Raw genomic sequence first — 72,089 nt, 5'->3', positions numbered from 1 at the left:
CTATGTAACGAGGCAGGGATGATGAACAAGATTTTCCCAGACAGAGGAATGTTAATTTGCCTGTTTGCCTAGATCTCTGATGTAAAGTAAGGAGGATATAAGCCAACACAAAGGAAGCCCCATGAGAATATTAATTCAACAGGAAAACAGGTTGAAGGTGGGGGTAGGATGTGAAATCAGCATAGGAGACCAAGTTCACAGGGGGCTTGCCTATTTCTGGGGGCAGAACAATGGGGAAATATAAAGAGAATGACATTTTGTTATCCATTTATGGAGGACATCTCTAATAGTGCATGGAAAAATTATGAAAATCTGAATTCTGATTTGATTGAAAATCAGCAAGCTCCACAGAAGCTTGGGGGTAAAGTAGCTAAGCTAACTGCTGATGTACCATTGTGGCAGGAGCTTAGGCAGGTGCTTAAACCAGCACTGGAAGTGTACTTAGGGGAAGGCATCCTCAGAAGAAGCTGGGGAACTGTTTGAGGGCTCCTAATGTCTGGTAGAGTGAGAAGATGACCCTTTCCCCCAGCTTCTCAACCTCTATATAATGGGAGTCCCAACAACAGGCTGGAACCAGGTGTGGGGGATATTGTCTGCGCTCCATCAGGCAGAAATGAGAGAGGAAGGAATCATGCTTGTATGATATGAGTTATGGTTGGATAGTTTCCAGATGAGTTATGTTAATAAAGTTTTGGCTGCATTAAACCACATTGCTTGAAACTTATCTAATACTTCGAGTCCAAATCAAAAATATTTGTGCAAAACACTGGAGGTGCAAAAAGTGTCATAGTCTGAGTCTAAGCAGAGTGTCTTTTTATTTATTTTGGAAGCAACCTTAGATAATGAAAAAGTAAAATTTTTGCAAATGCGAATAAAGAAATAAAAATAAAAATAATGATTGGTTTATGGCTAACATTAGTTTCCTCCTCTTTGGAGGATTTAATTTACCAGTACATGGTTGGAAGTGTACGATAACTAATTCATTTTCAAATAAGAGAAATTTCCTAGGAAAACGTTGAGCCCCTGTATCTGTTCAAAAGAAATTATTTTGGAGCCAAAAGTCCTTTGAAAGCAAAAAATACATATTTGGAACAAAACAGAATAGACTTATCCTGTGCTTGTCCATTTGGGGTTTTGTTATTTGTGTGTTTTTTAAATCTTTCAAGAATTACTTAATTTAGAATCAAGCTATTTAATTTTGGATGTCTGACAAGAGACTATTCAAAAATTCCTGTGAAGGGCTAAGCACATAGTGGCATTTTATTCTGAAAACAGAAATGAGACATTTATAACCATATCTGTGACAGACAATTGCCAGCCAGGGAGAAGTATTTGTGACTTAGTGCAACAGCATCCAACAGAAGGAAAAGCAAAGCTCTCTCCTCTTCAGATGCTTTCCTAGGGCTTTCTGAATTTAAGCAAAAAGTCCCCACTTTGTAATTTAAAAAGATGTTTTGCAAAATCATGATAAAGAAGAAATAAATCAAGTTAACAACTCACAAGAGAGAAATAAATAGATTTGTTCCATGATTATGTTTTTCAGTCCATCTGAGATGGAGGCATAAACTATCAGCTATTTAACATGAGGATCTATGGCCCAAATTCTGATAACTCACACACTGGTTTACTGATGGAGGGGGAGAAGCGGAAGAGGGAGACTTCCATTCTCCCAGAGTGCCTACAAAGAAGCCATCCACAACTGACATCTTTGAGCCCTATGTTAGGAGCTTGGCTCACTAGACACGCTGTATAAAATACCCTGAACCCAACAGGGTGAGACCAGTTTGGTTCATGGCTTGGCGTTGTCCCTATTCCCACTGAACTCCAGCTGGCATCTGAGGCAGGCTGCAAGGAGAGAAGAGGCATTCATTTTGCACCTTTCCAAGGCCATTGGTGACAATGCTCAACCTGTGCAAAGACTGGCAAGTAAGCTACACCCTCCAGCAGACATTGTGCCTCAGACACACATCTGAGTTGCAGTTCTTCACGAGTCCTCCTTGCTTTAAGAGGGCAGCATTTTATTGCTGGTCTATACAGCAATAAATGATTAGACCTAATACTCTGCCTCAGCTCCTCTGACCAGTGAAAAGGGGGAAAGCTAAGGTTCTCTATTCCCTGGACCATTCCCCTCCCACCTACTCCAGAGACGATGTAATTGGGTGAATAGCCCTGTTTGCTTCTGTGTTCCCAGACCCAAGATGAAGGCAGCCCATGTAGATGATTAAGAGGAGTTCTTACTCCCTTATGCTTGGGTATGTAGGCCAAGCCACACTCTACTTCATAGAATTTAACAGAACCCTATAACATGGATCGAAAAATCTTGCAGATCTCCATTATATTCTATAGGAGTATAGAGAAATCAAGAACATTAATAGATTCCAAGGCCAAAAGGGACCATTTTGATCATCTGGATTGACCTCCTGTATAAAAGAGGCCCATAGAACTTCCCCAAAATAATTCTGTTGAATAAAGAACATATCTTTAAATAAAATCCAAACTTGCTTTAAATATTGCCAGTGACAGAATCCATGATGACCCTTGGTAAATTGTTTCAGTGGTAAATTACTCTCATTGATACAATGCTATTCCTTATTTCCAGTCTGAATTTGTCTAGCTTCAACTTCTAGTCATTGGATCTTGCTATACCTTTGTCTGCTAGATTGAAGAGCTCCTTATCAATTATTTGTTTTCTATGTAGGTACTTACAGATTGTGATTAAGACAATTTTTAACCTTCTCTTTGCTAAACTAAATAGTTTCCAGGAGCTCAGTCTATCACTATAATACATGTTTTCCAATCCTTTAATCATTCTTGTGGCTCTTCTCTGAACCCTCTCCAATTTATCAACGTTGTTCTTGAATTGTAGATGCCAGAACTAGACATGGTATTCCAGCAGCAGTCACAGCCATGTCAAATAAAGAGGTAAAGTAACCTCTCTACTCCTACTCAAAATTCCCCTATTTATGCATCCAATGACCGCACTGGCCCTTTTGGCCACAGTGTTGCACTAGGGACTCCTGGCCAGCTCAAATCTTTTTCAGAGTCATTTCTTTCTAGGATAGAGTCCCCCATCTTGTAAGTATGGGCTATGCTCTTTGGTTCTAGATGTATACATTTAGCCATATTAAAACACATATTGTTTGCTTGCACACAACTTGCTTACCAAGAGATTTGGATTGCTCTGCATTAGTGACATGTCCTCTTAATTATTCATTAGTCTACCAATCTTTGTGTTATCTGCAAACTTTTTCGGTGATGATTTTATGTTCTCTTCCAAGTCATTCATAAACATGTTAACTAGCATAAGGCCAAGGACCCATCCTTGCAGGACACCACTAGAAATATATCTGCTTGATGATGATTCCCTGCTAACAATTTTGAGACCTATCAGTGAACCAATTTTTCATCCATTTAATGTATTCCATGTTAATTTTGTCTCATTCTAGTTTTTAAATCAAAATGTCATAGTGTACCACATCAAACGCCTTATAGAATTCTAAGTATATTATGTTAACACTATAACCTTTATCAATCCAATTTGTAATCTCGTAAAAAAATATCATGTTAATTTCACAGGATCTATTTTCCATAAAGCCATGTTGATTAGAATTAATTATATTACCCTCCTTTAATTCTTAATGGTTTTCCATCACATTGTATAGGACATTTCCACATGGTACAATGGTTTAAAATAAAAATATATTGATATTTTCATGAAAATCGTGAAAGACCTAGGGGCATGGAATCAAAAACATCTTGATTTAACATGATTAATCTCTGCTATTTTTAAACTGCCCTTGTTAGTTTCTAAAATAAAGCAATTTTGTAATATCTTCTGGAACTCTGAATGTGTCTCAGACCGAGTCATAGCTACCACATTATGATGCTGACTTTTTTCCTCCCTTCAATTATGCATCATTAAATGACTTTCAAATAAATATGATATAGGGTTCATCTAAAGTTTCTGTCAGGGTCTTGAAAATGCAGGTCTGATGAAGCTAAAAGGGAAAAAAATAGGAAAAGAAGAACAAAAAAGGGGATTTCAGACAAACAGTTGCAGGCTGTGTGATGCCTGTTTAATATCAGCACGGAACCTCAAGATCAGAAGATTACTACTGATTACTGAATGGCATGCTAAAATATAAATATCACATAAAAGTTTCAGACTATTACAATTATAGCCCCTAAAACTTCTTTATCTTTCAACTACTTGGCTGCTTAAAGTCACTGGTTTCAAATTAAGGTTCAGGAAGGTGTAAAATATTTTCCTTTCAATTTTAGTATTTTGATACATTGTTTTGGGGCACAATTTTGACTAACTCTAGCCTTAAAAGAGATGTCCACTGTGCTTTTTAAAAAGTCTGCAGTAATAGTATTGTGACACATTTCTCTTGTTGTTACTCAGTATAGCTCTACTGAAGGCAGAGGAAAATGGTCGCTCTGTCTGGTCCTAGGTATGTTCATTCTTGACATCATGAGGATCTTTAGTATAGCCATTGTAAAAATTAACAAAATATATACAAGAAAACAAAGGAATGTGCCTGAATTACTATTGTTCAGGAGGAATCATACTGCCGGCTACTCCCATCAAAATAAAAAGAAAGCATTTGTGAATTGTGGCATGAGGAGACCGAATACTTTGGCATAATGAGAAGAATTACTTGGAAGATGATTTCTTGCACGTTTTTCATCATGTCTTAAGAAAATAAGTGCATTTAATGCTTTGCCTCGCACGCTGGGTACCTAGTCCATAACTGAGGCTTCTAGGTGCTATGATAACAAACAAACAAAACAATAACAATGGAATGTCAACCCTAGAGACTGAAGTCCTCTATCTACAGGAGAGGTATAACGTGACATTAGGAGTACAAGTTTCCTCATAGTACCTCAGTGGGTTTTAATGGTGAGATGAAGATGCCACCTCTACAGCTATGTTCTCCATGCCCATTCTGGCCTTGACTTCTCTGAAACCACCACCAACTGGGAGAACACATTCAAAGGCCACATGGGGAGTTCCGATATGGGAAGTCCCAGTTAGTATCATGTCTAATTTCTGACACAAATTCTATCCCCATCTGAGGTTTGACCATGAGAAATGCCAGAGACTCTATGAAGTCCACTAGGAACGCCATTATTTTCCAGTGATTTTACATGGAAGGTACTCAGATACAACGGTATAAAATCCTAATACAGATAGATATGTGAATTCAGATGAAGTACCTGTAGGGCTGTTTAATGTGTGCAAATTAACTAGAGAAAGTCATGATTCCAATGTAAATGAATTCAAGTGATATATAAAGAAATAATTAGCAAAAATATGACAGATTCATTGATGTTTTTATCCCCACTGCAATAATGCAAATTTAGTTATTAAGCTTAATGTTTATTTTTCTTCAGGATTTTACACTTTGATCCAAAAATGCCTTTTCAGGTGCCAGAGATTCTGCCTTGAAAACAAACAAATGCAAGAACCAAAACAAAACCTCTCTAGAGATCTTTTAATTAATAGGATTGGATTAAATAATAAGCACGGACAATAAGGGAATGAATTAAACCCAGAGATAGAAAATGGAACAACTTTTCTGTGATTGATATAACAAAACTATTTATAGAATGTATTGTGCAGATTTCAGGCTAAAGAAATACACACACAAGGAAACCTGAAATGCTCACTTGTCCCTCAATAGTTTAGTAACAAATACACTAATAATCTAGGGACAGATTGTACCTGGTTCTTATGTAGATGCACAGTGAAGAAAGGGAAGCATCCAAGGAGTCTTCTGCCTTTGCTTAAACCCACATAACAATCAGAGAAAATTATACCACCTGCCTTCTAGGGAACCTAGGGACAGGTGCACTCCTACTGCCAAGTTAGGGATGTGCAATACCTGAAAAGGGACAAACAGCAGCATGAGGGCATATCTCTGAGCATACAGCATTTGATTACAAACTACACAATACCATGTAAATGTTTAGCTGTAATTAATGAAAAAAAGACTTATGTCCTCTTTGGTTGGAAAATATAATAGTTCATATATGGTAATATAAATTGCAAGATGTATTGCTATCATGATTCATATTCAGACTAGTTTTTGCACTTATGGGGGACATACAGAAAGTTATTAAATGCACTTATTCCATACCTTTGAATCTATTGCACCATTCTGTTGCTCTCAGATATAGTTAATTAATACTCATTCAATAAACTCGCAGTCAATTTGTGTCTTTAACCATTTTCATGTAACTAGTAAAATACGGCAGAAACTTTTTATTTTAGGACAGTGGGGAACTCGACAGCAAGAGAAAACAAAAACATCTCTCTTTTAAATCTAAATAACTTTTTCTGAAATTGAAAAACAAAATGAGCTTTTACAAACTTCTTTTGTTTCTCCTCATTTTACATATTCTTTAATTTCTTCTTTTTGTTTTAATTGCATATCAGAAGTAGATTAAATTTACATTTAGATGCCCAGGGGTCCCTCGCAGACAGAGAAAACAAAATGAGTACTTGATAACCCCGCTTTCTGATTGAATGCCAGACAAATTGAGAAATACATTAGCCAGATGTCATGCTGAATACCCCCTCTAGAAACAGCCAAAAAAAAAAATTTACGTGTAATGCTAAGTGATGAAAGAGTTGATCACACAGCATATATATCTATATCTATCTACTGTGGCAAGGCATCTCCTTCATCTCGCCAGATTTAGTGCTTCTCCCTCTGCTGATGGCAGGCCTGAGGTAATCAGCCCCACTCACAGCAGGGTTTGCCTTCCCCGTTCTGTGCTTCCTTGGTCGTCATTTCAGGATGGGCTTGAAGGTTGGCCTAAGGGCTGATCCTCCACCAAACAAAATAGAAAACAGTCTCATAAACAAAGAAAACCCAGGGGCTATCTTTAGCTGCCTCCTCCCTGGTGCAGGGTATCGCCTTGTTGGTTGCCCTGGGGTGTCCGTCCTTCCCCAGAAGGCCTCAGGTTTGGCAACTTCCCCTATGGGAAGGAGCCTAGCCTGCCACGCTGGAGAAGCTTCTTTCTCTTAGCAGTAGCTTCTCTCTCTCTTTCCCCCATTCTCTCACAAGGGTTGTGGGGGGCATTAAAAGGCCTCAGGCAGGCCTTAATTGGAATCAGGTGTCCCTCATTGACCCGGAACCCAACATGAGCACCCTCTTGCAGCCTTCCAGCCTAACTTTGTCACACTATCTATATGTAAAAAGTAAAACTGAATATTTTGGTCAATAAAAGTACAGAGTTTGCTCACTATGATTTGTGAAATTATTTTGGGTTTGAATCTGCAACCATATATTTGAAGATGCCAGCTTCTTTTATATGTGCTCTGCACAGGAGCGAGAAATTCTTGCTTCTAGTTCCTTTCAGGATAAAGGTTATCATTTATTACTTGTGAATATTTGGACAGCGTCCTGGGTTTGTAATAATGTTTGGGGATGCGAAGAGTTTCTTCATGAAAGTGTATTTGCTGAAAAGTTTGACCAAAAAACAAATTATTTGTTATTTCTTATTTTTCTTTTTAAATCATTCAGTTCATTCAGTCAGAAACATAAACAAGGCCATGTAACAGAACTGACTGAAATGTTTGGAACAAAAAAAAAAAGGAGAAGCCCTTTTAAGATTATCTCACATCTGCCTGCTGCAGGGTTCTTACAACTTCCTCTGAAGCATCTGATGCTAGCCATTGTCAAAAACAAGATACCTGATCAGACAGACCTCAGGTCTGATCCAGTATGCAAATTCCTTTGTGCCTATGTTATTGAGACATTTACTACTGCTAAGTGAAATCAAATGATTTGGAGTTGCACATTATTACGATTTCAAATATCAGCTGTTTACCTGAATCTCCTGACTCTGCAAAGCTGGGCAAGAAATCCCTTGAGAATGGGCCTTGGTGTGAGATTTCGGAGACTCACTCATTTCAGTCAGGCTGGGAATAGCATAGGAACAGACTATTTTACAGCATTGCCATTTCCAGCCCCAGGCAAAACCCAGCAGTGCTGCTGCACACAAAATTGATAACTGTGAAGACAAGTTAGCCAAGAATGTTCAAAGGTGCACAAAAAAAAAAAAAATTCTCGGTTCAGGTTCTGAGTGAGAGTTTTATTTTAGTGTAACCTTTTTACCCATGCTGTAAATTACTTGTCTTGATTTGAGATAAATTGGACAGGGAAAATGGTCAATAGTGAGACCATATCAAAGTGAAAACAAATTTTGTCATCTCAATGTACTCTTCCCTTTTAATTCTACTTTATCATATTCATTGGGATCTTTTTTCCTTTATCCTGTAACAGAAATGCTAACCATTGAGGTTACTCTTAATCTAATTCCAGGTACTTTGGAGAAATTGGGTAATTTGAATATCTATATCCTGATCCAAAACCCATTAAAGTCAGAGGGAGTCTACTAATTGGGTTCCATGGACTTTAGATCAGATCTTTAACACCTGCATTTTAACAGAGCCACTCAGGAAGTTATTTAATTTTCCTGTGAAATTTGACAAAAAATATTTTTTTAAATGTTTGTTAAAGTTTTTCTTTAATTTTTAAGAATTTTGGAAAAAAATAAATCAGAAAAAAAGTTACATAAAAACTATTTACTATCAAAAGAGGATTTAATTGAAAATTTTCAACCAGCTTTAAATTGAGGATATCTGCCAGGTTTAGGTTAGGACAGGTTAGAAACCTTAAACATTTTTCAGGGCAGCTATGTAGTTCCAATTTTTCAATTCCAAGCCGTCTCCAGTTTGTAAATATTGAACACTGGCCACTCTGTGGGAACTGATTCATCTCTACATGGTTAAGAGCTAGATATGACACGCATCAAATAAGATTCTAAACCTTATCTGCCTATTCAGCGAATCAAAGCATGACATATATTATATATATATATATATATTTTTTTTGGGTAACTTTATGTATGTTAAATTAGCACACCTGCCGCAACGTTTAACGGTCTTCATACCACATTATCCAGTACCCATATCTTCTAAAATGAATTACTTATTGGAACTTCTTTATATTTACTATCATGCCGCCATGCATGGCACTGAACTAGGGGTGGTGCATTAACTGCATTACCCTAGCAATAGCCCTAGGAAGAATTGTGACTCTGAAACACCCCTTTAAGGCACAATTCCCTCCCTGCTTCCCCCTTTCCCTGGAATGGGTAGTACTTTGCTGCTAGCCTATACCAGAAATATATTAAAACATAACACCCTAACATCTACTATGAGCTATGCTCATTCCCACTGGCTTTCTTCAAGACAGAAGCAAGTGCATAAGATGTAAGAGGGTACTGAACAGGTGTTCAGTCTCAGTCACAACCTAGACATGAGCGGGTAAAATTTTGATATGAGTGTCACCAGTGTAAATCTGAAATAATTCTACCGAAAGCAACAGAGTTACTTTGGATTTATATTAGTGTAAAAATGAGAGCTTTATTTGGCCCAGAGTATATAGTGGTGACCTTTATCATCTTTCCCTCCAGTGTGAAGCTGCATCAATTTTGCACTCCATGCCACTTGCTTCATAGTAACCAGTGCAGAGTTTCAGAGTAACTGCACCTGTATTCCCACTCCATGGTCCCTCAAGGGCATCCACTTAAAGGTTTCCAGCTCCCAGCCATCACCTGTCTTGGGCAGAGGCCTGCTGTCACACCCATATCTCACTCCTACCTGACCAGAGTTTTAAGCCCACACAGCATTCTGGATTTACACCTTTGCTTTCTCTCCAGAGACTATGTCTATTGTATCGCCTGCATTTACAAATTACCAACCAGCTTTCTAAGCAAGCATATGTATTCTTAAGGTGAAAGCATTATAGAGAAACCATGTTAAAACAATACAAGAACCGACACATGCTTTAAAAACAAAACAACAAAAAACTTAGAGGTCACCCCTCAGCCTTATGTGGTGCTGGTAGGTCAAGTCCTTCCACCCCTTCCACAAGGGCCCCCCTTTGGACAGAAGATCATGTCCATTTGCTTGATCAGAAAGAAGGTCCTAAATCAATTTAAGTTCAGGCTATTTATCCAAAAGACCTTTCTTTGGCTCTTTGTAGAATCCAGTTTGAACCAGTATAGGCAAGCTTCTCCAAGTAATGCAATAGCTCTGCCTAATCATCTCCCACTGTTCCCATTGTTCTTAATACTGGCACGAGCTGTGGTTAACCTCCCCCATGGAATTACATACAATCCCTGGCCCATAATGATACATAAACTTAATACAATAAGATCTCCCAAAGGAATTGAAGGAAATTGCCATCTATCACAACCAGAACATATTTTTAGAAGAAATAAGGGTAACTGGAAGACTCATATTGAGAATACAACCATATTACCTCATTGTGACAGGGATTGCCATTACACTGATGACACAGATGTTACACTAATTAGCCTCAAGAAATACATATCTGTGATTGCTATTTAAAGTCTTACTAGGATGTTTAACTGGTGATTTTTCAACACTATTAATAACCATCTCAACTGCCATTTACCTTTATTTTAATTTGCATATAAATCTTAGTAACAATGATTTGCACTTGTGCTATTAAAACTAAAACTTAATCCAAATGCATTTGTTGTAGGAATGGGAAAAGGTTAACTTGGACTCAGTTCTGAATTTTTGGATGTAATAATGTGTCATTACTTAAAGCTGTTTAAAAATATACAGAAATCACTAATTTCAACTGATCAGAAGTAAGTAAATAAGCTCAAATAAATCTTTTGATCTTACAATAGTGACTTTTAAAATCTGATTCAAATATGACATCTCAGTACTGCTGAAATTAGTCGTCATCGACTATATTTTTGTACTTACCAACAGATGTGAAAGCATTATTATGGAAGTGGTGTATAGCAACCAATATTTTATTTATGCATTTATTTTATTTTAATTTTTAATCCAAGAAAAATAACGCAGCAACAAAGGGCCCCCATCCAAAGTTCTGTACACTTTTGACAGACATTTAAGAACTTAGTACTAAAGAGGTTATAACATAGATCATTCAAAACAGAAGCACACCACTTTTCTCCATCACAATACACCTCCTCTAACCACCAGTCAGTAGACCAACATGACTTAAAACCTGAACTTCCCACCTCACATATACACCAAAGAAACATCCCACCTTCTGTTCCACCATGGTCACAGTGCTCCACCAACCTTCTCAATCAGACTGGTTGTTCAGAATGCCTGAAAGGTCAACAGATTGAGTCTGCTTTGGACCAGGGAAGGATGGGAGAAAACTTTCTAAAGCAAAGAGACCTTCATAGAGAGCAGCAAGGAGATGCAAGGTTTCTGTCCGCCTCTACATTTGGATAAAATCCCTGCTCAAGAGAATGTACATCATTTTAAAAAAAATCTAATATGTTGCCATATGTTTTATTAAAAAAATATAATTTGATAAGTCATGATTGATTTCATGAAGTTTTAACTTTTTTAATTAGTATACAAGCATGCTAATATTCAAAGGGAAAACATATCACTCTCTCATTTCCAAATGGAGAGTATTGCAAATGGGGCAGGATTTTGGAAAACAGCACCTACTTACATTTATCATCCTTGGACATTTTTCATACTTTTCTGGTTGTGATCTCACTTAACTCTCCCATTGACTTCAGTGGGCTTTCATTCAGGCTGTAGGTGTTTGGGATTAGACTAGTTATTGTCTCAACAATTAGTATCAATGTTACAATATAAAGAAAAAAAATCCCAAAAGGATATGAAAAAGTGGAAAGATAAAGGGAAAGGAGTGAGAAGACAAAGTTTGTTTTCAACTTCATTGTGATGTGGTCTCTTTGTTGTCTTCTTTCCTTACCCAATTTAATGCAAATCAAGATAGGTACACCACTGTGTAACTGGAATAGATGAGAGGAGAATGAGACCTAATATTCCAGAAAATGACGATATGTCCCTGGAAATTTTTCTCTGACTGTAGTGCCATTCGCTGAAGTAGACAGTGTTTCCAAGAATTACACTGAAGTTACTGAGAAGCAAAATTCAGCATTTTGGTTACAGTGATAGCATTTGAATCTTTTTGTGTTTATTTCAGTTTGTCTGGGTTAATTCAAATTTGAGGCTTGGGACTAAATCTATGGCTTGTGTAAAAGTTGCCACTTAATTTAAATCAATAGGACTGGGTAATTTACACCAGCTAAGGATCTGACCCCTGAAAGTCACATGTGAAAGTGAATGAGCTCATTGGTTTTCATGGTTTCCATTCCAAAACCATCTCTCTCAGCAACACAAAATTCAACCTAGAGCTGCCAGGGGGAAAAATATGGGGTTTATATAGATATATTACTTTTGAAAAAAATTGACCACTCTATAAGGTGGTCAAAATACAGCAAAAATATTTTCCAGATGTTTTTAATGAACTTTCAAAAGCTTAGTCCTTCAGCTCAATTGATGGACAATATGCTTTTAACACAAGAGGTTCAAGGTTCAAATCCTGATCTGGGTTCAGACAATATTGGTTCTATTTTGCCTCTTAATTCAGCTAACAGACAGATACAGGACCAGATCATCACTGGTTTAAATCAGATTTCAGAGTAACAGCTGTGTTAGTCCGTATTCGCAAAAAGAAAAGGAGTACTTGTGGCACCTTCGAGACTAACCAATTTATTTGAGCATAAGCTTTCGTGAGCTACAGCTCACTTCATCGGATGCATACTGTGGAAAGTATGATGGATGCATACTGTGGAAAATATACTTTCCACAGTATGCATCCGATGAAGTGAGCTGTAGCTCACGAAAGCTTATGCTCAAATAAATTGGTTAGTCTCGAAGGTGCCACAAGTACTCCTTTTCTTTTTGGTTTAAATCAGTATCCGTTCAGTGTAGCTATGCTAATAAGCATTAAGAATTTGACCCCATAATGCCACATGACTGTTCTGTTCAATCACAACAAAGCTACAATTTTGAATATTCGTGATCAATTTATAGTAAAAGAATGTAAAAAATATATTTTTGTTGTGTACATTTAAATAATTAATAAAATGAAGGAAATCATGGTCTACTGAGTGTATCAGAAAATGAGACAAAATCAAATACGTTATTTATTGAAAATCACGTATAATTTCAAAATATCATATTTACCACCAACCAAAGTTTCCCTTTACCTACCACATATCATTAATGACAAACTGAAAATCACCAATCTGTCGAACCTGTGGAATATTTAGCTTATATGTAGTCTTGCAGGGTATGCAAGTTTCAGTGAACTACTTTTTTTGACAGTACATATTTGACACACTAACTATTCGTTCTAAACAGTCACAACAGTACATGAAGCATTAATAGTGAATCAGTTCACTGCACCTAACTGAGCATCAGCAAACTGCAATTTGTAAAAGCATCCCTGGAGCAACACAGAGACTTTATTTCATCTAACATCAAATCTCTTTTATTTCCCATGAAGATGTTAATACATACTTCAAACTAAATTTTGAGCATGCTGCTATGGGCTAAATATCAATGTGGTCTCCCATATGAATGCAAAGAAGCTGATTTGCAGGAGCAAATCTGAATACATCACCCACCTTTAATTACCAGATGGTAGGTGCAAATCAGGTAGTCAGATACACAAGTATTTTATGGCATCTGCAATCCACTTTGGGGCTCCAAACTAGGAATGCTTTTGCACCAGAAAAGTGACAAAAGACTCAGCCCTTCGTAAACATCTACATTTAAAATGTATTACTTCCTGTGTTCACCTGAAGTTAATACTATCGCTGTTCCTCACCCATTCAGGGCTTATACAGGACTTAGTCCTATGTGCACCTTGTCCTGCTCTTTTGCACAAGGGCGAATTTTTAACTTTTTTGATATTACACCAAGCAGCAGTGGATTTAAGGAGAGCTTATCAATAAATCGTCATAATTAAATTTGCATTAACATTCTATTAACTAACATTTTGCTGATTTTAAAATCCCCAAACTGAGATCATCACCTTCCTTTCTCCCTACTGAAGCTAGACTTCAGCATTTGTAGACTTCTTCAGTATAGGTGAGTTCTGCTTGTGCCTTTACATCCCAAGACATCCTATGTGCCCGAAGGAAGTCCTCCGTCATGTCATGCCACACTCCCATCTTCCTTTGGAGAGGGTAGCAGCCTAGATATCCAGAGATATGTCCTGTTCTCCGATTTGTGTTAAATCTTGGGCAGGTATGCTGGATTGCTAGTTAGGTAGGACTCAATAGACAGCTTGTTGCTGGTAGCCACTGCCAGCTTCAGGGGAATAGCTAACCACAGTCATCCCTAATTAAGGCTATTCTCCAACTGGTGTGTAAGAGGTAGAATTCCTCCAAATGATACAAGCTTGCCCTGAAGGGACATTACTCATCAACACAGAGTGAGAGGATGCAGAAAATGATGCTCTCGAGAAATGAATAGTTGCGTGGTGTGAGAATATTATGCTTATATTTCATTCTTTTCTTTTTTAAAGTGAGACTTTGGGGTGTATTTTTGGCATCTGGGTAAATTCTTATTTTACTTTCTCTATGGATCAGGTTTTTTCTGCCCTTTTCCATCTTCCACTTCATGGGCTTTGTTTGTTGTATTCATCTGATTTCTACTTACTTTCCTCCTTCACAGTTCCCGGTCACTGCTATCACAGAAAATGGACTCAAAAGGGTATACAGAAGGTAATTGTTTGTTTCCCCATTGGCTGCACAACCTTGCTTTCCCTCATGTTTTGACAGTATGTTCATGTCAGTAAGTGTCAGCCTGAGAGCAAGCGATACAGCAAGCTGAATTTCATCCTTGTCCTTCAGCTCTTCCAAATCCACTGAGATGAAAAACTTCATTTTCTGAAAGTTTGGTCTGGTTACAAAAAATGTCACAGTAGACTCATTTGCTAATTTTGTTCAAAATCCTTTTTTTCTGACAAGTTTACCACGTCAATTGAATTGTGCATCTTAACAGATTACACACATTAGATATGTTCCTTTACTTCCCGCACTCTGAGCTACAGTTACAGCCAACCTAGCATCTGGGGGAACACATGACTTGTTCTTCAACTTGTTTTATATATATATTTAAAGAGCTTTAAAAAAAAAGAAAATGCAGGAGAATGAGTGACCCAGCTCCAAGGCCAAACTTGCAAATGTTATGCCTCAAAGGATACGACACATCTAGTAAAGACTCCCAATATATTCTATTTTGTTTCGTTTTGTCAATGGTAGCTGTTGCTCCACCTCCAGTGTTCCTTTATGAATCTTCCCCAAGTCTGAAGTCAACATGCAGATGTTGAAAGGAATGGTTTTCCCTCCCTGGTTTGGCTCTGCAATGGAGTGGCAGCCCATTCAGGCTTGATTAACATTAAACAAATCTGATTTTATAAAAAATAATCCTTGTGATTTTTTTTTTAAATCAACCAAGTTTTCACTAGCTCTTTTTCTATAAGAGCCACTAAATCTTAAAGATGAAGAAAGTTCTTCCCTGAGGAGATGTGCCATTTCTGTGCCAGAAGAGCCACTCTTCCACAGCAAGGGATTGAGCTGATTAGTGCCCCAGAGACGGGTAGGCAATGTTTACATCATCATCCTTCCAGGAGACGCAGTTTAAAATTGTGGTTGAAGTTCCATAGTTAGTGGTAGAGGTGCTAGGCATGAAAGCATTCGCCAAGCTTTCCTGGGCCTATGTCCTTTCCTATCCAATGCCACTTACCTTTGGAGGAATCACATAGAAATCAAGTGCTTGCTGGTGAAAAACAAACCTGTCAAAACTCTAGTTCCTGTTATACTGCTTTGCTGAACCAGCACAATGAAGTTTCCAGTTTCAGCACTCAGCATCTTATTGACAATGATTTCTAGACGGTTAATGGTGACATTCGTTTAGAAAACATCACATATCATTAGTTATACACATGCTCTTTATAAGCAGTACCATAGAAAAGCCCTTAAACAATAAATAATGACCAGATCCCCAGCTTATGTAAATCAGCGCAGAGCCATTGACTTCAATGGAGCTAGGTCAATTTACACCAACTGGGGATCTGGCCCTTACATTATAAAACATAGCAAGAGAAGAGAAATCTAACTCAGTTGAAAGATTTGTTCTCAAACCCCAGGCCCACAACAGTGTCTTATCTTATTCTGTGTGCAGTGCTGGTTGTTTTTTCCCATACAAGTTCTGACAAAATTAAATTGATCAAGTCAGGTATAGAAACCACAACAAGCTGCTTCAATTTGCATACAACAATCCCAACCTCTCTTGCAATCACAAAATTCACATAGAGCAGTTGATTGAATTATCTCAACTCTTGCTCAAGTCTCAAGATGAAAATGTAATTTTTTCTCCTCTCCCAATTCTTACTCAGTCAGTCTATTCTGACCCCCATCTTGCCTGGCTCTGCATGCAATTTCCAATATGTGTTCTTGTTTCGGGGGAAGAGAGGGAGGAGGCATAGCAGGGTGTAGATTGATTTGCATTGGTACTTTGGCCAGTCCCTCATTTCCCATTTGCCTGTTGTCAGATTTTATGAAGGACACTGAGTGCACAGTTGCCAGCCTCTTTTATGAATTGATCTGTAACATTGTACCATGTGCCTTTCCCAGTTTGAGCTTGTTTACTGCAGTTTCAATCTCTGCCAGAAAAGGTGAAGGTGATATTATGGTTCTGCTGATGATTGCCTCACACTCGGTACTGTCTATAATGTCCCTTGATAATCCCTGAAATATACTTTCCTGTGGTTCTTGATGTCTTCCTGTGCCGTTAACACTGTGCCATCTGCTGCCCTGATACCACTGTAGTGGGGAATGAGCCTTTCAGTCGGATCTCTGACAGTGTGAAAAAGCCCTTTTGCATTCAAAATTTCCTCTGTTTCCATCTGTCTCCTAAACCATAATTTTTCATACTCTTGGGCCCCCATCCTCTCAGTGGGCATCACACCGAGAAAAGTTGTGCCTTAATCTACACTGAAGCAGGGAATGTTGCAATGTCATGCCCCTACAATTAAAATGCACAAAGCCAGCCTGTACCCTAGCAGGAGCGTGTGGTGGCTAATGCAGCACACCTCCCTGTAAGGGTAGGGAATTGTTGATGGTAACCGTTATAAAAAAAAATACTGCCATACACAATGGTAGCAATAATGAAAAGAGAGCACGGCTACCAGGGTAAGGAAGCAGAGTTACCAGTTTGACCAAAGAGGGGAGATCATCAGGGCTACACTGAACAATCCGCAAATGTGGTTAAAAAGATGGACCCCGCAAAAAGAATATGCAGAGACACCACCACAGATAGCAGAAGTTTATAAAGATACCTGGGGAAGCTTTATATTATCCATTTCTTGCATGTTTCCCTACCAAACTGGAAATAGAAACGCGTGGCACTTTTTTTCCTTTTCACTGTGGCATACTGCCTTTGCTTTTGCAGCACTAGTCCTGCATATAGCAATTGTGCAGTGGTGGGCAGGTGACTCTAGTGAGTGGTTTCCAAATGCTTGAAAGACGAACTCTGCCCCCTTCCAGAAAATTTAACTGATCATGCTCCTCATCATAACTCTACTATATGTTATTAAAAGGCACATCTTCCATATCCTCTGGCTAGTCCTTTGTGGTCTGCTACATTTCCACTGTGGGAAATGTAGACCTTCATATTATGATGCTTTAACTCTCTTATTATAGTGAAATAGTTAAGGTAAATATTTAAAGAATCATCATTTGAGTGAGTTAGCACGCACTGAAATGAATGAGGCAGTTCACATGCCAGAGCTAATTTTTAAGATTCTTTGCAAATTCAGGAAGTAGTCTGCACCAGTTTCACTTGGGTCATATTTTGAAAACTTTCTTCACACCCCTAACAGCTGGATATGCTGAAGAATAGCTGAGAGAACAGTCAGCTCTCTCCTGGCTAATATTTGATGACCTCCCCCAATGGGATGTGCCCTACATTCTGAAAAATGCTGCTCTAAGCATCGGGTAGAATAAATTCCATGTTTGTTGTATGCTACACATCCTTTATCTCCTAGGATTGCCACTTGCACCTTTTCTTGTGCACCCTAGCTCCACATCTCACAAAATGACAGATCCCATAATGCCTTTTATTGCTTGTTTCAACGCAGCTAATGTTTGATCAAGGTCTGTATTTTAAAATTTCACCATTCCACTTCCTCACTAATCAACAACTTTTCTTTCAGTCTTAATTACAGGTTGCCTACAATAGATATACACACGCACACATTTATTTAAATGCTTGCACAAGAAAACACAGAGAATCCTTAAGTGTTTCAGAGAAATGAGTTGCAGGTCACAAAGCAGCTTTAAATTGTTTAGAAAATAAACATTGGGCCAAGAGTATGCTGTATTATTTTGCACACTATAGGCATTTCATGATGAGCATGACATACAGTATTTAAATGCTCAGCAGCACGTTGGAGTTTTTCAAATGTTATTTAAGTCTTTTAAATAAATCCCCACTACTCTATGAAAACAATCACCCTATTTGCACTCCTTACCCCAAAACTATCATCGCTGACAGTTCCCTGAGACATGTTTGGACATGTCTGACACTTCCATCCGAAAATCCATTGCTCATAAAGTGCAAGACATTTTAGCTTTTGACAAGTGTGTGAGCATGCGTGTGTATGTATGAAATATCCATATGTGATAAATTGCAGAACCAAGTGATACATTCATTTATGCACCTTTCATTTAATTTAGTAGCACAAGGCTGCTCTGAAGTTTCATATTACTGACTTATTCTTTAACAAAATATACTCCAGTCCAAATATCATATTAAGCATTATCACAAATAAGTCAAATGAAACAACTGTCAAAATAAATGAACAAAGTATATTTTGTGATGCACTAGCCTGGATGTTTCTTCTATTGTGCTTGTTCACTCACATACTGCTAACTTGCACGTTAATCACACTACATGTTCATTTGCTAAGTGTTCTAGGGACTGATATTCAGATATATAGTTAATTACAGCAGTTAGTTGTTTTCTTTTGGAACACAGATTATTACTTTTTGGAAAAAATACTTTGTGAATAACTTTGATTCATTTGCTTTATAAAGACAGGAGATTCAGGCAAAGATAACTCCTAAAGATCTTATCCAAAGCTCACCGAAATCAATGGGAGTTTTTCTATTGAGTTCAATAGAGTTTGAATCAGGCTCTATAGGGAGTAGGTTTGAGCGAAAGTATTATGAAGTATAGTTACATAATATAAGGCACTGTCAGCTATACTGTAGTGTGTGCTGAAGACCAGCAAAACAGCTGGAGTCCCTAGGAGGAAATCTAGCTGGCACAGTCAGAATTGCTTTTGTTAGCTCCCAAGCCATGCACACTGGTACACAAGCTTGACTACCCTCAAAGAGCAAGCAGCTTATTCTCCCTCTATGCCCAACCCACCATGACTTAATCCTCCTCATACCACACTCTCTAGCTTTTATCACGTGTCAGGGAGCAGAGTCTATGCTCCCCATTCAGATTCTTGCATGGACAAGTCTAAGGGAAACCAAGGAGATGGGGGAAGTGCATTGCTCCTCCCCTTGCTCCTGTAGAGTGGACAAGCTGGAAGTCAGTCCCATAAAGAGAGAATAAAAAGAGATTGCATTAGAACAAGGAAAAAATAGCCTGGCCTTTCAAGGGAGATGGGGGTTTGATCCAATAATGTCAGATAAGAACTAAACTATGCAGAACAACTTTATTTTATTTATTTAGTTCCTAGCAATCTGATCTTGGCTCAGACAGGATATGATTTTTCCTCCCATATATTACATCTTCATTTACTAAATGGTGGGAAATACCTAAACTGGATAAAGATTAACATTGTGCAATTAAGTTGGGGACCTTAGGCAGGGTGGTTATGTAGTTTCTTGCTTATTATTTTGAATGTTAGGTTGAATGGTCATGTTCCTATCTCTTTTTTTTTTTAAATTACTCACTCTAGGTATAATGGGACAATAATGCAAAGCATGTCATTGATTTCACAGGTTCCAAGGCCAGAAGGGTCCATTGTAATCATTTAGTCTTTGTGGAAAACAAACACCATAGAATTTCCCCCAAATAATTCCTAGAGCATCTCTTTTAGATAAAAGTGGCTACTAAATGACTTTTTCTCTTCTAAATAGAAATATTTAAAGATTGAGTGAGAGGGGAGGACAGGGGAGCCTGTACGTGATGAGTGTGTTGGTATTAGTAAAGTTTCTAGTGGAAAAGTATTCCTATGACAAAAAGGGCAGACATGGGCAGTGATCTCTCTTTTCCCCTTTAGAATGATATCACATCAACAATGAACTATGTGGAAGCTAGTGCTGCCACTCGCTGTGCCTCTTCTGTGTATAAGAAGACGACTTCAGTTTGAAAGAATAGCATAAACAGATAAAGGATGGGAGAGAGAAGGTTTCAGGCAAAGATGGGATGTCCTTGTAAGTTTGCCTTTAATTATAAACGCCATGATCATCATTTGACTTCAGTGAATTTACTCCTTATTTACACCAGTGTGAGATCAGAATCAAGTCTAAAGGACAAAACTTTGCCATTTAACAGTCAAGGAAGGGCAGCAAACTCTTTTACATCAGAATGTTGATTTCAAAGATGCAGGGACTGTCTAGGCTTAACACATAACTGGGGAACTTCTATGGAGGATAAGAGCAAAGAAAGGTGGCGACTTGTTAAAAAATCCCCACCAGGGCAGAAAAAAAGGTAGCTGCAACAATCACTGGTACCAGACCATGGCCAACTGGAAGAAGCCATCGAGGCATGAAGTCCATAAAGATAACAGCCAGATTCATTACAGGGTGTTCATCAGCAGATGCTGGCAGAGAACTGCTAACAAGGAAACATCTGACAGGAGTGGGGATGTCCCTCAACATCTCCTCAGCTATCAGTCTGCAGCTGGCCACTGCCACCCCAAAAAGGGGTGTTGCTGATCAGGGAAGGCAGGTTAGGACTGCTAAGTGATGTTATGATTCCACAAATCTCTTTACCAAGGCTTTTATGGAGCCCCAGCTGGAGATTTAAGCTGCACCTGACTGACAGAATCCCTAGCTGTGAATCCCACTAGAGCTCAAAGAACATAGCTGGCATAAGTAGGTGCAATTAACAATTCTCCCTATGACACAAGAGTGAAGTTCCTCAACTGTCTACTCTTCTGTGTATACAGAAACCAGATTTTCAGAGCAACTGTACACCTGCAGTTGCCATTGTAGCCAAGTATGTGTTTAGATGTCTAACATTTAGGCACCCAAATTTGAAAATGTTTGCCCTTATTATAGGTATATAATTTTCTTATAATAGTCATAACTTCCTGACTCGTTAAGGAGGCTTGGATATTATTAATTTTTACAAGGACATTATAATTTGTGGAAGCTATACAAGTTTGTACTTTTTTATTCTACAATTCCTCTCAAGATGCAGTGAGATTTTAGATTTTATTATAAAGTCGGAAAGTGATACATAACACCTCAAGTTAAGAAAATTGATGGCATAATAACTGCCATTATTGTGAATGGAGGTATAGAAGTGACATGTACAAATAGGTTTTGCACCTGGAAAATCTCTCTCTTGCATATGTAAGTAATGCTGTAGCTTCCACCCTGTGGAACAAAGTAAGAGCACAGTTGTGTATATGCACAAGTATAGTATGGTTTTTGAAAATAGCCCTAAAGATCTCCTGGCACTTTTGTGAGAATGAGTCACTGTATTTAACATTTCCAATTCAGAGTTATGATCATGTTTTTGAGGATCTTAAATTATTGAAGAGGAAAGGCTGAGGAAAGTGTATTACGTTTAAGGCACTAGATTAGGAGTCAGAATATCTGAGTCTTATTCCTGGCTTTGCTACACAAATGACTTAATCGGTCTATGTTCCAGCTCTCCAATCTCACCACAGGGGTGTGGTGGAGATTCAGTCATTAAAGGGTGAGAGGTGCTTAGCTACTACAGCTATGACTACCAAAGAAAAGCATATAAATAAATATAAACTTCTGTAACATTTTCATGCCAAAATTTTACACTCAACAATTGCAGGCACAATTTTTCATCTGCTAAATTAGAGGCCATTTAAAAAAAAAAACGGTTCATAAGGCAAAATCTTGGATCCAGTGAAGCCTACTGGAGTTTTTTCACAGAGTTCAAAGGGGCCAGGTTTTGTCCCTTCAGATCTGATCCAACTCCTACGAAAATGAATGGAAAGACTCTCATTAGATTTCAGCTGGAGTTGGATCAGGCACATGCTTTGTTAGCCACAGTTTGGTCATCTTCACATTCGGCTGTACAGAGAGTGGGACTCCAACTGCTAAATTCAGAATAATTTTCAAGCTTTTACTCTCCTTCCCCAAATGTTCTAGATGGAGTTTTTGTGTGAGCCATCTTTAGCTATAAGACAACTCATTAAAAATGCAGGCATTTATAAGCATAATGCTGAGGTTCTTCCTTTATACATTCCCTAAGATTATCACCTGAGGAAATGTTGCTTATTTTTAAACCTTGCTGCTTGCATGGTTTGGGAATTTGTTTGGAACAAAAATGCCTACCCATAAATTATACTTCTTTGCTATGAAGTTTTAGCTTAAAAGTAAAAAAGAGAGAGAGAGCTCCTGCAGTTGCTATTAAGTTCTTAAACTCATGCATAAACATTTTGTTAATTCCTGGAGGCACACCTAAAGGCAGGTTAGTTTGCAGCTGTGAAATTTGAATACTTTAACATTCTCTATTTACAAAGATCAGAACCTAAATTGACTTGTTATGCTGCACTATGGCAAATATACAGTTGTTTAATTCGTTACCAGGGCTAGTGCAGTTTCACTATAGCAACAACAGTTTAACACCCAGCCATGGCATTTCTAAATGGAAAATTAAATTATACATTTGCTTTAGCTCAAGCTAGGAATTGATATATTAGACAATACAAATTAAATATAATTGAATAGAAGATTTCTGTACTGATGTCAGTTTTTTAAAGTATTACAATAAAACAGTTAGCTTCATGAGGGAGGGGGAAGAAATCACAACAGATAGGTAAAGGACCAACCAAAATCAATGGTATGAGCAACACGAATAATTACGGGCATGGAAAATCTCTCCTATCAAGAGAGATTGAAAAGTTTGGAACTGATTATTTCAGAAAGGGCATTTACAAGAGGGATCACAATAAAAGTGGAGTGGTATGGAGAATGTGGATCAGGAACTTCCATTCTCCCTCTCCCATAATGCAAGGATAAGGAGACAGTAACAAGGCACTGGGGTATATGCACACATCCCACTGTGCCTGTTGCAGCCTTGAGCCCTTCAAAACTGTGCAGGGCACATGACTGAGAGCAAACATGTGACCTACAGGAAGTGAAATGTAAGGCTTCCTGCCTCGTAAGAAGGGGGAGCAGATTTAGGATCAGGGAAATTTTAGTGTTGGTCTCTCCACAATAGCCAGGAAGGGTTTCTCCTCTCTCCTGCTAGCAGGTGAAGGCTGTGAAAGCATTGGGCAGTTAGCACTGGAGTTTTATTTTGCAACATTTACTCAAGCTGAGTCATGACTTAAGTCACTAGACCCATTGATTTCAATGGGATTTTCGTAAGTGCCACTCAATTAAGTAATCTGCCTCATAAATACTTGACAAAATAGTGGCACTAATGTATAGTGCTGGGGGTTGTAAGAGCTGCCCCATTGCAGTGGGAGCTCACGGAGGCATAGCCTCAACTGCACAAAGCCTCCTGGAGCACCCTTGACCCACAAAAAGAATGCACACTTCTCTTCCCTCTTAGGAAGGTGCAGTGCAGGCTCCCAGCTGCAGCTGACCACCTCCACTCAGTGCTGCAGTTGTGTGAGAATAAGGCAACAAAGCTGTTCTTTCATAGTGGGGTCTCCAGCTCCAGGGGTCGCTAGCAGCTGTCATTCTCTCTGGTCAGACAGCTTTTGTGCCAGGCTCATGCCCTGAGCCAGACACAATCTGGCTCTACGTGTCATAATCCACAACTAACATAAAAACACCCGCTATTTTTAAACTTGACATTCTCCCTGAAGTACCACAATCACCTGGCTAGGTCATCCCTGGTATCCCCAGCTGCAAGGCTGCCTTGCATTCTGCTGTATGGCTTCAGCACTATTTGTGGTTGTGCAGCAACAGCAGGGAATCTTTGATTATATCTCCTCCAAACCACTTCAGCCTCTATCTGCATCTGTAGCACAAATATAAGAAACTGCCAGCTATTCTATATTAGCAAGGAGCCTTTTACTGCATGCCAGGAGACTATTTATAGAATTTGGTTTTGTGAAGGGACTAAGAAAAATAATGCCTGGCTTAGAGGGAGTAAAATTAGCTAAATAATCAAAAGCTGATATTGTGCATTTGAATCTTGTATCCAATATAACTGAAATTGCAGCAACATGCCTGAAGGGTGATAAAATAATATTAATTTAATTTTGCATGAAGGCAAATGTAAAAATATAAACCACAAAACAAGCTCTTTTACAAGTCATCATGCAATAACTGCAACTAGAGTGCTTGTAATAAAGCTTCCCTGGCACAGAGCTGGTCAAACTTCTTCCTTTACTCAGAATGGAATGGGAGATAGGTTGGCAAACAAATGGTATGGTCCTTTCTTCAGGCATTTGTTCCACAATCTGTCTCCACTCTACTGGACATCAATTGCAAAAGCCAACATTATTAGATTCAGTGGCATATTTATTTTTAAAAAATTGTGAATATCATGCCCATAGGAAGAACTTAAAAAGGGGTCATTTTATAAAGGATTTACAGGAACTCAGAAGCCTGAATGTATGGGGTTGTTAAGCTGCAACTTGGTTCTTCATTTTCCCTTTATTTTGCTTTAATTCTCTGGGAATCTGATCAGGGAAAGTGAATGGAATGACAACAAAAGGAATATTAGGCCTAAGGAACCTCCTGTATAACACAGGACAAAGAATTTCAGTTAGTTATTTCATGTTTAGTTCAATAACTTAGAACCATACAATCATAGGATGGAAGGGACCTCAAGAGGTCTTCTAATCCAGTCCCCTGCACTCATGGCAGGACTAAGTATTATCTAGGCCATCCCTGACAGGTGTTTGTCTAACTTGCTCTTAAAGATCTCCAATGATGGAGATTCCACAATCTCCTTAGACAATTTATTCCTGTGCTTTACCATCCTGAGAGTTAGGAAGTTTTTCCTAATGTCCAACATAAACCTCCCTTGTTGCAATTTAAGCCCATTGCTTCTTGTCCTATCCTCAGAGGTTAAGGGGAAAAAAATCTCCCTCCTCCTTTTATGTACTTGAAAACTGTTATGTTGCCTCTCACTGTTCTCTTCCGCAGACTAAACAAACCCAATTTTTTCAATCTTCCCTCATAGGTCTAGACCCTTAATCATTTTTGTTGCTCTTTTCTGGACTTTCCACATGTTTCCAGAACTGGACACAGTACTCCAGTTAGGCCTAATCAGCACTTATAAACACTCCTGCTAATACATCCCAGAATGATGTTTGCTTCCCTCGTGCCCACACACAACAGTGTTACCCTTTTGATTCATATTTAGCTTGTCATATTTAGCATCCACTATGATCCCCAGATCCCTTTCAGCAGTACTCCTTCCTAGGCAGTCATTTCCCATTTTGTATGTGTGCAACTGATTGTTCCTTCCTTCCTATGTGGAGGACTTTGCATTTATCCTTGTGGTTGACCAAAGTATATCTCCTGTCATGCTTCATGGAGAGCACTGATCAAATCAGCCACTTTTGTGCGACCATCTGAGTTTACTCTACAGGTTCAAGGGAAAATAAAGCTGCTGGGATCTCATCATGTAAAAGTGTAACACCCTCTGCACTTACAGCCTATACAAAGGTAAATAGAGCTAAGACAGCTTTTTTCCCCAGCAGTGAGGTGTGGAGAAAGAGGAGACTACAAATGTCGCCATATGGGGAAGTTTTGATGATACAACATCATGGGACAACAGAACATACAGGGGGTTAAATAATTGCAGAAGTTTGCACTAAGTGTCCAAGATAGGATGGTGCCATCATACAATAAGATGTAGTTTGCATGAAATAGTTCTCTTGTTTATTTCAAAGGAAATTAAATGGTTAAAATAGTGCAGTGGTCATTTCCAAAGCAGTACAACTGATTTGAAAGCAGAGAAGGCAAAAAAGGAGAAAAATATTGCTACTAGACTGAAGACCTGCTATTACATTATACAGCAAGCATCCAATCCAACTTATATTTGACAGATAAAAAGTAAATGAACAAGGGAGTTCCATTTACTTTATGAAGTAGTGACTAGCAGTGTTCTTAAGCTATCCCAAAATGTTTTCTTTGCAGGGAATAGTGTTTCTTCAACTCCTTCAAATCCTGCTGCTGAAGAAAATCTCAGAGTATTTTGAATATATACCAAGACCCTTATCCTGCAGTGAGCTTCCTGTGGATGCAACCTGAGCAAACCCCCGTTGACTTCAGTAGGGTTGCATGAAGGCAAGGGTTCATCTACATGGAAAGTACTGAAAGATGCTCTAGCCTCCACAAAGAAAATTATTATGAGGTGCAAGGTTACTTCCCAAAAAGTCAAGCTAAAGCTTATCAGATAGGCAAAGGATTACTTCAGTTACAGCCATGTAAGTAATTTAGTGACACAGTGTTGAAATAAGATAAGACTGGGAGTAATTAGATACTTATTTAACAGACAAAAACAGAACACTGCACAGAGCACAGACTTTCCACCATCTGCTGCAGGCCCTTTAAAGGTCATCTGGATCACCTAAAATGCACTTGTGGCTAGTAAACTTAATTAAGAGCACAGGGTAGAGTTTGACAAAAACAAATAATATCCACATCAAAAAGGCAAATATATATTTGCCAAGCCTAGTACTTTCTAAGCATATTTTTAACTAGAGAAATTTGCTTTGTTAACCCAGTACATAAAAACATTACATAGAATATGCAGATTTGTTATCTACATAGAATCACAGAATATCAGGATTGGAAGGGACCTCAGGAGGTCATCTAGTCCAACCCCCTGCTCAAAGCAGGACCAATCCCCAACTAAATCATCCCAGCTTTGTCAAGCCTGACCTTAAAAACCTCTAAGGAATGACATTCCACCACCTCCCTACATAACCCATTCCAGTGCTTTCCCATCCTCCTAGTGAAAAAGTTTCTCCTAATATCCAACCTAAACCTCCCGCACTGCAATTTGAGACCATTACTCCTCGTTCTGTCATCTGGTACTACTGAGAACAGTTTAGATCCATCCTCTTTGGAACCCCGATTCAGGTAGTTGAAAACAGCTATCAAATCCCCCCTCATTCTCCTCTTCTGCAGACTAAGCAATCCCAGTTCCCTCAGCCTCTCCTCATAAATCATGTGCTCCAGCCCCCTAATCATTTTTGTGGCCCTCCGCTGGACTCTCCAATTTTTCCACATCCTTCTTGTAGTGTGGGGCCCAAAATTGGACACAGTACTCCAGATGAGGCATTGCCAGTGACGAGTAGAGGGGCAAGATCACATCCCTCGATCTGCTGGCAATGTTCCTGCTTATACAGCCCAAAATGCTGTTAGCCTTCTTGGCAACAAGGGCACGCTGTCAACTCATATCCAGCTTCTTGTCCACTGTAACCCCTAGGTCCTTTTCTTCAGAACTGCTGCCTAACCACTCGGTCCCTAGTCTGTAGCGGTGCATGGGATTCTTCTGTCCTAAGTGCAGGACTCTGCACTTGTCCTTGTTGAACCTCATCAGATTTCTTTTGGCCCAATCCTCTAATTTGTCTAGGTCCCTCTGTATCCTCTCTCTATCCTCCAGCGTATCTACCACTCCTCCCAGTTTAGTGTCATCTACATGTGGAGTTGTTTTAGAAGCCAATGGATTATCATATGCATTCCCCACAGAAAAAGTATTTTTAAAACAAATGCATAATAATTAGAAATATCTTTAATATTTGATTACTAAATTTAAATAAAAAAGTCAAAGAATCCAAGTAGACTTTTAATTTTACTGACAAATTTGCAATGGAAAAATGTGTCTCAATTCTCTTCTGTGTTCTTTGTATTATATGTTATCAGCACATGGATTTTATTTTTTATCTCTAACCTCAAGTTCCTCAAGAATGTGTGTATATTGTCCAACAAATCTGCAAAAAGCCCCCATTCTATCTCAAGGTCTTTGCAATACAGCTGATTGTTTCTAGTCCATACTCTCTCCACTGCTTTGTACCCCATGCAGTCATTTACACCTATGTAGAGTGAAAATAAATTCCTGCCATCAATATAGATAGGTGGAGAATTCTGATTTGACAACATTCCTCTCTCACTTCACACTGGTATAAATTATTACGTAAATTGCAAGACAGCAGAGAATCAGCCCTCTTACCCTACCACTTTGATTGTAAATATTTTGCAACAGAGACTGTCTGGTTTGTACAGATGTTGGATCATATTAAAGAAGTTCTGTATTAAAATCACAAATGAGTTTGAGTCCCCATAGTTTAAATTCCAGGGTATTACTAATTAAGAGGTCTCTTGGTTTTGGGTACTTGTTTCTCTCCCTCTATGCGTGAAACTTGCAAGCTGCTAATTGTGTTAGTACGTTCTAAGACAGAGTCTGTTCTCAAAGCAATTCACAGAGAGAGAGAGACTCAAAGCAATACTCTAACAACAGAAACAGCACCCAGAGACTCCCCGCCCTTTTGTTGTATTAACAATTGTGATTAAAATAGAGATAGAGGATGTATGTGGATGGATGCTTGGTGTGGATAATAACTGAATGATCAGGGAGGTGCCAGCCTAAGAATCCAGTGTCCATCGGCTGAAGAAGGCGTCAAGTGGAAATAACCAGAGGACCCCCCCCCCCCCCGGAGGGCAGACTGGAATCCACCCAACAGCCTCAAGGATGGGAGAACCAAAGAACAAGATAACATCTTGGAGCCGTCAGGAATGTGCTATCTGCTGATTGATTCAGCAACAGCATGATGAAGCAATTCCCATAGACTGGCATAGGAAGAAATTCCTATAAAAATAGACTCTAAAAAGTGAGAACTTTGGGGTCTGATTCTGCAAACCAACTTCCAGGAGCATCAGATGAGCATCTGACAAGGCCCTGCTCCCTCCTCATGTCCAGGCCACCTGGCCAGTGGCTTGGCATGAGCAACTCTAAGGCTGGTCACTATGACAATAACCTTGCAGAACCTGTGTGTGTGTGTGTGTGTGTGTGTGTGTGTGTGTGTGTGTGTGTTTGTATGAATGTGTGAATAAATGTGAGATTGAATGGAATGTTATAACTATAACTAACTGCTTACTATGATTCTTTCTGTATTCACAATAAATGTGGTATTTTGCCTTTTTCTCTTTAATAAGATCCTGCTGGTTTTTATTTTATTGGTATAACATAGACCCTAGCACAGTGTGCTCCTGGGCCTTGACTGGGGAACCTAGGGTGCTACTGCAGCACTAATAATAATAAATAATGATATTTAACTATTAAAGGTTTTTTTTATCTGTCCCTCCTCATGCTGGGAAACCGGGCTTGATCCTACACTCATTGAAGTAAATGATCATCTCCCATTAACATTAATGATGCAGAATTAGGGCCAAAAGAAAGTTATATCTACATTTTTATCATAATTTCTAACTGAGTCACATGAATTATAAGAGAAGACTTGTAACCAACATCTGGTACTGCAGTAATAAATTAAACAAATTAAGAATAATCATTATTGGAACTCCATCTTCCACAGTGTTTTTACTAGTTCAATAAAATAAGCTAGGCAAAAGGATAATTTCCCTTAGTTCCCTGAAAGACAGCATCAAAGATGGGCAACAACAGTGGAAACAAAGAAAAAAAAATTAGTATCACTGAAAGGGACGGACATAGTTCTGAAAACGAGCATATTAATAGGTCCTTATCGTGCACATGTGCATTTTAAAAATTGGGTCCAAATTACTAAACTGCTTCTTTCTTTTGCCCCTATTTCATCTGTCCTCAGCTTTGGGATCTAGGGTGTAAAATGGATACAAAACATTCTTATAATTTAAGTACAGCTCTCAAACATTAGACACGCAAAGCAATGAAATGTGGTATGCAGATTGATTCAGTTATGAGGCTACCTGCACAGGAAATATATGCAAAGGAAAGTGACTTGCCCTCATTAAGTACTTGGCACCGAATGCTCCAAGCTGTTTCTGGAAAGGATTTTGGGGGTTTGTTCCCCCCAGGATATTTCAGTTGCTCTTAAAAGCAGATTTTCTTTTTTTTAAACACCCATTGATTTCAGTGTGACTACGCTAGCTCTTCACCAGTGTGAGATCAGAGCCTAGTGCTGTCAGAAAATGTAAGCTATTTCCTTTAAGCTCCTCTATGGCACAGTTGTGAGTTAAAGGCAGTGTAGTGCTGCACCACCCTAAAGATATTCAGGAAGCCCTCAGGAAGTTGTAATGTTATGTTAAACTAGTTCCTGAAACCCACTGTCACTCTTCTAAATGCCTTCTCTGGAATGCTGTAACAGATCAGTATGCTTTAGTAATTATGACCTAACCCAATGCCCTTTGACTTCAGTGAGTTCTGGATCTGATGCCATATAACTCATATAGTCTGCCAGTGTTACGGAACACTTGAAACCAACAACATCAGGGTAAAAGTTAAACTAACCTGTACACTTCTACTATGAGATAGACCCTGATCTTGCAAGCTACTCAATGTTGATACCAGAATCCACCTGCCTAGGGAAACATGCAGAACTGGGGACATGCCATGTCAGTGGAAATGGAGATGGGAAAGAGTGCCTTGCATATAAAAGTATATTGACTACCAATATTTCAGAAATAATTACAAAGGAATCTCTGGAACAACTTGTTTCCTTGTTGTTTTAAATAAATTAAATTGTATTTGATTTTCTTTCTGGAGCATAAGATTTGTTAGAAGGCCATCCTTTAATTTAATTTAATCTCTAAGCATCTCTTTGGAAGTTATAGGCTTTTAAATGAAGTAGCAATTTTTCCAAAGATTTGATAGGGTAATTTTAAAACGTATTCCATTAGACATTTAAGAGATGAGGCTTGGTTTTTTTTTGTTTTTTTTTCAGGTATTGTAAATAGAGAGATATCTTCCAGTCAATTTTTAATCTAGGATCCAGCCTAGAAAATTTAGGTTTCATTCTTTTGTTTTAGATCATATGTGGCTTTAAATCAAACTGGAAATTCTGCTAGGGATGTAGCATGAGATAGCTGGAAATATGTCATAATATCAGAAATAGTAGCTAGTAAATCAAGGCGGGAAATGACTTCAGCTGTAAAAATAGACAAATAACTTTATATTTGAAAGCACTAGTCTGTTCTTTAAAAAAAAGGTTTTCTTGGCAATGTAAAGTAGAGAGCTGTAAACCCAAACTACAGTAGCTTTAATGTGTCATAGTTTTTTTAAACTAACAGCTCTTGCCCACTTGATGCATGCTATAGCATGCTGTACTAGCTCCTGAAAGCAACTGTCACTCTTCTGAATGTCTTCTGTATGGCTAATCACAGTGTCATTAATCAATTTATTTTCCACAGGGCTCTGCTCAAAATACACTCTCCTCTCACTTTCCTTATTGGATAGTAACAGCTGCATGTTCCATTAGCAGTAAAAACATCAGCCAGAGTAGCCAGATGTGTTAGCTTGAACGCACATTAACAGAGCCATTTGTGTCCCTGGACTTCATTGCACTTTATTTCATTGGTTTATTTTAACACAGTGATTTGCCATTGCTTCTAAGGATTGCCTTTCCTGAAGCCAATACAAGGAGTAATGGTCTCAAGTTGCAGTAGGGGAGGTTTAGGTTGGATATCAGGAAAAAAACTTTTTCACTAGGAGGGTGATGAAGCACTAGAATGGGTTACCTAGGGAAGTGGTGGAATCTCCTTCCTTAGAGGTTTTTAAGGCCCGGCTTGACAAAGCCCTGGCTGGGATGATTTAGTTGGGGATTAAGTCCTGCTTTGAGCAGGGGGTTGGACTAGATGACCTCCTGAGGTCCCTTCTAACCCTCATATTCTATGATTCTTTGAATAGACTGGTGTTTAAATGACTTCAGACACAAAGCCCTGAAGAGTTTTGAAATGCCGGAGTGAAGTTTTGTTTTGTTCTGTTTCCAGTTTTTCTTGCTACCCCCAATTCCATAACTTGGTAAATGTGAGCAGGGGTACATCTGACTTCAGTAGATAAGGTGTGTGAGAGGGAAATCACACTTGTTTCTCTTATTAAAAAAAAAACTAGATAAAACGAAATCTTCCTTACCATGTTTGATCCAAATTTCATGCATTACCTCAAAACTTATTTTGTCACTTTGGATGGGCTATCACCAGCAGGAGAGTGAATTTGTGTGGGGGGGGTGGAGGGTGAGAAAACCTGGATTTGTGCTGGAAATGGCCCAACCTGATGATCACTTTAGATAAGCTATTACCAGCTGGACAATGGGGTGGGAGGAGGTATTTTTTCATATTCTCTGTGTATATATAAAGTCTGCTGCAGTTTCCATGGCATGCATCTGATGAAGTGAGCTGTAGCTCACGAAAGCTCATGCTCAAATAAATTGGTTAGTCTCTAAGGTGCCACAAGTACTCCTTTTCTTTTTGCGAATACAGACTAACACGGCTGTTACTCTGAAACCTCTCAAAACTTATGTTATCATTGGGCTTCAGATGGTACAGTCCAAGGAAGCTAATGATCCTCCTAGTAAACTGAATCCGCAAGCTCACACTTGAAGAATCCCAGTATCGCCACTTCTCGTAACCCTAAGAACGTGCAGTCCCACAGTTCCCATACTGTCAGGCCCACATTCCGAGTCTTACAACTCAACATTGAGGGTTTATTGACAGCCAAGTGACATTTAAATCAGTGCTCTTGCTGATCAACATACTATCGATGTGATCTGCATACAAGAAACTCATATTTTATCTAATGAAGCTGGTCAATACAAGATTGATGGCTTCGACCTGATATGCCATGCTGCACATCCAAAGCATGGCAGTGCCACATAAAATTGGGCTACCATGGCAGGCACAGTCCATTTATTATCCCCTGAATACTGGGATGTCATCAAGACTGACGCATTTCAGACAGCAAACGTCTATAAGACTCCTAGCGATAGCTGGGGTCAACAGTTTCCATGCTTACTGCAAGTATCTGTTTAAATTGGAGACTTTAACAAACATCATATAGACTAGGATCACAAAGTGGCTGATGCTGATGAAGAACTTGTGGATTGGGCCTCATGAAATGACCTTGCCTTCGTTCATGATCCAAAACAGCTCAGGACATTCAATTTTTCTACATGAAACGGCAACTGCTCACCAGACAGATGTTGAATCAGGTCAACATACAGCAATTCAAATCCAGTGTCATGCCAAGTCTTGCACAACTTTCCACAGAGCCAGCACAGACCATCACTGATCCATATTGGTCTTCAGCTACCAATCGTCACGAGCACAAAGGTGATGTGGTGCAACCTGCTCAAAGCCAACTGGGAGAAATAGAGTGAGGCACTGGAACAGAGAGTTGTAACAATACCACTACACCGCATCCCAACAGACCAGGCTTACAGACATATCTGTAGAGCCAGCTACAAAGCAGCCACCAAAGCCATTCCACGTGGATATCACACTGTGTACATCTCCTGCCTTGAAGAGGAGTGTCCGCTCTACTTAAGCGGTATGAGTTAACTGGTGACCCAGAAATGACCGACTGCTTAATTGAAGCTTTGAGCTGTGCTCACTGAGCCAGATGGGAGGAAAAGACAAAGAACCTGGACTTTACTCATTTCAGCTAGAAATGGTGGAGTTTACTTCATTGACTTGGAGTAGACCAGCAACCACTGATGCCAACCTGATCATCTGAGAGTGCTAACCAAGAAGCCAGTCACCTGCTTCACATGGGAAAGATACCCCTAGAAAAGTGAAGTAAAGTGAAGAGTCGAGTCCAGATAGAGTTGGGGGGGGGAGGAGGGGAGGATCTTCCACAGGCAGGAAACATCCAGAGGTTGCCCTGCACCTTTCACAGTTCCAGAGCTGGATGGAGTGCTATATAACATCAAGTCTGACACCACTGCTGGCTATGACAAAATCTTCCCTGAGTTCCTGAAACATCTTGGTCCACATGCCCATTCCTGGCTGGCTCAATTCTTCACAAAGGTCAACAGTGAAGGAGAACTGCCGGAAAACTGGTGCATATCAAAAGTCATCAGCCTCCCAAACCCTGGTAAAGACCCAGACTAGGCATCAAGCTACCACCTGATATTGCTGCTGTCTGTGTGTCTCTCAAGATTCTAATTTTACAGTGAACCCACACCAGAGGGAGAGAACATTAATTGAACATTAATCGAAAACAGTTTTCAAAGAAATCTGAAAACAGGCACTGGTCTCCTGTACCTCAGTGCAGCCTATGATATAGTGTGGCATATGGGTCTACTTGTTAAAATGTCAAGAGTCCTCCAGTCATGGACTACTGATGCCATCAAACTGCTACTCCGAGACAAAAACCAACAAGGAGTCCGGTGGCATCTCTTTTTTTGTTTTTGTGGATACAGACTAACACGGCTACCCCCTGATACTTTACTCCGAGACAGACAGTTCAGGGTGTATGTGAGTGAGAAAACAAGTGGTTGGAAAAAAACAGATGAACAGGTTACCCCAGGGGTCTATTCTAGCCCCAACCTTGTTCAAGCTATACATCAATGACCTGCCACCAATCCAGTCATGAAAGTTTATCTATGCAGATGACATGTGCTATGGGCTATAGGCTCCAACTTTGTCTGAGCTGGTGAAGACCGAGTGACGCCTCTGCAAAACTGGCCAACTGCTGCAAGACATGGCACCTTCAGCCTAGCACCAGCAAGACTGTCTCTAGCATATTCCATTTCCACTTCTAGACAGGGGAAGGTCTCTGTGCAGCCATCCAACACCATTGAGGTCTTTCAGACAACCCAAGCTACAGCTGTGGTGCAGATCAAACAATGACACACATTGTTGAGGTGTGCCCACTAACCAAGTTTAGTGGTGGGCTGCAAGAACTCCACTTGGACACTAAGAATGCTATTGCTTGGCTCGGTGAACATGCAAATGGTAAATAAATAAATGGTGATCACAGAGCTTTTGTACATTAACTTTTGTTACTGTCCCATAAATTATCACATACCTTGATCCTCTGTTATGTGATGCCATTCTCTGAAATACTGCCTCCAGAAGGAGACAACCATTCCACACACAATGCTACAATATATGAGAATCAATGGGCTTTGTTCTCCACGGTAACTTAAACCTCAGCAAAGTGGGTACAAAACACCATTCTGAAACTCAGGCTAGGTCTACATTACCACTTATGTCACTACAACTTAGGTTGCTCAAGGGTGTGAATAAGCCACCCTCCAGAGTAACATAAATCACATTGACCTAAACACCAGTATGGACAACATTATGCTGGCAGGAGAGCTTCTCTCACCAACATAATGCAATGAACAGTAGCAGCTAATTAAATCAATGGGAGAGCTCTTTGCCCCCTCGGTTTAGAGCAGCTACACTAGAGAGCTTGCAGCTGTGCTGCCCTAAGCTTTCTAGTGTAGCCATACCCTCATTCTTTTACTCCCAGTGAATGACTACACAAAAAGCCATGGAGTATCTGTCTTAGTATTTCTATTGCTATATCATTCCTACAACTAGCATCTTCTAAGACAGCCTTATAAGGCTACATTTCCAATATATTTCCACTTAAAAAAAACACTTAATGGTAGCCCCAAATAAATAAAATATTTTTTCCAATTTATTGGCTAGTGATCACCATTGGTTTGGAAGGTACCTGTAGTATTTCTACTGATCAGGGCCAGCACCTACAGCAGAAACCAGTCTAGTTCTTCCTTATTAATCACAATAGAGAAGTATTTCTTGAACCAGTAAGCAATTTATCATTTTCTGCATGCATGGGAATACAGATTTTATAGCATTCTACTAGCAGGCAATTTTAGTCAAGGAAAATTTAAAATGGGCAAACACGTAAGTCACAGTCTCCACAGCAAGCATAGCTTGCATTATAAATGGCGTTCATACGTTTCACAGCAATTACCCACTGGTACTTAAAAAGAAAAGGAGTACTTGTGGCACCTTAGGGACTAAAATTTATTTGAGCATAAGCTTTCGTGAGCTACAGCTCACTGTAGCTCACGAAAGCTTATGCTCAAATAAATTTATTAGTCTCTAAGGTGCCACAAGTACTCCTTTTCTTTTTGCGAAAACAGACTAATACGGCTGCTATTCTGAAACCTGCCACTGGTACTTGTTTCTAATTCAGCCTTTCTATCCATAAACCACAAAAAACAAACAAACAAACAAAAACACCAAGGTGTGAAAAGTTCTTACCCATATTACATGCTTATTTATTCAATAAGCTATTTGCTTCATGAAATAAGTGTGAACTTTTGAATTTCTACCAAAGACTAGATCAGAAGCAAAGTGATATGTACACTGTGAGATATAAGGACCCAGATATGAAGCAGCCATATCATATCTGCCAAGGGACATTTTCTCTAAGACGACAGTTACATATTCCCTCCTGTTGTCACTCATGCCTGATGAAATGTCACTCATTACAGGAAATACTGCTATGGGTACCCGCATGGCCCCACAGTATGCCAACATTTTTATGGCTGACTTAGAATAATGCTTTCTTAGCTCTTGTGACCTAGCGCCCCTCCTCTACTTGCGCTACATTGATGACATCTTCATCACATGGACCCACGGGAAGGAGGCCCTTGAAAACTTCCACCTGCATTTTAACAATTTCCACCCCACCATCAACCTCAGCCTGGACCATTCCACACAAGAGATCCACTTTTTGGACACTACACTTACGTACATGCCTCCAGCTTCCATCCAGGACACATCACATGATCCATTGTCTACAGCCAAGCTCAAAGATACAACCGAATTTGCTCCCATCCCTCAGACAAGATCTTTATCAAGCATTCTTAAAACTACAATACCCACCTGGGGAAGTGAGGAAACAGACTGACAGAGTGAGACAGGTACCCAGAAGTCACCTACTACAGGACAGGCCCCAACAAGGAAAACAACAGACCACCACTGGCCATCACATACAGCCCCCAGCTAAAACCTCTCCCAGATTGTAAATCAGTGATCTACAGCCTATCCTGGAAAATGATCCCTCACTCTCCCAGACCTTGGGAGTCAGGCCAGTCCTCGCTTACAGACAGCCCCGCAACCTGAAGCAAATATGCACCAGCAACTACACACCACTCCACAGAAACACTAACTTGGGAATCAATCCCTGTAACAAACTGCATTGCCTACTCTGTCCTCTAACTATCCTAATAGTACATGGATGGACCTATCCTCCATGCATCTTTATAGACTTGTCAATTATATTAGAACATTTGCATTTAGAAATCACTTTATCCAAAATTCTGCTCCCCCACACTTCATTGTAGCTATCAGGTTATAGTTAGTGTTATAATTAATCCAAGATTTTGATGATCTCGGTCACTTGGCCTTTGTGATATCACTTCAGGAGTCACCATCTCCTTGGAGTAGTCTTATGGGTAAAGTGGATATTTGGGGGTTTGCTACAGCAGGTGGATGAAGTACTCTTTGCTCATCTCTAGTACCTGAAAGAGTTCTTGTGATACCTCTGTTCACTCATCTCAGGAGTCTACATAGAATATTCAGCACCACAAACAAATGTTATGTAGCTTCTGCTGCCATCATAAATCCTCATTTTATAGTTTATTGTTATAAACTAGCAGCAAGACATCAGCCCAGTTAATGCCAATTCTGTTTTACAATACAAGACTACAAAAAAATGCCTGTAATGATCTACCTAATGATAGCATCTCATGAGAAAATTTTGTTGTTACGACAATAAAGTGCCTGTTTGTTTTAATCTTCTACTGCTCTCTGGGGCCTTATTGACAAGCTATTGCCTATATGTACCCAGTGAAGGTTTCATATCCATTAGCCTCATATGATTATATAATAGTTTTTCTTTTTAAAAGCACTTTGTAGATTGGATAGGTTACATTTTTCCCTGATGTCATGCCACAATTTTGACAACCGTAGGCAAAAGAAGACAGACATCCTTTACACTGAGATATCAAGGGGATGGAGTTCCAAGGCGCACCTTCCATTATCTGCAGATAAAATATTTTTCAGTCTTGGTTATCACAGATACTGGAAGTGGTTACTTATACCTCACTCTGAAATGATAAAAGTGAGTAGCAAGGATTAGGTGTCAAAATACTTGAAGGGTATTCCTTTCAACAAGATCAAAATCAAGACTGAACTTTGAATACAATGTGCTAGTACATTTCAATGGTTCTTTTGAAGAGAGGGAAAAATATAAATTTATGAACACGTAACACTGTTGCTATGAATGAAATGGGAAAGTCAATTTCTTATTCCCTCTTCCTCACAACTTCTTATATACACACACACCTGCTATTTTAATCCTCTTGACCTTATAGACTTTTACCTTTATTCTTTAGAAGGTCTCTGAAAACAAGATTTAACACTTAGTGGAATTGAAAGATTCATATGCTGTTTTGTAGAGGGGCTTGTTAGGAATCTCAGGCCTTACACATTTTTCACAAATCTACTGCTAACAAATTCCTTTATTGTGACCAGAAGAACATGCAATTGTATTACTTACTTGTAATAAGTAGAGGCCTCAATGAGTATCAGGGCCCTATTTTTCTAGGCACTGTAAAAACATATATGAAGATACTGTCCTTGCTTCCAAATGCTTGCACTCTGATTTCACAGAATATCCAGCCAGTGTGACATTAAAAAAAGGAGGGAAGAGACATAACATAAAAATTAAGATAATGTGCTTACATAGATTGGCAGTTGAATGCTTTCATGACAAGAAATCATCTTATAAAAATAAAATAATAAAATTAGCTGCCCTAAATTGGTTAGCTTATTTTTTGAATGTGTCATAGCAAAAGTGAGTCTAGAGGACAGACCTAAAGAAGACAGGAGGAGTGATTTTATGATTAACTCAAGAAAGGCCATTCCAAGCTTGTAAAAAAACATGGAGACCTTTTGGAGACAAGCAGACAAATGGGCATTCAAGGCAGACATCCTTATGAAGCAGAAGGGGTAACATTATAGGAGACAAAAGGAAGAGTTCTGAGGGACCTGGAAGGCAATTAAGTGCATATTGATCAAGAGTCCTTACTGTATGTCTATAGTAATGACATTAAGCAGCTGGCAAGGAGCATATTTCAATGTACATGTCTACCAATGTCTCGTTACATATATCCAACATGAAAACACATTGTTACTTTCCAGGACAATGCTGACCCACTTTTCAAATTTTTTCTTTCTCAAAAGGAAGATAGAGGCTTTATTCAGCAATGATTCTTCATCCGTACCATCCTTCAAAATGATGGTGGACGCAGGTGTTCTGAACACTGGTCAGCAAGGGCTTTTCTTTAGTAGGTTCCAGTTCTTTCTAATTCCAAAACCTGCCCCATAACTTTCCCAAAAGGCTAAAATAGTAGGTCTGTTCCTACTATCTCAAAATTTTAGGTTTACACAAGGCATTATGCCAAAGCAACCAAGGTAGCATAACCACCATAATTAGTAGTAGGGCAATACACCAAAGGAAAAAAAGAGTTAATAACATGCACAGGAAAAAAATATTGATAGTCAACTAACTGGAATAAATAAGAATCTAGAATGGCACCAAAAGCCTCCTCCGTCAGGCAGTAGCTTCATACAAGTGGTCTTATTGTAACTAGCCACCTCACAGGAACCATGACTCAATTAAACTTTAAAAATAAATTAATGTAAGAATTGTAAATAAGCTGGCAGGTTAGAGATATCTGAAGAAGATTCAGATGTACGTGAGCTGGTCAGAAAAATAAGCAAAGAGGAAAAAGGCACCAAAAACAAAAAACAAAATAAACAAACAAACAAACAAGATTCAAAGAGGCATTATTGTACCAGAGAGAAGTGAAAAACAGAAAAACAGAATTAAGCATATTTGCTATGGATTTAGAAAAGACTCACAAAACAAAAGCCCCACAAACTGTTTGAGTTTGGTATCACTTGAAATATGAAAAGTTGACTGTCCACTAGCACTACATGGGCCTGATTCTCCATTATTTTGCGCTTTGTGGTCAGTTACATCTGTACAATGCAAATGCAAAAGGGATACTCAAAATGTTACCATTCTCATCTGGCAGTGATTTTCACTAACTTTGCAGCAGTCCAAATGACAACTCAAAGTACAATGCAGTAGAAATTCAGGCCATATGTGTACAGATTCAATAGAAAAAGTGAATTATAGTAGTTGTCTTGTGTACTGGCTTAAAAAGATTATCCTAATTTCTGTTTTCAGATTAACTGCCTGATTGTTCAGCAAGGAATTGATCCCACCCCACTGAACTTGTTGGGAGTTTGCCATTCACCTCGTGGTGTTCAGTGATCACAGCCCCTTATCCCACAAGCATCAGGGGGCACAGGAGTGGTCACCTAGTCATCCACACTTGTAAAAAACGAATAAAACACTGCTATTCTCACTTGGCAGTGTTTTACACATTTTTCACTTCCTTTGCACAAGTTTGAGTGACGATAGGTGTACAAAGCAGTGGAAAATAAAGATTCTAATATTCTCTTTTTATTTAGTATTGTTCAAAATTTTGAAAAAAAAGTACTGAAATAAGCCAAAACAAATTCAGGCAGGGAAATTACATTACTAAAAGATGGATGGGACTTTGTCACATCACATTTTGCAAGTATAAAACTTATTTAAGCTTATCTACACCTGAGGAAGTAATTATTGTATATATTTTACAAAATGTGGCACTGAGAGGTTAAGTGACTTGCTCAGGTTCACACAACAAAATCAGTGGCAGAACCACAAGTCCTGACTCCCACTCTCATTTTTTTTTTTTTTTTTTTACATAGAGTGAAAACCTGGACCTAATTAAATCAATGGGTGTTTTGCAGGGATTTTATCCCAGATATGCACAATTCTCTGTGGACATCTCGAGAGGATTGTGTAAAATGAATGAAGTAATTAATTGAACTATTAAGGTAAATGACAACACTGGCGACAGGATATGAGAACATGTCAAGAAGGAGACACAGGCAGTGATGACAAAAAATATATCCCCACAGTATTAAAGCAGAAAGGCATGTGAAAGAGCCGGTAATAGCGCCTCAGTCTGAAAAATAACGCATGGGGTAATAAGACAAAACAGGCATATTATATGTTGGGACATTAGAAACCAATTTACTTGTTGCATCATTCTTACAGAAGTGAATGTTGCTGCTGACATAGTTTCAAGTGTCTACTTTCTGCCATGCTGTGTCACATTACTGCATTTCACATCCTTTTTGGTAGAAAGATAATACAAATCATCACTGTATGGAAACACATGCTGCTCCTCCCTTCAAGATATTATGCATGAAATAGGGCTACAAATTAACACTGCCTGCTGTTGCTCAGAAGTTAGATAAATTATTCTATGTTAACAGAAATTAACTGTGCTAATGATGACCTTTGCTAAATGTCAACAAATAAAGACAAAACTCAGGCAAGTTTAGGAAAGAAAAAGCCTGCAAATAAATGAAAAGAAAACTGAAATCATAAGAGCCTGCCCAGGTAGTCTAGGAAAGCTCATGTTGAGATGTTACACTCAACCAGTGTTCAGAAACATCTGGCATATGCCTGTAGACAATACTAGCATCTCTTTGAAGGTAACTTTTGTTCTCCAGAATCTTAGCTTTCATTTAAAAAAAAAAAGTCTTTTGCTGTTATGGTTATGAAGAAAATCTAAAAAAAATGAAATGAGTATAACTAATGCAGAAACAAGTCTTCAGAGAACCTGGAACAATGAAGCTGAGAAGTGTGACCTGCCCCACTCCTCTCAGTGAGGAGTTAACTCAGACACGCAGTCATAACTAGAATATCAACATTGTTAACTATTTCCTTTCTGTGTAAAAAAGGAGGGAGAGGATCAGAAATGCACACAATTTTCTGTTATTGACATCTCCTTTTGGTGCCATGAGTAGGTGTATTCTGGGACACACCCTACTTGTTTTTTTTTTTTCTTTTCTTCTAATCAAGAAGAAGCCAAGCCCAAAGAGTCTTGCGGAGGCCAGGGGCATATTCACTGCAATGAGCAGCTTTTTTTTTTTTTTTTGGGGGGGGGGGGTGGAATGACTCACTTGGATGGAATTTATCTTAAGGGTGGAGCTTGAAAAAGTACCACTTCCTTACCTTCCCCAAGGGAGTTAGGTACACAAATTCCTGCAGAAGTCCATGGGAGTTGGGGCCTAATTCTCTTTGGTCCCATTGAAAATTCCACATTGAAAGTAAATTTAAAATGGTCTTCACTGAGGAATATGCACATAGAAAGTAGTAATCACAATCAGTGCTGGGTTCATAATAGTTCCATCCGCTCCAGTAACCAACTAGCCCAATCATAACAAGAACTAGGGTTGCCCAGTTTGGACACCAACTAGGGAGAATATGTCACTAATGAGAATTCATAATAGAATAAATCCTGAAAAAAGAACAAAAACAAAACTAGTCTCGCCATGTTCTGTAAATCAAATTAGAAATGGGCCTTAGTAGACTTTTGTTTGTTTGTTCATCTTGTTTAACGTAATTAAAGATGGCCTTTAATTAAAACCCACAATTTCCTATTCTGGAATTTGGTTCCTGGATGTTATTTCTGAACCATCTAACTTACTTATTATAATATCTGTTTCCCAGGAAACGGGTGATCAACATGGTACATCTTCCGACTCAAACAAATTAATTGCTTACTGGCTTTTAGACAAGAAACTTTAATCCCTAGACAAATACAAAAAACTAACTGTGGTCATACCTCGTCAGTCAGTTTTAAAAAGTGCAGAGTTCCTCTAAAGAAGTGACTATGTAAAAATGACACCTTCTTATTCAATAGATGTTTCCTGTGTCTAGTCAGTTATATCTAGTGAATGAATAAGCACTTTTTTATGTTTGAGTTTATTATAATTTATAGTTCATTTTATTATCATTTTTAATATATTGCATAACCAATCCAGCTCCAGGAGAATAAACTGGATTATTTTCTGTTTCTCATATCAGTACATTTATAAAAGATTTGAAAACAGGGCCATCTATGTGACCTCAATGTTTTCCAGGTTGAATGTCAGTTATACCCCTGAATCTCCAGTATAGGCCAAACGACTATACAGGTGTAATTGGGGGATTAATTTGCAGAAAATGGGATTGTACAGGTATAACAGGAGGCAGTATTAGGATTGCTGTATCTTTTTTATCATTAATTTTAAAAAGTAGCCTGCCTTTGAGAAGCTGAGTTTCAAAGTCTAACTGGTTCAAAAACAAAAAATTGATTTTTTTCCTTAGAAAATGAAAAAAATCAATTTGGAAATCAGTAGGGCACAGTAGATATGAAGTTTCTTGATGCTGCTTTTACAAAGTCAATTTTTGGAGCAGAACCACACCTTCATATATATGATATCCATTTGAGATTGTTCTAATGTTCAGTTCTACATAGTCTTCAAAGAGTTAAAAGATACTTGCGGCGTAAAAAACAAGAAATTTCCTGTAAGAAGTAATTTATGCAGCCCTTAATATTTTCATTTTTCCAAAGCATGTTTCATAGATTACTGTATAGAAAAATTGGCTAAAGTGTCTAACTCTTTAAGAGTACAGTAATTCCAAGATAGTGATAATTTGGAAATTTGTTATGGACATTTAAGTTTAAGATGAGGATGGAAAGAGATAAGTACTTCAAGACTGAGGAACTACTTTCAGAAGTAAAAATAATTTCTAATACATAATGTTCATTTAATATGTTGCATCTCTCACACACATAGGTTCATTTAGCAATTTCAAATATGTTTCTTGTACTAAGAACATTCCTTAATGCTTGAAAGATGTAACCTTGAAAAGGTAGTAATTTGCTCTGAGACAACGGCTCACTTTTAAGGCTCCAAAGTTTGGCTCCTTTTAAAGACTGAGACAGGGAAGTTATACTGAAGAAGTATTTCTGACTGTTTGGTGGTCTAATATCCCACTATTGTGGGAGAGAGTTTATCCACATAATTCCCTTTAGCATTAATATTTTGCTAGTCAAATTTTCAATGGGCTTTTGATTGGGATGGTCTTCTTTTTCTGTCTGTGTTGCCTGTGATACTAGTGATATCACCATTCTTGCCAACTTCTGAACGGTTGAAAGAACTACTATGAACAGTGAGAGTGGGTCAGACTCAGAGGTGAACCTAAGTCAATCTAAATAAAGGAATTAGTTGCTGCAACTTACATCACCCCCCAAAAATAGAAGTTATACTAGGTTAGACTCTTAGTCCCCTTTGAATCCTTTAATACGGTTACTAAAATATTACATACGGTAACAGAGAACCCAGGGTCATGGGTCAAACAATTAAAAGGCAAAGTCTGTAATATCTGATCAAAATAGGAATGGAGATCGCTTTTTTGTTGCATCTGATTCTTTCTCCCCATTTCAGTCTGTATGATGTTTGTTTAGACTAAACTCTTTGGGTAGAGGATCTTTCACCTGACATGTCTTCACAGAACCAAGCACACATTCGGATAAATGGAATATTCGCTCAGATTCATTATTACGAATTAATATTTCTTCATGGCAACTTTGACTATGTGCTAAGTGATTTCCAGACCAAAAAAAAGAAAGAACAGTTCCTGCCTTGAGGAGCTCACAGTAGAAGGAAAAGACAAACAGCTAGACAGAGGCTAAGGGTGATGGAAAACAACACCAGTTTGCTTTCTTTTTACTTGTTACTTGCTTGCCTATGTGTATCACCCCTTCCAACCTCTACACATTACCTCTGAATATGGCCCTCTGCACCTGAGTCTAGGGGAGTCTACGGATGTAACTAATATTCTGAGGAGCTTTGAAGAAAGGACAGTATGTATAATGTTAAGATATACCATGCTCCTACTTTAAATGTTATTTTCTTTCAGTTCCCCAGCATATAAACTATACTAGTTTTGGTTACCTTATTCTTACTTTCACACTGGTGAACATGAAAGGGTTTAATTTACACAAGCTTGCATATTGACTTGCATATTGGCCAGGTATACATATTAGACACTCCAAAACAGGACAGACCATGAGCTATTCTGTAACAAAGAAATCATAAGATTAAAATTCTTTGAGACTTCAACCTTCAAAATATGAAGGAAAATCTTTTAAATAAATGGTATTCAAACCCTTAAAATCTGTGTAGTATGCTAATGGTTTAGATCTGACCTATCAGGTAGATTATTGTTTCTTGAGCTAATGTCAGAAGGCCATCTAAAAATGTACCATACAATAGATTAGCACATACAAAAGAACACTTACATAGCTCTTTTCATTCAATAATCTCTATGTACTTTACAAACAAACAAATTTCAAACCAACTCTCTGGTTTAAACAGAGGCATAGAAGCATCAGAAATAGAACCCAGTAGTCTACTCCAGACTTTGAATCCCTGTACTAATCTCCGTATTTCAAAGTGTGACCAGAAATGCTAGAGAGCTGAAAAAGAAGTAAATGTACTTTCTACATAAATCTTGTGCAGAGATGTATGTGCCTTAAAGTATGCAATATACTATTTGCCTTGTGTGTTTGTGTTGGTTTTTCCCCTCCCTCTTTTTACTTGAAGCTGTGGTTTGGGGCAGGACAATAGTTACATACCATATGGCAAAATGTAGTCTTTACCCAGGGGAAGTTGCAAAATCTGAAACTCTATTCCCCTTCCTTGAGGAACAAGCCTTTGATTAAGAAACAATTGCCAGCTCTTCCTGCTGCTGTTTTGGGGATATTAGCCCACTTGTTATTACGAACACAAATGTTCTGGAAAAAGAAATCCTTCAAAATTAATTCAAAGAATGAAATGCAGGAATGCATCCAATATTGTTTGGGTCAGATGGCTGCAATGGGGATAAGATGTACAGTAACTCCCAGATTTTAACAACAGAAATAAAATGTAAAAGGGGAAAAGATACTGTTGCCCCATATTTTAGAGACTTGGGGACATTCCAGCTGGAAGAAGAAAATGATTGGTATTCTCTTTGATGCAATCTTGGTTTGTTTGTCCGTCCTCACCCCACAAGGAATATAAAAAGTTCTGCTTCTCCGAACGAGGAGGAACTAAAAACAGAAAATATTTTCTTAGTTTATAGCCGCAGGAATCTCTAGCAATAGACCCAGTTTTTTCCAGGTTCACACTGTGCTCAGACTACTGTTTGGCTGTCTTGTTTGTCTCTGCCTCTCTGTTTTTGTCTTTTCTTTCTTTCACACACAGACATGCACCTAGTCACAATACCCAATGGAACCTCCCACCCACCTGGTGCTAGTTTCTAGGCAGATTCTATTAGAACTTGTTTTAGGTGTGCCCTCTTAAGTATATCTCATAAAACTATCTTAAGAGAAGGACACATTCACACATCAATTTGAATGAAGTTTTACAAAAAGGTTTTGCTCAGCTTAAAACAATCCTAGCATTGCTATTAGAGGTTACCCAAATCAAAATGATTCAACCCTGGAGCAGCAGGATGGAAAATAAAAGAGTGGCATTTTGTAGTCCTCCTTCCTATGTGCTATCCCTCACCTCTGCAAGGTTACAGTATCCCAGAAGTGTCAAAAGGGATAGCTATTACTGTGATTCTAAAGGTACAGGCTCATTATTTCACTCAGATGTTTTCTGAAAATATCAGGTGGTCAGCACTAGGTCTCTTGCTAATACATGTGAAGAAATTGTAACAAGGAAATAAGGCATTTTGAACTGACAGAATGAGAAGTAAGTGACATCTCATCACATGGATGGGAATATCTATTTCAAATTCTATTGAAACACATAGCTGACACGTTTTACACAATCAGAGACCCAGTCAGCAGTAAGTATCTGACCAAAAAAATGAGAGGAAATGTCTAGGGCAGATGCCTTCTAATGACTACATTCATACGGGTAAGGAGCAGAGGCTTGAAAGATACTACATAATTATTGCAATGAAAGCTTTCCGTGTACACAAGCCTTACCACCAAAAAATTAGCTTGGCTCTTCCACCTTATAAACAGGATTTTTTTCTCTTTAAAAAAAAATATTCAAAGAAAAAAACATTTCCTTCAAAGAAAAAGAAAGCATGAGATGGGGCCAACCAATAAATACAATGTACCATATGTACAATATTACTGAAAGTACACATCTAGTACAGATGGAATGTCTCAGAAGATGCATTCTTTCATGAAGGGCCAGATTATAGATTTGCTAAAAGCTGTCTGTGTGAGGCAGCATAGAGAAGAAATTATCTCTCTGAATAGGACAGTTGTGTGATATATACCATCATTATATGTGATAAATGTGGTAGATGCCACCATGTGCCAGCAATGCCCCTCTGCCATGTACGTTGGCCAAACCGGACAGTCTCTAGGTAAAATAATAAATGGACACAAATCAGACATCAGGAATGGTAACATACAAAAGCCAGTAGGAGAACACTTCAATCTCCCTAGACATTCTATAACAGATTTAAAAGTAGCCATCCTTCAACAACAACAAAAAACCCTTCAAAAACAGACTTCAGAGAGAAACTGCAGAGCTACCATTCATTTGCAAATTTAACACCATTAATTTGGGCTTGATTAGGGACTGGGAGTGGCTGGCTCACTACAAAAGCAATTTTCCCTCTCTTGGTATTGACACGTCCTCATCAATTAATGGGAGTAGACCACATCCACCCTGACTGAACTGGCCCTGTCAACACTGGTTCTCAGTTTGTAAGGTAACTCCCTTCTCTTCATGTGTCAGTATATTTATGCCCACATCTATAATTTTCACTCCATGCATCTGAAGAAGTGGGGTTTTTTACCCACAAAAGATTATGCCCAAATAACTCTGTTAGTCTTTAAGGTGCCACTGGACTCCTCGTTGTTTTTGTGGATACAGACTCACACGGCTACACCCCACTGATGCTTCACAGTTATGTTGCTGATTCTCCCTTGTTTCATAGAAGTTTGCTACTGGCCTATATCTGCAGCACATGTCTGCTCCAACTGCACTGTCTGGTGCATTATAGAGGCATAGCCAAGGTTCTGCCTACCTTTTCCAGGTGGAAGAAATAGTCCTGGGGTCACAGAATATCTATATGCTTGCACATCCAGCTGCAAGGTTCTCACTTCCACTCATACCTCTGCACCCCATGCAGCCCCATTCAGAATCTAGTCAAGAAATGTTGAATAAATTGATTTATTTGGGCCCCGCATTTCTTCTGTTATAGTTAACCTAAATGATAGTTGAGCACAGAAACAAGCAGCTATACTTATCAGGTTTTGCTGTCTTTTTGGTAGTGCTGCAAGGAGGGAGATCCACAATAAATAGGGGGTAAACCCTAAATTATTGCCTACAAAAAATTCTAGCCTCCATCTATAACTTGTAAGAGTGGGAGAAAAGGCTCCCTAAACTCTTTTTAGAGCTACCGGGGGGGGGGGGGGGGGGGAGAGGAATGAAGGTACCAGAGCAGCAAGCCATGTTGGCTGTTCTTGCAAAGGTATATAAACCCTGAAACACTGCAGAAGCATTTCATTTCCTGCTGCATGGATGGGGGTTGTCAGGCAGCAGTGATGGGTGCATAACAGGCATTCATACTCCAGGGCTTTTTCACTACAGTGTAAACAGAAGATAATTGGAGTTGGCATGTTACAAGCATCTTGGAATAGATGGGTAGTGGTCTTACGCTCAGCATAAATCCATTGGGTTGTAAACTCACACAACGGAAAGTTGGCCACAGCCACTATTCTTTGCTATACACTATAGTAGCTGCCTCATGCATTGTGACAGTGCCCTAGGCACTACATACAGGTTTTGGGGAGAATTGTTTGAAGGCTAACCAGTTCAGATCTTTATCAGCTGTTGCAGCTGTAGACACCATTAGGAGATCTGTTACAGCTAGACTAAGTAAATGCTTACCCCATGTGATTGTGCACACCACTACCTCTTAAGAAAAATAAATCAGTTCAGCTTTTTTTTTTTTTAAATGACATTAAAATAAAGGCAAACTGCTAAAGATTCCATTAAGTGAGATTACTTCCCTGACACTGGCCACAGATATTCCCTGATAACTCTTCACTGGTGTGCAACTCTGAGCAGCAATGAACTGGATAAAAATAACCCAGCAGCTTCTTATAACTAATCAATAACAGATTCTTCTGGTTTACATAGATATTTATCTGCAATCTCCACCTACTCTTTTTTTAATTGTTAGGCGGGAGGGTTAGTCTGTGAAGTCTTGCCAGTGTAAGTTTTGCTAACTGGAGTAAAACGCACTCGGAATCACTAAAACCATTAACATGGTTAAACTAGATTTATCCTCTAGCATGGATGACAAGTCTAATCTCTCTCACACACCCAGCCGCCCTAGTTAATACAGCACTAGTGTTTTTAATGCTTTTCTCCTAAATTACAGGTCTTGAAGATCTACAACAACATGGCTGGAAAAAAAAAAACACTCTCCTGCTGGGACAGGTTGGGAGGGTGCTCTTGCCCCTCAAAAGGGCCTGCTGCTCCAATCTTCAACTTCTTCTCCACCACTACCCTTGGAGGTACTCACGCCACACAATTAGTGTTTTAACTACACTCTCCCCAGGTTTATCAACAAATAAACCTCTTCACTCTTTTGCCATCAATTCAGATTTCCCCACATCCGTTCAGCTCTCCTGCACAGCTTCCCAGTCACCCTTACTTATATCAGTGCCCCTCCTAATCTTATTCCAGGACTTTTAGCCAGCTCGGTTTTACCAGAGACCTCTACCATTCCCAACATAGCTTATTTGCAATCTGTTGGGCAAATACCCCCTCTAAACTCTCTCCAAGCGAATCACCAGGCCCTGTTTTTAAACCTTTCCAGGCTCATATGACCAATCACATGACAACCCCACCCACTGTTTCTGCATTGATTGCAGGCACCAGGGGGCCTTTTAGGAGCAAAAGGTTAATACTTTCCCCTGCCAGTCCAGGGCCAGCATCTGTGCACCCTGTCAAACAAGTTCACACATTTTTATGTATGATATGCCTAGTATATACTGTCAAAGTATATTGTGCTTTGAGCATTAATGGTGCACTAATAAGGGGTGCCAGTTTTGCAGAAGGGAGAGAAAAACATCCAGAAAGCCTATAGGGATGCTATGGAAAGGTGCTCAGAAGCAGCAAATATAGTACTGTTTGCAATATTCACCCACCATGGCACCAGCCTCCAGCCACTAGTAAATGTGCAGGAGTGTGACATACCAGAGTTGAACTCCTAACTAGAGCTGCCCAAAATTTTTCAGTTTGTCAAAAAATGCAGTCAGTTGACCCCAAACAATTTTTGAATTTGATTCACTGGTTTTGGCTGGGGAAAGGTTTTTCAGGGCCAGAACACTGCATGCGTCCCACTTTATAACCTGCAGCCTATGGATGGGGGTACTTTCCTGGGGCATGGGAGATCCAGGCTTTAATCACCATGCTGGAGCTGGGACTTAAACTCAGTCACACTCCCACCCTCAAATAAGCATCCTAACCACTAGGCAATTGTTCTGTAGGTTACTTCTAGTCTGTCTTTTTGAAGCTTAGTCTAATCACTTAACTATTCATTGGGCCAAAGACGGAGCAAGAGTATGAGAATGACTCCATATCCTGGTGAATAAGGTAATCACCCAGGAGGTAGCAGATGTAGAGTCAAATCTCTCCTCTGAATCAGATGGAGAGAAGCTTTAAATCCACATCTATAATTTTCTAGCTCAGAGTGTCATGTGGGAGGGGAAAAAGAGTCACATGCCCCTCCCATGACACCTGGGGGGGTGCACATTCAGCAGGGAACCACAGCAGCGAAAGGAGAAGAATGTGGGGCTGCTGGGCGACCCCAAGTCAGCAGCTTCTCTGGCACAGCTATACCAGAGCTGTACTATACTATACTATATATAGTATATATATATATAGTATACTATAGCTCTGGCACAGCTATACCGCCCCCCTTTGATGCAGCTGCGTTTCGTGGGGTCTGTACTGCCCCACTGGAGGACAGGGCTGGGGGTGGTACAGCCGCGCCAGAGAAGCTGTCTTTGTGGGGCTGCTGGGTGGCCTCACGTTCTGCTCCTTTTGCCGCTGCAGTTCTGGAGAGCCCTGCGGCTCAGAAACTTGTATCTGGTGCAGTGGGAGGACGGAGCCACTCCCAGTTTACATGGGATGGGGAGGGGATGGGGAGAGCATGTTGGCATTGGGCTGGAGGTGGAGCAGGGAGGAGTCACGTGGGGGGTCATGTCGGGAGTCACGTGCCCCCCCCCTTTAGCTGATGCCCCCCTTTGTGTCTCTCCCATGAGTCGCCTATCAAACCAGGATCTCCTATACCTCAGGCAAGCACCCTAATCACTAGGCTAAAGGGCAAGAAAGAAACACACACTTGGTTTGGTGGCCTAACATGGACTTTTCCAATATGCTGACAAACTCCAAACATTTTTGGAACCAAACCACTTATTTTCCCTGATTTTTCAGTTTACTGGTGGAACCAAAAAAAATCTATTATTCACCCAGTTCAACTCCTTCCATCTCAGCTATCTCCCCCACCACACATTCCCTTTATGTGAGGTAAAATACCTATGTCCTCTCTTCACATCCTTGGCCATTCTGGATGCCCTGTACATGAGTATGCAGACCTGGGCGGTTTATATGCTCTTCTTCCTCAGGGACTGAACAGAGGCAGTCAGAATCTGGGCCAAAAGGGTGTGTGATTTGGTTGACTTTGTAGATTGGTAACAGTAGTTTATATAGAACCTTTCACCTCTAGGTCACTGAGCTGGATGGGGATGGATCAGCAATAACTGAAAATACCATAGTGACAACTGAATCACCTTAGTGACCTATCTGATAGATGCCCACACACAAAATTCATTCAGATTCCTGCTGTTTAGAACCATTGTTTGTCACAGCAGACAGATCAAGGACCTATAATATCATGCTCCTACGTCACTTAAGCATTCTTGAAAATCTCAGTGTTAATGACCAGGGAAAGAGATCTAACCTCTTTCCCTTAGAAGTATATCCTCCAGGTTGAAATATACTAGCAGACAAGTGTCAGGATCTTTGCAGTTGAGAAACACGCAACTACAGTTTCTAGGACTGCCGCTCACACTTACAAAATAAAGGACTATTACACTTCCATCAGATACAATATTTTTATATTAAAATTCTGTTATATGGTACAAAGAAAACAAAGCATAAAATAATGACTAAAATTTGATAGACAGACCCCCACAAGAACTCTGCTTCATTCAGTGATACAAGCAGGGGAGAAGGAAGACAAAAAAATTGCATCCTTTAAATATTGAGATTGGGAACAGTTATCTTTCAACACATTTTTAAATCACTGCTATTAAAAAATGAGTTTTGCCAGCCAGTTACATCAAACTTATTTGGAGTAGTGTCAAGACTATTGCTTTCAAAATTCTTCTGTAACATCTCACAGTTTATAACACAAATGTTAAATGAGAATCAGGCCTATGAAATGAAGGCATCTTTATATCACACTAAAAGTGTAATGGGGTCTTGAAGGAGACATAATATAATTTACATCAGAGCAATAGAAAGAGGCTGTAGTGTCAATGAGAGTCAGGTTCTCCTCTATTTGTTATACACTGTTCAGAGCGTTTGTACATGACGAAGCTGAGCATGAAATTAGAAACTGTGTGCCTCTGTGGACCAGATCTTCACCTGTTGTAAATTGCTGTAGCTCCTGTCACAGCTGAAGGTCATTTTGTTTATATGCAACAAACTCAACTCTCTCAAACATAAGAATGGCCATACTGGGTCAGACCAAAAGGTCCATCCAGCCCAGTGTCCCATCTACCAACGGTGGCTAATGCCAGGTGCCCCAGAGGGAGTGAACCTAACAGGTAATGACCAAGTGATTTCTCTCCTGCCATCCATCTCCACCCTCTGACAAACAGAGGCTAGGGACACCCTTCCTTACCCATTCTGGCTAATAGCCATTAATGGACTTAACCTCCATGAATTTATCCAGTTCTCTTTTAAACCCTGTTATCGTCCTAGCCTTCACAACCTCCTCAGGCAAGGAGTTCCACAGGTTGACTTAGCGCTGAGTGAAGAAGAACTTCCTTTTATTTGTTTTCAACCTGCTGCCCATTAATTTCATTTGGTGGCCCTTCGTTCTTATATTATGGGAACAAGTAAATGACTTTTCGTTATTCACTTTCTCCACACCACTCATGATTTTATGTACTTCTATCATATCCCCCCTTAGTCTCCTCTTTTCCAAGCTGAAAAATCCAAGCCTCTTTAATCTCTCCTCATATGGGACCTGTTCCAAACCCCTAATCATTTTAGTTGCCCTTTTCTGAACCTTTTCTAATGCCAGTATATCTTTTTTGAGATGAGGGGACCACATCTGTGTGCAGTATTCAAGATGTGGGCGTACCATGGATTTATATAGGGGCAATAAGATATTCTCCGTCTTATTCGCTATTCCTTTTTTAATTATTCCTAACATCATTTAGTAACTTAAAATATATTACATAAGAAATAGCCATTATAACACATGAAAAAAAGTTTCACAACCTGTGAAAAAGTAAGAAAGGGATTTTTAATGGGGAAGAAATAAAAGCAGCAAGAATGACTGACTAATATTTTCCTTCACTCCACTACCTGGCTTGACAGTAGTCTGCAATAAAAAAGTAATTACTGGAATTAGCACCTTTTCAACACCTTTTTAAACTGTGTAATAAAAAAAAATGAAAGCAAATGGATGGAGAATGGGTTTTCTTGATATTTAAATCTGGGATTTCATTGGCACACCATAGATCACAAGATTCAGTGAAGATCTCGTTGATGGCTAGTTTGAATATCCATTTGCAGAACAGTCACAAGCAGTACGTAAATCTCATCGACATCTAAATCTCCCTTTAGCTGGCAAATACCAGACACACATATGGAAATGTTAAAGATGCCTTTGAGATGGCTGGATGAAATACTGGACTCCATGAAATCCATAGGAGTTTTGCCATTGACTTCAATGAGGCCAAGATTCCACCTCCTAAGTTTAAATAAAGGGTTGTTTGGAATATACTCTCCTTATCATTATTTTTGTGAGGAGACAAGGTATATTTTCACTTTAAGGAAGAAGGATATGTTTATGAGTTTTTTCCTACTCCACTTATCAGCTCTTTCTTATATCGTTTCTGAAAAAGGGATATGTGATAATTCACAGTCTCTGGGGTGTGCAGGCATGCATTATACTGTACATTATACAATACATCATATAAAAGAGCAATGACCATTTGTTTTGTTTTTTTCCAACTTCCAATTGAAATACAAACCCAAGCTGCATGATTCAAAGCTATTCCACTTGGTCGTCTTGATGGATTTATAAATAATGGCTCTAGATATGATTATATTAATTTCCCAAAGTGGGGTTTTTTTTAGATCCTTTTACGGCTGGAAGCGTGAAGAAAAAAAAAAGTGAGGGCTGAAACATTGACATTTAGCTCTCTCACGCTCTCTCTGCATTTTAAATGTGTATTTATTCATTTATTTGAGTTTGTTAAATACCTATCTAAAGGAATCTATATCAACATTTGGGGCCAGGTCCTCAGCTGATGCAAATCAATGTGGCTTTCTGGTCTTCATTGGAAATATACAATCAGGTTGCAGCTGGCCCTATAAAAGGTCAGTGAGCCAGGAGCTTTTGAGAGGGAAGGACCTGGCTGCCTGGGAGCTGAGCAGGGACCTGAGGTAGGGCAGCACTGGGGGGAAAGGCAAGAGGGGCTGGAGAGCTCTAGCTTAACAACCCCCAGGCTGCAGGGCCTTATGCGGGGTCTAAACCCGGTGCTGGGGCTGCAAAGGAGCAGCCTGGGGCTAGGCAGAGGCAGGACGTCCTACCCTCCCCCCATCTTGCCAATGATGAGTGGCTATTACAGGCTGCAGTCAGCCCCAGTGAGCGGGAGCTAAATGATAACTGGCAGTAGGCACTGAAGCAAGGTGGGGTTGAGGGTTCCCTGGGGAGGGGAGACCCAGAGACTGAGGGGATACTCCTGGGGCAGAACCCCCAGACAAAGGGGCACCAGGGTCTGGAACGGACATGGGGACCAATGGCGGTGACGACACTGGCCTGCAGAGGGTGCTCTGGAGCTGGAAAATAAGCTCATTTCCAGACAGCCAGCAGGAGGTGCTGCAGGGGTGAGTCACGCATGGTTACAGTAAGCATGAGATAGCAATGGGTTTGATGCATTGTGGGAATAGCCCTGGAGGACTATAGAGTCTCATGGCCTGGTACATGTGCCTTGCCCATGTCCACACTGCATTTTAGTGAAAGGCCATGCCACAGCAGAGATATGTATGTAGCCACAATCCCTGTGTTCTAGCTTTTTCACAATGTGCTCTCCTTCAGGAACATGCTTCAGATGTGGACAATAGGGGGTTACGGCACAACAATGCATATGTAGCAGTTTATAGTCGTAAGTGTAGACAGTCTAAGGCCTCTTTATACTCTCCTGGTAGTATAAAGTGGCCTTACAGTATATGTAAAATGTACTTCACACCCACTTTATGGCTGCTTTATGCTGCCAGCATGGTATAAAGGGGACCTAGTATAAATGAGAATCAGGACCTACCTACAGTTTTGCAATTTCAGTGATATGGGAGATCCTGCTGTCCACCAATACAATGGATACAGTAAAATGCTGAAAGAAAAATTAAATATAAGTGGAGAGCAAGATATTCCTTACACAAGTGTTCTTGTAACACAAAATATTCTCATAAAAATAAGACTTTTATGTAGGGTGATGTACATCAGGCAAAATTATGTCCTCTTTTATATACGTTCAATAAGAGTACAGACCTCTGAAAATATTAATACAGCCATAATGTTGCTAAGGATGCAGGGATCTTAGTTCATTTGTTATATAATGCTGGCTGATTGTCTAAAATTTAATCTAACATGTGCATCCAAAGTTTTAGAATAGGTATCAGTATCTGCTCATGCATGCTTGCTCCCCTTCATAACTCTGTTTGGTTTGCACATGCCTAATAATCAGGACCTTAGTTTACTACTTCCTGCTTAGTTTACTACTTCCTGACCAGACGTTTTGTGAAATGGGAAGAATCCTGGGAACTCTTCCCTGTTCCTCAAAACCAGATTCCTATTCCTACTGCTAAGAGGAGGAAGAAAAAAAGCTCTTTAGCAATTTTTCACCTTCTAATCTGTTCAGTATGTATGCTATGATTATAAAAGAGGTGGGTGGGAATAGTACACCAACCTGAGGATTATTCCAACAAAAAGTTTGGATCTCAACATCAGTCAGTGTTGTAAGTCAATGAAAATTAGAAATGCTTTTTTCAAAATATTTTTTTTAAAAAAAATACATTGAAGTAAGGATACTCAACGTGTTCTGAAAGTTGAGTACATGTTTATTGCAAAGTTGGGGCCTTAGACATTTGGTCCTAGATTGCATACACCTAGGAAAATACATCATCCTCAAAACTCCTGAAGCTGCATGTACATATGAAATTATACATGCATGCAAATGATCACTTACATATGTAAGCAGCCATTTGTGAAAACTAAACTACTAAGTTGAACAAGGAAACCGCAAAGTGGACAAACGCTTGCATATTTTCTTTTAAAAGTTTTGTTCAAAAAGATGGAAGATTTAAAACAGTTATTTTAATTCTATTGCCTTTCCTGAGTTTTCAGTCTGTTAATAAATTTCTAGACAGTTAATCTTATTGAATATTTGTACAACGTGCTCTCCACAGGTATTAGACTCTGTTTAAAGAAATCTCCTATCACAAATCTATCTTGAATAAAGTACTTTTTATCCCATATTACAACATCCCTATTACCCAGCAGCAAGGCACAACTGAGTTTTGGAAATGATTTTCTATGGATTGTTTTATCACTTATTGATCACTTATACCCCTTGTATGCTTAGTATCAGATAGCTGTTTAATTTTGTTTTTATTATTTATTCAGCTAATCAATACTACCAAGATTCTCTTTCCCATGGCAAATCGGTTCTCTTGCACTCATAAAAATATGCCCCTCTTGTATATGGTATATAGCATAAAAAACTCTCCCAGTGGTATAGTTTTAGCTTTCCCAGGTGGAAAATATGACTATTTATGGGATAAATGTGTTTTTTTTTTTAAATTACCAATAGATATTCAGATCCATTTACATTGTAAGCACCAGTAATTTATACCATTTGCAATTATGGATACAATGGGAGTATATGTCAAAATTCACTTACTATTCCTGAGCTCAAAATTTACACACATTCCAGATCTTTGGAAATCATATTAAGGGAAATCATTTATGAATTTTGGTGCTGCTGGCACATTGGGATGACATGATTAATCTATACTAATACTTCAGGAAATCTGATTACCGGTAACTCCCCCAATGTCAATTGTGTTGGTTCAGGAATATTGTATAAATTAAATTGGAAGGAACTAGCAGGAAGAAGAGTCATGACTGTTAGGGCTTCTTTGTGGATTTTATCTACTGGCTCATGTTCAGAGTGGTACCAAGAAATATCACCTGAAGGCAAGTTTTTTGAGGAATAATCTCCGTTTAATCAGGCTGGTTGGGGGGAAAAAAATAGAGGAAAATTGGGGTTTTGACTAAATTTTCAAAGAAAATATCTGATTTTGAAGGAAAAGGTTGACTTTTCATTAAACAGTTCACAAGTACCATAACCAAAAAGTCAAAATTATCCACAGAAAAATAAATATTGGAACTTCAGGGGTAGAGATAGCCAGAAGACACAGAAGGAAAGATGTGCATGGAATAGGATGGCATGTTCCATTTCTTGTGCCAACAAGTTCTGCTTCATTGTATTAAGGTAGATGGCAGTATCGGTTGTGGTACAGTTCTTTTAGAAGATGAACATATTACAGGTGAATTTGTTCATGCTGTAGAAAAAATCGCTAGATCAGAAAAGCTACTTCCTATAGAATATATTCACACAAGCAAATGAAAACATTACATGGTTTCAAATCATTGTAAGATGTTAAAGGTGGAGAGTTATTGTTAATGCAGCCTTGATATTCCCTTTTAACAGTGCAACTTCTATGCCTTTTTTAGTGCTGCCCATGTGCATGGAATGCCATCCAAATCCCTGTTCATTAAACCTTTCCTAGTTCAAAGCCCTCCTGAAAACTCTCTTCTGCTGTGTATCTAACTAGCACGAAGGGACTGCACTGGTCGTGGTGAAACAGTGGGAATTTCCCCAAAAAGTATAGTTTAGACAAGATCTATGAAGAGGTGATTCAAGACGAGTGCCTGGAGCCTATTCTACTTCAGGTCAGTCCAATGGACAGCAGGATGAGGGTGAGTAACTAAATGGCTTTTACTTCCTGATAGCATTCAAGTCAGAAGATCATGGGGTAAGGAGTCCTCTCCCCTAAACTGTGTCACTTGCAGGAATACTATTAAGAGTAGACAGATTGTATAGAGGATATAGGATACCCAGGATGAAGCACATGTGAGCTGGGAAAAGACTGACATAGGTAAAAGGGCTAGAACAAACATCCAGAGGAGGTTAGGCAAACCCAAAGTCTACTGTCTTTAAGAAATAATGCAAAACCTTCTAACAATACTCACTACATTGATATCCGCTTCCTCCCATAGGTCCCCATGTCAACTCCAAACAGGCAGGCAAGCAATCGAACGTACCTAAAACAAAATCTATCAAGAGCAAAATGCCTACCTCAAGCAGAGTTTTCCCCCCAGAAAGGGAAATGTGTCAGACTTCATAAAGCCCACTAAGAACTTCACCATTGCGATCAATTTTTCATGGAAGGTGCTTAGCTAATATTGTGAGGGGTAGCAGTATATAAATGATAGAATTTAAGTATTTGCATCTGTATTACAAATATTAAAAATAACAATTTGACATTTATTAAATGGCATATTATACATTAGGACAGTTTCCTCACACTATCAGTCTGAAATTTTCAAAGCCATTGGGATTTAGAAGTCCAAATTCCCATTAATTTTAATGGAATCTGGATGTTCTGATCCCTTAGATGTCTTTGTAAATCTAAGCCTAATCATCGAACTCGTAAACATTTTAATTAGTTATTGGCTTTCAACAGTAGTTTTAGATACTAACTGCAGTGCTTCAACTAATCATTTTAACAACCATCATAAACTTACCCAAACAGCATCCTGTACCTAAAATATGACTGTAGTACACACATGCACCAGTTAAAACATTCTGCTGTGTATATGATCCAGAGCTTTAAATAGCATTATTTACATTGTGCTACAACTTGAAAACAAAATATTTCATAAAACAAAGGTTTACAGTAAAGATATTCTTATGATGGGAGGTGAAATGTCACATACAAATGCCAAGCGTAGTCCCAAACATTTGGGACTAAATTCTGATTTCAGTGGAGTTACACCAATAATGAACTTGGCCTGATACGCAATACAGTAAAACCTCAGAATTGCAAACACCTTGGGAATGGAGGTTGTCCGTAATTCTGAAATGTTTGTAACTCTGAGCAAAACATGATTGTTTTTTCAAAAGTTTATAACTGAACATTGACTTAATATAGCTTTGAAATTTGAAGGAAAATGCGGTTTTCCTTTTTTTTTTTTTTTTAAAGTAGTTTACACAGTACTGTACTGCTGCCTGCTTGTGTACTGCCGGTTCCAAAAGAGGTATGTGGTTGACTGGTCAGTTCATAATTCTGGTGATAGTAAATTTGAGATTCTACTGTATTTCTAGTTTTAAAATATCATGCAAAAATAGTCAGCTACTCTGCTCTGTGGTTAGCCAAAGACATGCTGTGCTGTCATTTCTTGTGAAACCATTTGGTTTCTCTGCACAAAGATTTCCAAACATAACCTCAGTTCTCATTATCCTTGTCTGAGTTCTAGCTTCAGACCCAGAAAGTAACAGGGCTTAAATGTAATGTCTCCAACAAGGACCTCATCAATGATGTCACAGATTCATTGTCTCTCAGATGGAACTGGAATGTGAACTAAAATAAATATAACATTCTTGGTTTACAATCTCAAAGGCATAAAACTCTGCCTATCACAATCCTCATCTCTACATTTTCACTTTCTCTATCTGGCATAAAATCACCAAAGGTCATGGTGAATAGAAGTGGCAAGAGCAGAAAATTGAAAGTGCCCTAAATTAAATATGAAAACCATGGGCTAGATTCTCAGCTGGTGTAAATTAGTGTAGCCACAATTTGCTCTGCCACTTTAAACCGGATGAAGATCTGACTTTTAGACTTCTTGAGTCAGCTCTTCATCCAGTTTAAAGTGGTATGACCGTTGGTATGGTGCTCTCTCTACATGGAACTAACCTAGTGTCTGAACCACCACTTACTGAATACAACAGAGACTCCCAATGGGAGCTGGCTCAGAGTGCTGGAAAGGAATTCTTTAACCACACCAAGTCTCATCAGATCATATGACAAACAAAATCCTCTCCTCATGTGCACTTCAGACTAGATTTTTTTTTCTAACAAATTGATTTTATTTAACATTCAAAACCCAACAAAAATGGACTAGTTTCTTTACAAACAAATTAGAAAGAAAAACATGCATTGCAATAACTACCCTTCCAAAGGGCATCAAGTAAAAAAAAATTGTATTTGTCTCTTTTTTTTTTTTTCCCATTGCTCAGTGTACCAGTGTGTTTATATGAACCAAAAAAGTAAGAAGAGGTTGTCTGGCACAAGACGAGAGAGGCCCAGGGAAGTACTGATTAGTATGTTATTCACAGGTATCAAAGGGAATCAAACACAGTGCTTGAGACTCACCATGTCTTCAAACACAAAAGCCAATGTCATGATTCTGTGTGATCTGAGACACTTGGTCTGCCAGCTGCGAACACCACCACTATCACCAGCAGAAAAATAAGGCAGGTCGGAACATTGCTAATCAGGGTTTGGAGCTGTCAGGCTGAAGTATTATGTGCCCTCCATCCACAAGCACTGCATTCCTTGATTTAAAAAGGTCCAGTTCGGGACATCATGCTGTGCCACTTGGCAGTATGCTTTGGGTTTCTTTACAGAACACTACACTCCAACTTCTGTCAACGTAAAGTGATGTTTAAAATGTTTCTTTTTAGCTGAGCCTGGACCTTTGGATTATTTAGAAGTAAATATTTGAAAGGAAATATCAAAATATTCTGGGGATTACATCTACTATATTGCTTTCGAAGAAAATTAGAAAGATAAATATTTTAAATATAGGACTACAGTATTTTTTTTGGAGCCAGATTTTTAAAGGCATTTAGGTGCCTAACTCCTATTGATTTCAATAGGAGTTAGGTACCTCAAATAACTTTAAAAATCTGGCCCTGGATGCATTGCATTTCCCAAGTATAATAAGCCTATCTTTATATGAATTGCCAATTTATTTTTAAGAGAAGATAAAGTACTTTTGCACTCTAAGCCCTGGATCCAGCAAAGCACTTGGTGCATGCCTATTTCCACTTCAATGGGATGACTTACGGGCTTAAAATTAAGCACCTGCTTAAACACTTTGCAGGACTGGAGTTTAAGGGCCTAGCTTCACTAGACAAGTGCACCCTAGCAGTGCTGCTGCATGAATCATTGGCTTCAGGGTTTGTGCCTGTAACTGCAGTTGTCACACCTCAAATCTCCAGTCAGATTTGGGTTTGTGCTGATCACTGACAAACACATAGTAATGGCCTCTGGCAACTGCAGCAAATACTTACATGGAAAAAGAATGAGGAGGCCTTGTGTCCTCCTTTTGGTAACCCACAGTAGGATCAGAGGGTAATGGCCTGTAGAATGTGGTGTCAGAGTTGCCTAGCAGCCTCTGTCGTTCCTAGTCGGACCTATTCATAATGACTCCTCTGTCAGCCTTTTTGATTATGATGTCAGAGTTGTTTCTGAGGCTGTGGATGGCGTTGTGTTCTGCATGGCTGAGGTTATGGGGCAAGCGATGCTGCTTTTCCACATTTCAGCCCATGCACGTCGGCAGAAGCACTCTGTGTAGAAGTCCAGTCTGTTGTTTCGACCTTCAGGAGGAGTCCACGCAGAATCCTTCTTTTTGTAGCTTTGGTAGGAAGGTTTCTGTGGGTTAGTGTGCTGTTCAGTGGTGTGTTGGAAATATTCCTTGAGTTGGAGATGGTGAAAGTAGGATTCCAGGTCACTGCAGAACTGTATCCTGTTCGAGGGGCTGGTGGGGCAGAAGAAGAGGCCCCAAAATAGGACAGACACTTCTGATGGGCTAAGAGTATAGCTGGATAGATTAACAATATTGTTGGGTGCCTTAAGGGAACCACTTGGGAGACAGGCTTACAAACAGCCCCCCAATCTGAATCAAATACTCACCAGACACTACACACCACACAACCAAAACACTAGCCCAGGAACCAATCCTTGCAACAAACCCCATTGCCAACTCTGTCCGCATATCTATTCAAAGGACACCATCATAGACCTAACCACATCAGCCACACCATTACGAGCTCGTTCACCTGCACATCTACTAATGTGATATATACCATCATGTGCCAGCAATGCTCCTCTGCAATGTACATTGGCCAAACCGGACAGTCTCTATGCAAAAGAATAATGGACACAAATCAGACATCAAGAATTGTAACATTCAAAAACCACTAGGAGAGCACTTCAGTCTCCCTGGACACTCAATAAGAGACTTAAAAGTGGCGATTCTTCAAAAACAGACTTCAATGAGAAACTGCAGAACTGGAATTAATTTGCAAACTAGACACCATCAAATTAGGCCTGAATAAAGACTGGTAGTGGAAGGGTCACTATAAAAAGTAATTTTCCCTCTGCTGATACTCACACCTTCTTGTCAACTGTTGGAAACAGGTGACATCCCCCTTTATTGGCCTCATTGGCACTAGAAAAGTAAATTTCACACTCTTGATATTCACCCCTTCTTGTCAACTGAGAATAGGCCACTTCCACCTTAATTGAATTGGCCTCATTAGCACTGACCCCTCCTCCCCAACTTGGTACGGCAACTCCCATCTTTTTCATGTGCTGTAATATTTATACTGCTTACTGTATTTTTCACTCCACACATCTGATGAAGTGGCTTTTAGCCCACAAGTTATGCCCAGATAAATTTGTTGGCCTCTAAGGAGTCACAAGGACTCCTCATTGTCTTTTCTGATACAGACTAACATGGCTTCCACTCTGAAATCTGTTTACATGGAAAAGTAATATCAGGAAAGTATTTCTTGCATTTCAATGGTCTTTAATGTAGTAATTCACTCTCCCCTCAAAATAGGGACAAAGCACTTCTCAGGTTGTCTATTTTGGCTTTTCATTTAATCTTCCCCTGCCCTCCTCATCATGTGTTCTCCCCCTATCTTCCCTGGACTTCTAACAGCAACCGAAACAACAAAGAGAGCTAGAAGCACATCACTAGCTACCAGCAAGTATTCCATGGACCACAGACTGGAAACCAATGGTGTAGAGATTGGATAGGACTCTGGTGTCCATTTGGAAGGGATGGAAGCCGGGTGCCGAGTCTTATCTTCACTTGGGGTGCCAATGCACGTAAGGCCAATTTTCATAACATCAGTGACAAAATTGACCTCAAATTCAGCCAGAAGACTGACTACACCTCACCAGGCTATATTGCTTTGCTTATTTGTTGGCTTTTTTCCACCCCAAATGTTTTTATTCTTTTAAATAATTAGCTATTTCGTTTCTGATTCTTTCCCCCTTCTCCCCCCCCCCCTCCCCAGGTGAATGCTCAATGGATTTCATTGTGCAGGTCATTCGATGCAACGGGGGACAATTTTTGCTTATTAGACATAGTTCAAAAGGGACAATGCCAGTCTAAATGTATCAGGTTTGGCAGTTTACAAATCAATTATTTCGGTTAGATAGCCTGCTGTCTTGACCAATTGGGAAACAGATTATATCAGATAACTGCACTTTTAATTAGCTGATTGTGACAGTCAAGGTTTGAAGGAAAAAAAAAGACAATCAACTGGAAGCCGCCAAACTTGGCCAGCTGAGTACACAGGGGCTTTACTGAATTTTACACGTTGTCCTGAAGCAACGCTTTAGTCTGTTGGGCTCCAACAAGGGGACTGGTCTTATAGAGAAATGACCATTCTGGAGACAGAAGGTTATTTCAGGAGCAAGGGTAGCCAGACATTGGCACAGGTCACTGATAACAAATGTCCATCATGAAAAGATGAGGAGCTGGTTAAGACATATCAGTCAGTGTCCTATTGTCTGTGACAATGCAGTTATAATTTTACCTTTCCATATAAATGATTTTATGATAAAATAACTCTGCCAACCAGAATAGCCTGCCTAAAGAATAAGATTTGCAGGTTACTGTCTTAGGTTCTGATTTTCCTCTATCTTGCACCTTGTGTTATTTACATCTGCAGAAAGTGGATATAAAATGCTACTGCATAAGAAATGTTTTACACTCGCTATGCACTGGTATAAAGGACCACACAAGGTGAAGACAGTAGAGAATCAGGCTGTTGGGCTCTAAGCATATTGAGTTAGAGTCTCAAACCAATCAAGCTTAGATCATCATAGAATCCAAGAAGGGATCCAGGAGCGTGTTTACAGAGCTTCATTTATGAGGCTGGATCAGCTGCATGCTCAATTTAGAGCAGCCTCATGGCTGCTCTAAGTTGTGTAGGGCTGAAACAGACTTTAAAAATCAGTTCCTATAGCTGAGCATCACAGGAGCACAACAGCATTGCCCTGATATGCCCCACCCAACCCATGACAAGACAGTGGAGGTGAAGTAGCTTGTTATGCCAGCTCTACACCACCAGAGGATTTCCCTACACCATTCTCAACTACCTTATGCAGAACTAATAGTGCCAAGGATCTGGCCCATCCTTTCCAGTTCTCAAAGGGATCAATCCTGCAAGATTAGGACAACATTCTGGCCCCAGTCCAGAAAGTATTTACAACATGCTTAATGTTAATCATGTGAATAATCCCATTGAATCCAATGTTGATTTGCATGTTGGAGGTAAACACACACTTTAAGTTTTTGTTGGATCTGGACCAGAGTGCTAAGCACCTTGCAGGATCAAGCCCATAATTGCTAATTATTTAACTAACATTAATTGTGTCTAATTTTGCCTCCTTAAAACATCTTATATTTGCATTGTAAAGTATTAGTAAGGGGCTAAATCCTGCCATCTGTTATCCATCAGCTTCCCCACTGGATTTTAATGCTCAATTTGCTAACCTTTGAGGGAAGGCTGTTTAGCACTGAGCTCTTTTTAACTCATTGCATTTGATGATCATTTAATACTTTCTTTTTATTCTGTTTTTCCTGACTAGAAAGCTGTCGTATCATGAGTATAAAGCAAAACACATATTCTAGCATAAATACAAATGCACATTGCCACTTTGGTGCATATTGTGAACTGCCCTTGATATTTGGTATCCAGTAGCTCTGCGTGCAGATTTCTATTTTGTCTGGTCTTGCTTTGCCTTTCATTGATTAGCTGGGTACAGAAACAGAACTTCTTTTGTCACTTCACTGGAAGCTGTCTGGATGGCTACCAAGTGTATCATAGATCAATTCTACTCAGAGGACTGATTGCAACAAAGTCAATAGCAGAGCAGGAAAGCACATAAGGTATTACAGGACGAGGAATGAAAGAGAAAAGCAGCACTTTAAAAAAAAAATCCAGCTGAAGCCAAGATTGGTCAAATATACCATGTTGCTGTACAAGGCCATGTTCCCTGCTTTCATCTGCATCGTCCTGTTTTTTTGATGTGCTATCATTTAACAAGACCAGTAACAATCTAAAGGCAGCTTTTGGGTACTTTTTAGGGACATGATCTCTGGCAGTTCATAGGGGTTCAACTTGCTTAAGCAAAGCTGATTTGTCCAGTAAACCTTGCTGGGCTGTTCCTCCGCATATCCTTCTGGGATGACACTCTGGGTTTATATACTTCTAGTTCACAGATTTCTCTTTCTCTCTGCAAACCTTACTTTCTCCCAGTATGTTTTAATTATGGACTCATTCCAGAACTGTTCCTTAAATACCATGGTTGTAATTAATTAAATATATGAAGCAAATGTGAATAGGCAAGTAATTTTTGTTGCCTATTTGTACATAGGCAAGCCCGAGGGGCCTGGCTTCTGGGCACTATTCTAACCTATACTATTGAGACTACTGTTATTATATACACTTCTCTTTCTCCCTCCAGTCAAGATGCCCTAAAATTAGCAAATTCCTTCTGCACCCATCCCCTTGAGTAGGTAAAAAGGGGAGAAAGGCAGAGACAGGCTGAAAGGAGGAAAAAGGTCCATACAGCTGGATAAAAAGGTTGAGGTTTTTTGTTTTGTTTTGAAGGTTTTATTGTTGTGTGTTGAGAACTTTCTGTGCTTTTTTTTTTTTTTTTTTTTTGAAAGTAGCTGGAGAATCATGGAGGATCCATTAGATCACTGGAGATCACAAATAGCTGCTGAGTCCTGTACCAAGATGGTTGTACAGAGGCACTCCTGGAGAGCTGGAAAATGTTTGCTGTAACCAAGATATAAAAGGAAGTGTTCTGTGATACTTTCAAGCGGAGAAGTTGTACCCAAATCTTTTTCTGTGACAAGGCAAATGGAAGAAAGCAAAACTGTGGTCCCATGAGACACTGTGATCTGCAAGTATGTTTATAGCGTGGATGCTAGGGACCTTGAGGATTTAAGGCTTTCGTACACAAGGTCAAGGCCTGGCTATAACACAGATAGAAGGTGAATACCATCCAATTACCCAGCTGTGCATGCAGGAGAGTATCCTTCCAGTACCATGTCTCTCACAGCACACACTGATGCTCATATTTAGAGACAGACACATTTTCAGTGTAAAAAAAAAAAATCTATCAAAATCAGCAGTAGACAGACATGCCAGCCAACTGCAAAGAATGGACTATGATTCACCATTCAATAGCTCATGATTTAGAAAAGCATTCACCTTGAAATAGTCAATATGTGCACGACTAATGGATATTTAACAGAATACCTCACTTATAGATTAATTAACTATACAAACAATTAACAGTGCTCATGTCTAAAGACAGAATAGCCTCTAGATGGTGTCAATTAAAACACTATTGTTCTCCATAAGTTAATGTTGTGAGATGACCAGCTCCAAGGATTATGAAGAAATCCTTTATGCATCATTTTGTAAATGTCACAAAGTGCAGATCCTGTGTGTGTGTGCACGCATTTCTAAATGCAAAGTTGCTGTAGCAATATAGTTATAAAAATATAATTTGCTTGGTGGCTGTTGAAACTCAGAAGCATGAGATACATACTGATCTACAGTAAAAACCTTTCACTCATTTTCTGGAAGGCAAACAAGGTGCAAATTAAAGATTTTAGCCTTCTGTGCTTTTCACCTTTACTGAGATAACAGCTCTGGAGCTATCCTACCATGAAGGTAACATCTGTAATGTTGTTCCTCCAAAAAGTGTAATATCCAATATTATTTCTAATTAAATACTTAGAGTGGGTTTCCCCTAGCCACGCTTCATGCAGTCTATCCTTAGGTGTGGCCAAGCTCTGCTGGGTGCAGGACCCTGGGGGAATTGAGAGAAAGGTGGCTGTACATCACATCTAAATTCCCTGCCTCAATCCGGGGATTAACCAGAGTTGGTTCAGTCTTCAAAGGAAGTTAATATGCTGCTCAAACTCATGCTTGGCTGCATTAGTCCCAAAGGCTTCATTCCAGTAGAGAGAACTCACCGGAGTGCAGTGATGCTCCAACTATGCTTCCCCCACTCTGTCATGCTCCCAACACACACCAGTACACTAGGATGGTGTGACATTGGCCTACTTCTACTGGCCCTGTGCCATTCAGGGATTCTCCAATGATAAGGGAATTCTCAGATGGTTAGCTAAGCTGGCTTTGCAGCTCCTTTGCACAGGCTGATTGATGCAATACAGCCACCGTGGAGGCCAAAATATCCTTGATGTTTCTTTGTAGCTAATGAACACTAATCTGGTATTAAACATATAACACAAAACCTTCTTAACGATTTAATATGAAGTTAAATGGACACAGGATGCTAAGACACAGCATCCTAAGGGCAATGTTAGAACACTGCCATAGGTCAGTGAATTCTCTGACTGGAGGCACCACAGTAGTGGAGGGACCAGGGAAAGTTGTACAAGTGCACCTGAGATATTACCTCCAAATTCTAGTTTGTGGAGCAAAGGAGAAGGCTTGCAGGTTCAGCAGTAGGGGGGGGGGGGGCATTTCCTTGGGAGTGGTGTTGCTAAAGGTGCTAAAGAAGACTTTTACTGAAATAACGGGGGACATGAATCAGTGTTCATGTCGCACTCCCTATCAGTACCCGGCCAAAGCCGGAGAAGCTAATGATCCAACCAGCAGACCAAATTTAGTGATGAATCTTGGTCACATGCTATTTGAGGCACATAGCGCTTATGCTAAGAAAAAGACTGAAATAACATCTTGGATTACTTCCCCCCCACCTTAACAGAATACCTGCTTAATTCAGGGCTGCTTCTGCACTGCCTGTGAACTGAATCTCAAACCACCAGAACCAAGGGCTCTTGCAACACCAAACTTCTTGGTGATTTTTCTGATTGTTTCATTTGAGAAATGTTTTTCCCTTGCTGCTTTTACGTTTTTTGTTGTTGTTTTCCATACACACAAAACATCTTGATGTTTTTGCTGCCTTTGGGTGTTACAGAAGACTCAAATGCAAAAGTGGTCCCAAAAGAACATAATTTGTTGCTTCTTTTTAAAGGAGGCAACACACTTGGGTGAGAATGCCCTCAGGGCTGAAGTTTGTCTCCAAGTGAGCAAGCTGAACCACTAATGCATAAAAGGTTGGGTTCCCCCCCATCTTTAGCCATTCTAGCAGTAGTTTAAAATTTTGTTTTAGTTTCAATTTAATTGAGTTGTGAGTTCTTAAGGTTTGTTAACATCTGAAAGGTTTAATTATAATTTTTGTAATGTTTAATTATGTAAAATATTGCAGATCCCAATTTCAGGACAAGAAATTTGTGAAATTTTAAAATATAACCAAGTACACCTTTTTCTTTTCCTTTTTTCTATATGCTTAAACTATAATGTTTTTCTTTGTTGTGATTTTATGAACAAATGTCTAATCAAAGGAGGAGTTAGTTATTAGAAGAGAGGGCATATGTTGTGATAATTGGCTTTATAAATTTACCCTAGTTGTGAGTTCATCTCTAAAAAGTATATAAAATTTTGTGAGGCATCACAATAACCTGTAATAACAAATGTTGATGTGAAACAGTATGAAAGGGAGACAGAAAACCTGAAATAGACTAAATAAAAAGGCCTAGGGTATAACTCAAGAACTGTATTAAGATCATGCTTGGAAAACAAGAAAATGTGGGTTTAGAAATCAGTGAACCAAAACTGGTGTTCAGAAACTAAGCCTAATTGTTAGACAAAATAATGAGGAGATGGTTGAGAATTTGAAGGTGGAAGACAGCATGGGTGAAAGTGATCGTGAAATGATAGAGTTCATGATTCTAAGCAATGGTAGGAGGGAAAAACAGCAAAATAAGGAAAATGGACTTCAAGAAGGCTGACTTTAGCAAACTCAGACTGGTAGGTCAGATCCCATGGGAAGCAAGTCTAGGGGGAAAAAAGAGTTCAGGAGCACTGGCAATTTTTAAGAGACTGTATTAAAGGCAAAAGAGCAAACTAACCCAATGCACAGAAAAGATAGGAAGTAAGGTACGAGACCACCCTGGCTTACCCAAGAGATATTCAATGACCTGGAACTCAAAAAAGTGGAAACTAAGTAAATGACAAAGGACTAGTATGAATTAAACCTACAGGCATGCAGGCCTAGGCACAAAATGAGATTAAACTAGTGAGGAACACAAAGGGTAACAAGAAAACATTTTACAAATACATTAGAAGCAAGAGGAAGATCAAGGATCTGGTAGGTCCATTACTCACTGAGGAGGGAAAGAGAATAAAAGAAAACACAGCAATGGCCAAAATGTTAGATGCCTTTCTTCTTTCAGTTGTCAGCAAAAAAAGGTCAGTAGTGATTGGACAACTAACACAGTGAACATCCATTTAAATGGGGCAGGATCTGAGGCTAAAATAGGGAAAGAACAAGTTAAGAATAACTTAGACAAGTTAAAAGTCTTCAAATCAGCAGGGTCTAACAAAATACATCATAGAACGTTTAAGGAACTGGCTGGAGAGATCTCTGAGCCATTAACGATTATCATTGAGAACTTATGGAGGATGGGAAATATCCCAGAGGACCAGAAAAGTGAAAATATATTACCTGTCTATAAAAAGGGGAATAAGGACAACCCAAGGAATTACAGACAAGACAACTTAACTTTGGTACCCAGAAAGATAATGGAGCAAACAATCAAACCCAGAAGATAAGTTGATAAGTAATAGTCAACATGGATTCGTCAAGAACAAATCATGTCAATTCAACCTAATGTCCTTTATGTAGATAGGGAAGAAACAATAGATGTGATATCTCAACTTTAGTAAAGTTTTTGATATTGTCTCACATGGCCGGCTCATAAGCAAACTAGAGAAATATAGCTTAGATTAACCTGTTATAAGGTGGGTGCACAACTGGTTGGAAAACCACACTCAGAGACTAGTCATCAATGGTTCACACTGATATTGAATAGATGATTTGAGATTGGCCTGTAACAGCAGCAACAACAACAGCTCCAGCTCAGCTCAACTAGTTCCTTCTCTTTTACCCAAAGAGCTATTACCATCTTTGATACCATCGAAGAACCTGTCAGACAAGGGTTTTTGTCCTTCTAAAACTCTCTCCAGGGAAAGGGAAAGAGAACAAGTGTTGTTGTTAAAACAGCAGCAATACTTAATGCTTTACATTTCAAATGTTTTAACTATGTTTCTTTCTTTTCTTTATCTTTAAAAAAGAGTTTTAAAGGATTTTTAATAGGTACTTACCATGGTACTAAGCAGGCTGAGATCTCTGTATACCAAACCTGACCCTTGTTTAGCACTGTTTAATGTTGGACACTGACTGGGTTATGTTAACACCTTTGGCCCATATATTTCATCTAAATGAATACAATAGTGTGTCTGAAGCTCTGGAAATTTTACCCTAAATCTTTTTTAAAAATTGCCATTTCAGGAAATAAATTTGCTGAGACTAGCTAAGTGTTCATTTTATATTGTATTAGCCTTTTATTTAAATCTATCTTGTGTGTGTCTGGTCTCAATTCATATACCAGAACACAAACTGCAAGATGCCAGTTCAAATTGGGAAGCTTCTAATAAACGAAACCCCGAAGTGCAATAACAGTGTAGTTTCAAGGCAAGCTTAGATGACTCTGTATCAATGGGACTCTAAAAAACAGCTAGTGAGAGCACAAAAGGGAAAAATTAGCAACTGTAAATCAGCCACAGCAGTGCCTATGTAATTACTTTCATAGCAGCTGATCTATAGGAAAACCTGCAGCCCAAGTAACAGAATCTTGGATGTGATTCAAAGTAGAGAGAGCTTGGTTCAATTTTCTTAACCTTTGTCAACCAATTTCTATAAGTTTAGCTGAATCTCACGGTCTCCTGTGGATATATGAGAAAGATGTGTCAAGTCCTGACATACACGCCACGTGGGCAAACATAGAACTCTGCCAAAGACAATCACTGTGATATATAATATGTTCCTCTTAGCTCCCTGGCCTCTGATGAAATTCTAATTAAAGACATTTTCTGTAGCAAATTACTGTTCTATGGTAATTTTGTCACTGCTGAGCAAGTCATTTTGTCATTGCTGGTGAGCAATGCTTGGGAGAAACCAGAATGCTTGAGTTGGAAAGGTGCATGACCTTTAAAATTATCTCTGCAAGACGAGGACAAGAAAATGGGATGTTTAGCCATGTGAAATCTGGCGACCCTTCGGCAGTGGAATGTGCACAACACAGAATGCCGTACTTTCCAAATGCCTTTCATTTCTGAAGGTCAAAACGGAAAGTATTTGTGTCTCTACTTATCTTCATTACAGTGAAAATTGTCACATATGTGCATAAAAAGACAGCAACAAGCCCCTCAATGCTAAAAGGAACTGGTGTGTTTTTGTTAGACTATTTTTCA

The sequence above is a fragment of the Lepidochelys kempii genome, chromosome 11, assembly GCF_965140285.1.
Source record: "Lepidochelys kempii isolate rLepKem1 chromosome 11, rLepKem1.hap1, whole genome shotgun sequence".
Lineage (NCBI taxonomy): Eukaryota > Metazoa > Chordata > Testudines > Cheloniidae > Lepidochelys > Lepidochelys kempii.
The sequence above is the reverse complement of the archived record's forward strand: the minus strand, read 5'-3'. Positions refer to the sequence as shown.